The 71,446-nt window shown below is 45.0% G+C and overlaps 2 protein-coding genes across 3 annotated transcripts; one reads left to right on the forward strand and one right to left on the reverse strand.

Annotated features, from left to right (window-relative positions):
- The first annotated feature begins 1,353 nt into the window (after positions 1-1,353).
- KLF11 (KLF transcription factor 11) lies at positions 1,354-16,174 on the forward strand. 2 transcript variants are annotated; one of them, XM_050950797.1, is made up of 5 exons: positions 1,355-1,488; positions 4,364-4,624; positions 7,994-8,305; positions 8,768-8,990; positions 11,508-16,174. In XM_050950797.1, exons 1-5 carry the CDS (start codon positions 1,456-1,458, stop codon positions 11,801-11,803), a joined length of 1,125 nt encoding a protein of 374 aa, XP_050806754.1. In that variant the 5' UTR covers positions 1,355-1,455; the 3' UTR covers positions 11,804-16,174. The 2 variants fall into 2 exon arrangements, with proteins under 2 accessions (XP_050806753.1, XP_050806754.1); XM_050950796.1 differs by having other exon boundaries at positions 1,354-1,488; positions 7,994-8,990.
- Positions 16,175-26,452: 10,278 nt separating this feature from the next.
- Positions 26,453-52,149, reverse strand: CYS1 (cystin 1). Its single transcript, XM_050951054.1, has 3 exons — positions 51,350-52,149; positions 33,767-33,819; positions 26,453-27,940 (listed from the first exon to the last, which is right to left on the reverse strand). Exons 1-3 carry the CDS (start codon positions 51,722-51,724, stop codon positions 27,835-27,837), a joined length of 534 nt encoding a protein of 177 aa, XP_050807011.1. The 5' UTR covers positions 51,725-52,149; the 3' UTR covers positions 26,453-27,834.
- Positions 52,150-71,446: the final 19,297 nt, after the last annotated feature.

Below are 71,446 nucleotides of genomic sequence, written 5' to 3' on the forward strand. Positions count from 1 at the left end.
TTTTCATATGGTTATTTATATTGTAGTAGTGCCCAAAGGTTCCCAACTAAAGCAGGGCTTCATGGTGCCTTCTTTCCTTCATGGGATTTCTACTGTTATGAAGTGAGAAGGGAAGAGAGAAAATGCATTGTTCAGGATTGCTGGGTTTGGGGATGGGGGTCCCTTCTGTGCTGGATTGGGAAGGGGAGGAGGTCTGTATTCTGTTGTGTATATTTGGGAGGTGCATTCTGTGCAGGATTGCAAAGGGGTGGGGTGCATTGCTTTGTATATTTAGAGGGTGTACTCTGGGTGGACTGCGGAGGAAAGATGGTCTATTGCGGTGGTGTGTATATTTCGGGATGCACTGTGCTGGATTGGGGAGGGGAATGGTGCATTGTGATGCGTATATTGGGGGGCATATTGCTGTGTATATTTGGGGCTACACTCTCCTGGACTGGGGAGGTGTATTATACTGTGTACATTTGGGAGGTTGAGGGGTGCAGTGGCTGTGTATATATTTGGGGGTGCATTTTGTGCTGGATTGGGGAGAGGGTGTAATGAGGTGTGTATTTGGGGGTGCACTGTGTGCTGGATTGGGGAGAAGGTGTAATGAGGTGTGTATTTGGGGGTGCATTTTGTGCTGGATTGGGGAGAGGGTGTAATGAGGTGTGTATATTCGGGGATGCACTGTGTGCCGGATTGGGGAGATGGTGTAATGAGGTGTGTATTTGGGGGTGCGCTGTGTGCTGGATTGGGGAGAAGGTGTAATGAGGTGTGTATTTGGGGGTGCACTGTGTGCTGGATTGGGGAGAAGGTGTAATGAGGTGTGTATATTTGGGGAGTGCACTGTGTGCTGGATTGGGGAGAAGGTGTAATGAGGTGTGTATATTTGGGGAGTGCACTGTGTGCTGGATTGGGGAGAGAGTGCAGTGAGTTGTGCATGTCTGGTGATTGTACTCTGCGCTGGCTCGGGGAGAAGTAGCCCCTCTCACATTCATTGGCTGGAGCTGGAGCCCGGTTCCCTGGCTGGGACGGGAGGGATCTGCAGCTCGCAAGAGCTCTCAGACACCCCCCCGCGCGCAGGTATTCCCTGGCTGGCCGCCGCTCAGTGACAAGCAGCCCCGCCCCCTTTCCCAGTGCCGACCTTTCCCCTAGTTTCCAGCGGGTGTCTCAGACTGAGCCGCCGCCGCGAACATGCCCACGCTGAGTCCTTCCTGCTATCAGGCAGGCTGCACGCCCCGATCACGCCGCCCGCGGCCGCCTATTGGTCCGGCTCGGGCCAGGCCGGGCTGCCATTGGTGGGGAGCTGCCCGCTTCTTCCTCCCCCGTTCGCCTGGTGCACGGAGTATCTGGCGTGTTTCCCCCCGCCCGCGCCGGGGCTGCTGCGCGGCCAGCCCCGCGGGCGGGGGAGGCGGAGGAGGCGCTGGCTGCTGCTGCCGCCTTTGTCATATCGCTGCTGCCTGCAGGAGCCTCGCCATGCCCGGCCCGGAGAGCGGAGATGCCCCCGCTGTGAGTACCGCCGGCCGGCGCTGCCCTGGGCTGCTTTGTGGGGCGGGGGACACTGAGGAGCCGGCTGCGCAGTCGCTCTCCCCCGTGGCTTGCCCGTGCCCAGACGCCAGGGTGATGGGCGCGTCGCGCCCTCCCGAGATGCGGGGCTCACCCCTCGGGGTGCTGGAGGCAGCAAGCCGGGCACCTGCTGCCAGGGGCGCTAGGCCCCGCTTGCGAGAGCTTGGCCCCGGGGCGGGCGGTGCGTGCCTTGGGGTGGGGGCGTCTGTGGCCCGCGGTGCTGGCCCCGGGGGGGGGACACGGGAGCGAGTGTGCGTGTGGGTTTGCCTGTGAGCCCGGACTCCCCTTCCCAGCGCCTTGGCCGGGCGGGGGTCGCCCCGCCGCAGTCGGCGTGGGGCAGGGGGCGAGGCTGACCCACGGCGCAGTACCTGCACCCGAGGAGGGGGACGGGGTCGCGGCGGGGCGGGCATGGCAGCTCGGTCGCTGTCCCAACTGCGGGTGGTGCCGAGCTGCGCCGTGCACCCCCAGCCCCCTCCTCCCCGGGGACCCGCCCAGCCCGGACGCCGCTGCAGCTCGGCGCTCCCAAGCCGGAGCCCGCGCGCCTTTCGCAGGGCTATTTTGATGCATCACGTTGCCCTGGAGTTATATTGGGAGTGGGCGGTGGCTGCGGGCCCCGCGGGGTGGGGAGAAACCCCGCCATCCCCTCCCCTCTGGGGGTGGGGTTTTCCCTCCTCCCAGCCCGCTGGGCTCGGCCCCGGGGTTCAGTCCCGCTGGGCAGGCGGAAGCAGCCGCGGTTCCCCTATTGAACGAGCGAATGAGGCTGGGGAGGGTCGCCCCACCTGAACATAAACATTCAGGGCCTGGCCTCGGGGATCTGCGGTCCCGTGGCGCTGCTGCTGCTCCGGCAGACCCAGAGTAGCTGAGGCCGCCTGCCAGCTCGCCTGCTGTTTGCAGCCGCCGACTTCCTGTGCAGTGCCTGTGCGCCGCGCGCGGGGTGATTTCAGGACAAGCTGCCCGGCTCTTCTCGGCGCCGGCTGTGCGTTTCACCCAGACTTTATTTTGCGAACACAGCCCTCTTAAAGGAAATCACCCGCGTGGAGCGTTGGAGCCTAGCCCCTTTTTGGTGTTGATGGTGGGCTTGGGAAAGCTATTTCTTGGACAGAGTGCGGAGACTTGGAAGGAGCTGTCGCCAGCTCCTGTGTCTCCATGTGTTCGCCGGGTGCCCAGCACTGTGGTCCTGATTAGTGGTTTTCACTGTTCCTATTGTAATAAAAGAATTATATAAAGTGAGTACACGATTTTTCAAGACCCCTGGGAATTTTCTTAACATTTTCAGAGCAGTTAGTCTATTTAAGGACTCTTTACATTGGGTTTTTTTGAACTCTGAGGCTTCGTTTAAATCTGGGATGATTTGTCAGATGGATGAATACTCTATGGATTTGATAAATACCTGCTTTTCAGATCTATTGTGCTTAATGTATCTGCCACCCGCAGGTGTAATAAATGTTATGTATTATGTACACAGTTGTAAATCTGCGTGGCACAGTGGAACCTAGTGAAGTCAATGGCAAAGTCTCATTGACCTTCAGTGGAGGCATAATTTCACCCAACACTGTCTAATCTGTTTTAGTTTTTTTTAGTAGGATTTATCACTGCAGTATCTAAGCATTGTCCCTAACAGTTTATAATCTAAAGAAAGGCCTGAATCTGCTTTCCTTTCACACTCAGAATTCGAATTGATTTTGTTTAGAGTTTTGGGTATGCAAGAAGTGGAGGAGTGGACCCTTTTGTTATCACTCATTTTATGTGAGGGAAAGTGAATATAAGTGTTAGAGCAACAACATGTGGCTGCTGGGGTCATTACAGCACACACACTGAACATTTGCAAATCTTCTGTATGTTTTCACTGAAGGAAAGATGAGGATTTTTAGCCCCTGAAAAGTGCAAGAATGCGGTATTTACTTATGTAAACAAATTGATGTTTGTGCTCCTCTCCCATCCCTAAATGCCCTAATAATAGTATCTACCTCTTACATAGTGCTTTATCATAGAGCATCATACGCACATCCAGTTGTCATAGTGCTCTCCTGTGTATGCATCTGTCTGCCTCAATTTCCTCCACCTGTAATATGGGGGATAAATGACTTGCCAAATGTGTACACTGAGAGCACGGCTACACTAGAGAGTTTATAATGACGCAGGCAGGTATAGCTGCTCTAAGCCAACAGGAAAGAGCTCTGCCCTTGGCTTAACTACTCCAGCCCTCCTGCAAGCTGCAGAAGCCATGTCGGTGGGTGTAACTTACATCGCTCAGGTTGGTGATTCATTCACACCCCTGAGCAACATAAGGCGTGCCTACATAAGCTGTAGTGTAGACGTAGCCTGAATAGGCAGCAAACCTGTATCTGGAACTTGGGAACCCTCGACTCTCTGCCCTTATCTCATTCTTCTAAACGACTGTAAATATTAGACCGATGCTAAATAAAACCCTCATGTCGAGGGAGAAGATGACCCTCCCTAAACAAAGCAGGGTGTGGAGTCACTTTGTGTGTGCGCGCGTGTGCTCGCAGAACATGTTTACTCAGAACAACAATAATCCAAGAAAGTCTGGAAATTTGAGCTACGTGTGTCAGTTCCGTTCCAGTGAGTCATTCTTTTGCAAGGCTAGTTGGGGTGGGAGTGGGGAGATAAGATGTACTTTGGTAGGAGGGGGAGGGGAAAGGTTTGCATATTGAATAACTGAATTGGTTTTTAAAAAAATCTTGCATTGGGCATATGATGAGTTTTAAGTGACCTTCATAATAAGCAGACAATATGTGGGTGGTGGTAACTTTGTTTTCTGACTTGTTCTAACAGCTAATGATCCAATTGCCTTTAGGTTGACATTGTGGACATATATGAATCTATACGTGAAAGACAGCGTCATGACAGCGAAAGGTCTACGTGTAGTACCTTAGAGCAGAATGACATAGAAGCAGTCCAGGCGCTTGTTTGTATGAGTTCGTGGGGTCAAAGATCACAGAAAGGTGACCTATTAAAGATAAGGCCACTTACGCCCATCTCAGATTCAGGTGACTTCACAATGCATGCAGAAGCTGCCTCTGAATTACCAAAGGATTATCATTTTTTGTCTACACTGGTAAGAAAAAAACTAATTAAAAATGAATATGCATGACTACAAATAAATTTATATTATTACTATTATATCACCATTATATTGAATAATTTTGCTGTATTTGGGGAGAGAGCAGTTTCTTTGTTTTTTAAATGCTGATTATTGTCAAAAGTAGTGTTTACCTCCTAACTTTTCTGTTTATGTCATTACTATTTTCATGTAAAGTATACATTTCTCGGTTTGGATGATTCTGTCATCTCTTCAGTAATAGATGTGATGACAAACAAAATGGTTTGATCTCCTGTTTAAATCCAAGTAGAAAAACTTTGATCAAGAGTTCATTTTAACTAATGTCCAGGGGAAGCTTATTTGGATAGTTTATTGTAGGTTTCTCCTTAGTACTCTGAGTAAGAGGACATGCATCTTGGGGGACTTCTGCACTAAAAATATAAAAATTCTGCACGCACTATTTTAAAATTCTGCCAATTTTGTCAAAAATAACATTACATAATCATTCCAGTTTCAATTACTTTGGTAATTTATTTCAAAATACCCGTCAGCAAGTATGTCTGTAACAATACAGTCTAGTATCAGAGGGGTAGCCATGTTAGTCTGGATCTGTAAAAGCAGCAGAGAATCCTATGGCACCTTATAGACTAACAGAAGTATTGGAGCATGAGCTTTCGTGGGTGAATATCCACTTCGTTGGATGCATGTAGTGGAAATTTCCAGGGGCTGGTGTGTGTGTGTGTGTATATGTATGTATGTGTGTGTGTGTGTATATGTATATGTGTATGTGTGTGTGTATATATATATATGTGTGTATATATATATATGTGTGTGTGTGTGTGTGTGTATATATATATATATATATATATATATATATATATATATATATATATATATATATATATGCAAGCAAGCTAGAGATAACGAGGTTAGTTCAATCAGGGAGGATGAGGCCCTATTCTAGCAGTTGAGGTGTGAACACAGACAACCTGCCAACCTGAAACATCTTCTCACCAGTAACTGCACACCGCACCATAGTAACTCTAGCTCAGGAACCAGTCCATGCAACAAACCTCGATGCCAACTCTGCCCGCATATCTACACCAGCAACACCATCACAGGACCTAACCAGATCAGCCACACCATCACCAGTTCATTCACTTGCATGTCCGCCAATATAATATACGCCATCATATGCCCGCAGTGCCCCTCTGCTATGTACATCGGCCAAACTGGAAAGTCTCTACGGAAAAGGATAAATGGACACAAATCAGATATTAGGAATGGCAATATACAAAAACCTGTAGGAGAACACTTCAACCTTCCTGGCCACACTATAGCAGATCTTAAGGTGGCCATCCTGCAGCAAAAAAACCTCATGACCAGACTTCAGAGAGAAACTGCTAAGCTTCAGTTCATCTGCAAATTTGACACCATCAGCTCAGGATTAAACAGAGACTGTGAATGGCTTGCCAACTACAAAACCAGTTTCTCCTCCCTTGGTTTTCACACCTCAACTGCTAGAACAAGGCCTCATCCTCCCTGATTGAACTAACCTCGTTATCTGTAGCTTGCTTGCATAGCTATACCTGCCCCTGGAAATTTCCACTACATGCATCCGACGAAGTGGGTATTCACTCACGAAAGCTCATACTCCAAAACGTCTGTTGGTCTATAAGGTGCCACAGGATTCTTTGATGCTATAACAATACAGACACACACACACAAAATTACCCCAGCAGTAGGGAGTTAAAGAAACCCCTATGACAACCCAGTTCCTGTTTCTCTGTCCCCTCTTCCTGCCCATCTGGGGGCCAGACACCCACCACCCCTCCTACCCAGAGCCCAGCTGCACGCCCCCCCCAGCCAGTACACTCAAATCCTCTAGCGCCCAGAGACCAGCTGCAAGGTCTCCCTTGCCCAGATACCTGCCCCCTCCCCCACCCAACCTCAGCTGAGGGCTTTCCCCAGCCCAGAGAGCACACCCTACCCATCAGACCCCAGGGATCCAGAGAGAGAAACAGCCTGATGCTCAGTCCCAGGCTTGTGTGGCTTTTCCGCTGCCTCCTTCCCTTAGGGCATGCTGGGAAATACAGCTGCCAGGAACCCTGTAGCTCCTTCTTCCCTTCCCTTGGCAGTGTTTTCTATGTGCGAGGTGGGCTCTGCCGGGTCCAGTGGCCCCTAGTGGCAGCCAGCAACACTGCAGCCCATTTCTGTGGTGGGGGGGGAAGGAAATTCTGTGTGCACAACATTAATTTCTGCAAAATTCTGCATCGCGCAATGTCGCAGAATTCTCCCAGGAGTATGCTCTGTATTGATTTACCTGCAAAGATAATACAAAAAAGAATCTTTGGAATGCAGGAGAAATGTTACTAGACACTATGATAAAGCATAAAAGCAAGTTGAAATTAAACTTGCCACTTCATGTTGATACTTCCATGCCCTGTGTGTTTGTACATGCAGCTGATTATTTCTCCAAAGTTCTGGTCCACTTCAGATGACAGTTGATTCTCAGGTGCCTGGGAATGGATCACTTGATGATTTTCTGCTCGTTCCCTCTGAAGCACCTGGCATTGGCCACAGTCAGAAGACAGGATACTGGGCTGATGGACCTTTTGGTCTGACCCAGTATAGCTGTTCTTGTGTTTCTTATGTAGGTATTGTTGCAGTTGATATTCAAGAAAAGCTAATTTGTTTTAGTCTTTCAGAATGTTAAGGAATTTGTTTTACCCAATAGACTTTTAATATGCAAATGAACTAGGAAGGAGGAGGAAGATTGAGGGGGTGATGGCTGGCTGATAGACTACTTAGGTCACATTCTCATCCCCCAACAGTGGCTGGTCTCTTCTGGAGCAGTGAAGGGAAGAGGCATAAATTCTCAGAAGCAGTATAGGGAAGAGGGAGAAGTGTCTCAAGAAGAGAGGGGAGAGCATTTCCAAACATATCTATTACAAGATGAGCTACTAGCTGACAGAATAATAATTAATAAGATATTTAGGTCTCTGCAAACCTGCAATTAAGCAGGTATAATGTCACTATGACTTACTATCCTATTTTCTAAGAACAGCGCACAGTGAACAGCATTTAAATAGACACAGCCATTATCTGAGGAGTGAAAATGGGCGTTGGAGCCTAAAGAGCTGACACATGCAGTATTGCGGCTGTGTCACTGTTTACTTGATACTAGCAGGCTTTTGAACTTTCCAGAAGAGCCACTCTATAAGAAGGTAATGTTTTAGTCATAGCTTCCTAAAATATGGCTCTTTAGACTCTTCGTTACACTCTAGATCTTCATCACATGTTCTTTATTTTTAAAGTAAGGTTGATAATCACTGTGAAAACACCTGACTGTTATGTCTATATATTTTTGTTTTATTTTTCTAGTGTATGACCCCACCCCAGAGCCCTGATTTTGTTGAGCCATCGACTACGATGCTCCTTTCTTCACAAGTCACTTATTCCAAACCAAGGACTGTCATGGCAAATACATCTGTTTGCGTAGTCACCTCTACAAACTGTGCATCTGCCATAGCCAAACCATCTGTCATAAACATGGAGAGACAGTCCAGTCGGAAGTCAGCAATATCTGAGCCACCTGCCCCTCAGCCTTGTAGGGCCATGGCAACCAGTGTGATCCGTCATACGGGCGATAGTTCTGCTTACCCCCACATTCCTGCTGTGCAAGTTAAAACAAAGGTAACTTCAGGCAATTGCAGCAGTTCTACAGACTGGTGTGAAGCACTAGACCGAAGACATTCCAGAGTTTCAGAGGACATGGATACTGCTGATGGTTTAATTAGTGATACTTCACCAGTACATCCGCCTTATTTGCACAACTCCACTTGCAACACTACCAATAAAGAACAACAGCCTATACGGCCTGTTTCACCACGGACTTGTTTACCAAAGAACTGTGACAACTACCCACAGAAAAAAGCCACCCAGCTGCTGCCTACCCCTGTTTCAAACCCCCAAGTCATCTGCCAAATGATCCCTTTTAACAGGCAAAGAGATATGATTTCTGCCTTTATAAAACCCCGTACACAGACAGTCGCAACTACTGTCCAACCTATTTTACCCCAAACAGCCCCAGTTTCTCAGCCTGTTCTCATGGGATCTTCTGTGCCTCATGGGACTGTTATGTTGGTTCTTCCACAGACTGCTGTTGCACAGACACCACAGTGCCAACAAACTGTAATGACTGTTGGAAATACCAAGTTATTGCCTCTTGCTCCTGCACCAGTTTTTATTGCTTCTGGTCAAAGCTGTGCACCTCAAATGGACTTCTCAAGAAGGAGAAATTACATTTGCAACTTCCCAGGCTGTAGGAAAACTTACTTCAAAAGCTCCCACCTCAAAGCCCATCTTCGTACTCACACTGGTGCGTATGGAGGGCAGGTCCTTTGTTACAAGAATATTCACTTGTATTGTTGGAAGAATGTTCTGCATTTTGATTCTGAGAGGGGTAAGTGGGTGGCATAGAAACCTTCCCATATATTGTGGGAGAGTAGAGGATATTCTTCAAGGACAGACGAAAAAGGGACAATTTTTTTCTGTAACTTAAACCCCAGATTAACTCCATTGACATCAGTAAAATTTCACATAGTGTAAATTAAAGCAAAACTTGGTCCAAAATGTGTGTGTTAAACTTGAGTTGTGCTATATTTAATATGATCTGAAGGAATTACATAAACCAGTTTTCTTGGGGAGAGGGTGTTGACAGATCATCCTACAGGTAGTTTTTGTGTCTCTTTTTATGGTTCATCAGGCTATACATAACAGAATCCACCCTGTACATCTGTGAATAGTAGATGTATTTTTCCCCAGTTTTTAAGCATTCTGACTTCACTAAAGGAATGAGCACCAGGTCCTGAGCTGTAATGAGTTCCACGGTGGTGGATAATAGAACTAACTATTGGTTAAATAAAACTGATCGGCTTTAGTTTGTGACCGCTATGTGCATAGAATTGTTAAACTGAAATGAAAATTAAACAGAACAAATACCTGTGGACTGTCTTTAACCAGATTTTGAGGAGCAGTGAGGGCAGAAATATATTTTTACCAAGTATATTTTAATAATTCCCCTCTCCCTTCTGAAATCCTGGTCTGCTGCAAGTCATGCATTCTGGGTATTCATTAAAAGGATGTCAAAGTGCTATATTTGTTTGTTTTGGAGGGAGGGAGCAGGGGAGATTATTTTAAGATATATTTCTTCCCTGGTTCTCTCCTCAGCCTGGTCTAACTCTGTGGACATTCAGCACATAATCTGGTTTTAATTTCCATTTAATCTGACAATTTATTTTATTAAAATTCCTCATTGGAAGAATAACTTTTTGAAAAAGACACTTTAAGGGAGTAGATATTCCCCTAAACTAGAACCTAGAGCAGTGGTCTCCAAACTTTTTACCTCACATCCTCCCCTTACCTCTGTCTGCGCCCCTGGAACTGGGGTTGGGAGTGGAGCCCCGGGTATGGGGCTGGCAGCTAGGGCCAGGCCCAAGAGTGGAGCTGGGTGGTGCTCTCTCCCTGCGCCCCTCCTCCCTGCTCCCACGTCAGGGCTGACCCTGGTCCTAGCTATGCTTCCCTGAATGTTCCTTGGTGCCCCCCAGGGGAACTTGCCCCACAGATTGGGATCTCTGACCTAGAGGTAGAATGCTGTCATTCCTTGTTGCCTTTTAGGGTGTGTGGACGAGTGGAAGAGTCGTTATGGCTGGTGTAGTGGGCTCCTGAGTTATCCTGGTGAAGTGCAGGATGCCCCAGGGACAAGGGCAGTGTACCTTACAGAACATCGTTCCTCTGATTCGAAAAGAAGCTGTATGAATCTGATCTAACATCATGACTGCAGCATGTGTACAGGGGAGCTGGAGCAGACTGGCCTAACTGTGATTCTTAACTAGCAAACAGAGCCTGCAGAAGGCCAGGGGAACAATAGCTGACCTACCCTTCCCTCTGTTACTCCTGGTTTGAGAGAGAGAGATTGTCTTGTACAGTAGGGGAAGGACGTAGCCCTTAATATGTAAGAATTCTTTTTAGTGCTTCCTTGTGGAATGGAGCACACACTTTCAGATTTATCTGTAACTATATTTTGGATATTAAATATTTATCGCTGAGTAAAAGTGGGTAGTAGATCACTTGCTATTAGACGAGCTCTAAAATTGCACAATTGTGTAAGTATTACACACATACAGTAATCAGAAACTAGCAAAGGTGAGGTTAGAGTTCTGAGCACACACTTACATTCCTTGAGCATTCAAAATGCTCATGAAACCAATGGAAATTTTAGCTTATGAAAGGAATGCAAGATCATTCCTTACATGAGTTCCATTTCATACCACATGAGTAATAAAATGTAACTTCTTTTTGGTGGAATTGATGAACTGCCCAAATCTGATGATAAACATTGCTCAGTAAATGATCCAAAATCTTAGTAATTATGGCCTTAATTGTTAGCAGTTGAGTTGCTGTGTTCTTTTGAAGAAATTAGCATTTTATTATGACATTGAGATCAAATCCAAGACTTTATTTCAGATTATAGTACTTTCTAATGACATGGCACAGCCTCTGACCTCTAATAGAGTGGTTCATTTCTCAAAGTTCACAGTCAAAAGATATTGTAGCTTTATGCAAAAATATTCTCCCCTAAACTCTGAATTGTTTGACAGTTTTTTTAAATGTTGTTGAATCAGAAAACTAACAAAAGCAATAAATGTACTATTGTCTAAGACCTCGATGCAGCAGCTACTTAAGCACATTCTTAATCTTATGGGACTCATGCATAAAGTTAAGTATGTGCTTAAGTGGCTGCAAGGCTGGAGTCTACATTATTAGTTCTTAAAGCCATTTTCTTCTTTTAGTCAGTAAAAATAACATTGTTTTGCTTTTCTCTATATCCATTCAGGAGAAAAACCTTTCAGCTGTAACTGGGAAGGCTGTGACAAAAAGTTTGCCCGCTCAGATGAACTTTCTCGACACCGAAGAACTCATACTGGAGAGAAGAAGTTTGCTTGTCCTGTATGTGACCGTCGTTTCATGCGCAGCGATCACTTGACAAAACATGCTCGTCGTCATATGACTACAAAGAAAATACCCAGTTGGCAGACACAGGTTGACAAACTGAACAGAATTGCTACAGCAGAGAAACCTAAAAGTGATGGTGCACTGAACATGCTCATACCCATACCAACCTCTGCCTAAGTGGGCTAGTTGGACAAAAAATCTGCTCTCAGAACTTTCTAAAAGTCAGGAAGAGCTACAATGGTTAAAACCGAATTGATGATGATTTCTTAATTTCTGTTCATATTTCCCTCTTTAATAGTGCGGGAAAAAGGTATGTAATTATTTTATTCAGTTTAGGCTCTGTTCTGATGATATCATATGAGAACTCAGTTGTGTCTCTCTCTTTTTTTGGTTCCTCTCTTTCTCAACATTTGGGCATCACTGGCACTTCAGGAAAGCAGAACTCTTTGGAAACAATTTGGGTACTATATTAAAAGCAAAACTCATTTGAGTAACAGTTGCTGTTCATATTTTGTTACAAAGTATAACAAGTGATTTTAATGTTTTATATACTAGTATTTTCTATACAAAATATATTTTATATTTGTTCAGCTAGGGCTTGGCCTGCTGTCATTGAAACTACTTGCGTAAGTAAAAGTGTGCAAAATCTGACCCTTTGTTTGGAAACTGCTTTTCACTAAACCTCAAGAAACTTAATTAAAACATTTTATAAGCATATACACACTTGGTTAACTCAGAATGTTTTGGAACTCTACACATTCAGACCCTGATCCAGCAATCAGTTTGCATAGTCAGACCTTCATTCAGATGAGATTGCAGGAGTGGGACTTAAAAGCCTGTTGCCATTTACAAAAAAAAAAATCTTCAGGAATAAGTGTGCTTCTTGAAATCCACAACAATTAATTGAATTAGGTTCCTTGAAGGAAAAAATTGCACTGAGCATGTTTCATAAACTTTGCTGTGGGAAGTCCTTGTGACTTCAGGTGGAAGCTTGAAAGACACACACTCCTGATTAGTTTTTGTTCTGATTGAGCAAAGTTTGGAGATCCAAGACCATTCAAGTGGATGCACAAGGATAGCTGCTTCTGAAGAATTTTGCCACCATTAAGAGATTTTTACTTAAATCCTGTTGACGCTAATCTACTGTAAACACCAAAACTGGTAGATGGGGACAAATCAGCTGTCATGTGTAGTAAACTGGATCTCTGATTTGTATTTCTCCGTTTTTAAAATTAGAGTTTTTTTTATACAGTGTTTAGGTTAGACTCTTGCACACCTAGTAATGAACTATTCAAGACTTCAGTTTGTGTATCAAAAGCACACACCCAAAGTCTAATTTAAAACACAGCCACTTTGTTAAACTGATGAGCCTCTTCTATACACCACGCTATTTTGCATGCAGAACCACTCTTCTCTGTTAGATGAAATATTCTTCCTGTTGAATGGACTTTCTTTTTCATCAAAGTAGGTTATGACTCAGATGAATTGCAAAATTGCCAGCTGCAGGACTGCTCTGTTGTAACTTTCTTTAGTAGCATAGTATGATTAACAAAATTAAATGTGTGTAGCACAACTAGATCACTCAGCTTCTGTGTCAAGAAGAGAACACACACACATATTAACAAGCAAAGATGTTTGCTGTAGTGCTGAGATCAGACTTGGTGTAGCATCTGACATTTCATTTAGTACCCAGAATCACTGGCTATAGAACAGAATAAAAATATCTTTTTGACTAGCGTGGTACCTTCCTTAAGCCAAACATCTCTGTTCTGTAGGTTGATTCCTTGTGCAACGTGTCTGCCTCTATTGCAAACATCTTTTAACATTAACATAAGGACTTTTCCTTAAGCTTATTTATTTATTTCATTTGAGTCCAAATTTCCTATTGTGAACAGCCTTCTCCTTAAAGTGTGGTTCTAATCTGAAAAGTAACAATATAAAAATGGCATTTTCATACTCCGGGTCATCTGCTTCTTGTATGTGCATTCAGTTGCATCTTCCTTTTTACTGACGAAGTATGTTTTTGCTACTCTTTGCTCTTATGAGCCTGTCACAGTCAACACAACTAATGGAGCATGAAGTGGATTCTCTTCCTTTTTGCAAAATAATGGTTTACTAAGTTTGTTCTATTACACTTTTTGAAATCCACTGAGTGTCCATATGGAACAGTATTTCAGTTATTTGGGGTAAAATGATTGGACTTTCCTACTACCAGCAAAGAATATATTGAAATTGTCAGTAATATTGAGCTTTTGAGAAGATATCTAAATTTCCAGATGAATAAAACATCAGTAATTGGAAATGTGCATGTTGCACTGCTTCATTAGTCTAAAAACTTTTTGTTGTGCAGTATGTTGGTTTGATTCTGTGCTCATATGGACTGGTGCAAACCGCTGAAATCAGTTTATAGTTCATGTGAAGTCAGTGAAGCGCATGTGTAATAGCAGAATATGCTCCTATATCTAGGTTTTCATGCCTCTGGTTACAGTTATTGGTAATTTTAAGATTATGCTAAATGAAACATTGCGCTCAGTGTACTTAATTTTTGTGCATATCCTTTGAAATGTCCAGTCCTTGTTCATTTGACATTTATTATGACACAGCTGATCATCTGTTCTCCTGGGGGAGTTCTGCCCCATTGCACATGCACAGAATTTGTGCTTTGCAGAATTTTTTTTCAGCAGAAAATACATTCTGCCGGCAAGATGCTGCAGTTACTCCTTTTGCCCACCAGGGGCCGTTGTGTCGCCAGAACAGAGGGCAGCTGCTCCTATGCGGGAGCAGCCCCAGCTATGGATAGGGAAGAAGGAGAGGCTGTCTTTCTCACAGCGCCCTGCCCATGGGGCCAGGTCAGGAGGCACAGGATAGGCGGGGACAGACAGCATGGGCTGCTGGGGAAAGGGTCACAGACTGGGGTTCAGAAAGGCAAGTGGAGGCACAGATTGGGGCGGGGACACATGGTGTAGCGGTGTGCAGGGACACATAGGGAAGTAGAGTGGCTGAGTGGGAGAGCAAGGCCACATGGGGACAGGGGCAGATGTGCCTGTCTGAGAGGGGCTAGGAGGTCAGTCAGCGTCAGCATGGTGAAGGCTCCCTAACAATCCCTCCCTGCTCAAAAAACACCCGGCGTGATATTTTGACAAAATTTGCAGAATTCCCCCAGGAGTAATGTTGTGTATTGCTGAATGTATGCAAATATTTATTTTTCAAAGAGCTACATTGTAATTCCTCTTTTTGGTAAAGTGGATACTTGGACTGTTACTCTTGTGGTGTTTGAGTACTGATGGTTAGGATGCAAGCTTAATTCCATTGCAAAAAAAGATTAGCCCTGCTCTTCATGCTCTAGGGAAGAAAAGAGCAAAAAAATCTGCCTATGGACTGTAGTGCAACTGGGTAGCTTTTTTACTTGACCCGGACATGACATATCAACTTCAAAACCTATTTTAGTAAACTTTTTTTTTTTTAAATTTGGCAGAATATTTTGATATTTCCCAGTAGCAGAACAGCCTTTGGAAACACTCTGTAAGTAATTTTGTAGGTGATCTTGTTCTTTTGCTTGTCAGAGAGATAAAAAGATGCACAAGAGAGTATGGGATAAAATTCTGCCCATAAATGTGCAAGCATAGTTGTCATTGGTCCCTGTGTCCTGTTTGCAATACCTCTACTCCTATTTACTTAGGAGTTAGGGCCACTTAGACATCAGCAGGAACTGTGTGTGAGCATTAGAACCATGATTATTTAGGACCTGAGCCTGCAAAGAGCTGAATAGAACTGAGCAAATAATAGATTTTTTGGTTTGGGTCCTGAACTGAAAAGTTTTAAAAAAAAATTGTTTTGAGGCAAACCAAGCCAATTTTTTGAAATTTTTAATCAAACCAAAAAACTTGGAAAACTTTAATTTCCAATTGACTGAAACATTTCAGGTAGAGACAAAACAGTCTTTTCATGTTTATATTCATTATGAGTGTTTTTGTTTTCATTTGGCAGTTTTGAGGTATTTTTCACCCTCTTTTGTAGTGGTCTTTTTTTTTTTTTTTTTAATTGGCCAAATTTGATAATGAAATGCCATTTTAAAGCAAAATGTCAGGAAGAAATGTTTCTAACTCATTGAAATGAAATGTTTTGACTTTTTTTCCACACACAAATTTCAAGTTATTTTGGCTGAAACTGTTGGTCAGATTTTACTCAAATTTGAGAATAATTTTTGATGCTCTGAAAAAAGGCATTTTTTGGTGAAATTCTATTAGCTGAAAATTTTCACCCAATGCTATGGCTGAACATATCCTGTGAGGTGTTTTGAGGGTGCTTATACCATTGGGCCCAAGGGAAGCAAAGTACTTTTGTAAATGTGTATGAATAACTAAGCCAAAATTTGAAACTTTTTGTCTTGCACAGTATGAGGGAGTAGAAACAGAAGAATGGAGTCTTATTAGTGCATTAAACATGACCAGGTTAGCTGTCCTAGTGCACTCTAATGCCTGAACAATTTTGTTCAGTCTTTTTACTGTGAGCCTATAAGTACATTTCAAAATAAATTTTTAAAATTTTTCACTTTTGTAACTGTTTTTAACTTATTTAATAAAACTGTAATGTGGCTTTATTTTTAAATCACATTTGGGATTTAGAAGTATTTAAAGCATTTAGCTTGTTGAAGAATGTGTAAAAGTAAAATGGTATCTGGCATATATTTAGACAAATAGACAACATGTTGGTTCATCTAGTGCATTTCTCCACAAATATAGGATTTTTTCCCCTATTCTAGATTTTTCCAGTGCTTCATCCATTTATTCACTGTTACATAACCCTTCACGTGCACTTGGTATAGTGGTGTGCAGTTCATAATCAGTCATTGTGTCTGTGTTTTGAAAGACCCTCCACAGCCATTTGATTGGAGCCCTTACATTTTTATAAAAAATTCTCCTTGTGTGGGTCATGCTGATAATCTGTAATGATACAAAAAATGTGCACCTCTATAATTCCACATGAGGTCACTGCTGTAGGTGCAAATATCCAAATTTGGTCCAAAAGATTTAGATGCAGGTTGCTCTATTTAAACCAATAGAAGGACTTTAGTGCCATTTTCTTTAGCAGTGGAAAGAAACCAGTATCCCAAGACTGTATGGAAGTGTCACTGGTTTCTCCTTCCCCTATGCAGTTATTCTGTGATATCGATGCAACTTGAATTGGGCATATCTTATTTAGTGGTTTATCAGGCAAGAGTTGTCCAATATCATGGCAGAATTTTTCTGCTATTTCTGTGCCCTTCCCACCAACGAAATTGCAGCAACACTTATTTCTATCTGAGTCACTCTTAAAAGTCTGGTTTTGTCTTGGACTAGAAAACAATTAGTGTAGAAACAAACAAGAATCCACAAAATAAGTTTAAAGCAAGAAAATAGAGGCCTTGTTCTTCCTTCAGCTCTTCACTGCAACATTCTACTATGATACCTGTCTGTACCCATTGTCTTTGCCACTGGCAGCGTACCCTGAATTTGGGAAGAGGAGCAATGCTGTACTGTTGTGTAGGTAGATAAGACAGCAAATATCATGCCCTATATAAATCCATGAAACGCCCTCACCTTGAATACTCTTGTTTTTGCTTGCCCCATCTCAGAACAAACAGACAACCTGGAAAAAGTACAGAGAACGGTGGCAAAAAACGATTTAGGGGTATGGAACATCTTTTATCTGAGGAGAGATTAAAAAGAGGGGCTGTTCATTTTAAAAAAGGAACAGGGGAGGGGAGGTGGAGTGATAGTCTATAAAGTGGAGGAAGTGAATAAGGAAGAGTTATTTTCCCCTTCACATAACAAGAAGCGGGGGTCACCCAATGAAATTAATAGGCAGTTGGTTTGAAACAAATATAAGGAAGTACTTCTTCCCACAACACACAGTCAACTTGCGGAACTTGGCAGCAGGGGCTATTGTGAATGCCAAAAGTATAACTGGGTTCAAAAAATAATTAGATAAGTTAATGGAAGATAAGTCCATCAATGGCAATTAACCAAAATAGGGATACAGTCCCATGCTCTGGGTGTCCCTAAGCCTCTGACTGCCAGAAGCTGGGACTGGACGACAGGATGGATCACTTGATAAAATGTCCTGTGCTGTTCATTCCCTCTGAAGCATTTGGCACCTCCCACTGTTAGAAGACGGGATACTGGGCTAGATGGACCATTGATCTGACCCAGTATGGCCATTCTTACATATGTGCATCACCCGACAGCAATGCCTCCTCCTCCCCTGCCCCCAGCAAAAAGCAGATTTTCCTCACAAGTCATTGGAGGAGGAAGAGTATGAAGAAGAAAAGATCTCATGGAAATAGGGCTCCCTCCCAAGAACTTGGTCCTCTTCATGAGTAATTCAGCCTCTTGTGTGTGTGAACTCTTCTGCTTTTCCTGATGCTTTTCTCAGTCTTCCTGTCACGGGGTCCACTCATTGCACATGGTGCTTCTTCCTGGCAGCTCAGGGGATTAGTTCTTGCCAGGTGCTGCCCGCCTTTTGGTGGTGTGTCTACCAGGCATCTCTTTCACTCTGACCCTTCTCTCCCAGACGTGCAGCTTCCTGTTTGTGGTTTGGCCCTCTGGCTGAGTCACTGAGATCCTTCCCTTACGGGGAAGTCAAAATCCTGGATCAGCTGTCCGGTAGGCATCTGCAGTGCCCTGCACCACATCCCAGTGGCTGGTAGGGGAACCCAGACCTGCCCTCTACGCTGGGTTCCAGCCCAGCGACCCTATAACAAGCAGCCCAAGTCTGTATGCTCTTACCCCTTGCTGATGTTTCCCTGAGCTTCCTCCTACTTGTACTGGCAGAAAGAAAGGGAAGTCAAACAAGCACTCTCCCTCCCCCCCAGGAAGTGGCTGCAGACTACTTCCTTGCAGCCTCTTGCTGCTCACAGCTCCTGGGCTTTATACAGGCCCCTCCAGTTCCTGCCCAGCTGTGTCCATTTGCAGTTTGTGGACTGTTCCCTGTCTCCTTCCTCAGGTGTAGTCTGGGCAGTTAATTGGCCTGCTTAGCCATTTTAACCACTCCATGCCTTGTAGGGGTGGGCACCCTATCACGCTCTCCTTGAGCAAATGTGCCCATGCTTTTTTCTTTCTGGATTCTCTTAATAGCAGGTTAGACCTTAAGAAACTACCTTCCCACTCTTTCCTCAGACTTTGTAACAGCTCGCCCTAAGCCTGCTCCCACTAACAAGGGGAAAGGCTTGGGTATTTCAAAATGTTGGTGTAAAATCAGACTTCATAATCTTAAATTTTCACATAAAATTGCTCTAGTTTAACTGAAGCCTGGTCTACAGTTAAAACCTATCATGATTAAGAAATGGGACTGAAGTAACTATTTTAGTGGCCAAAAGAGTTATTTTGAGAAAACGGAAATCTGCAATTCCTCCCTCATACATAGACAGGCTTAGAGAACTCTACTACTGCATTAATGGAAAAAATGACTGTCTAATAGAAATGATGGGAAAAATGTGAGGATGTCTGGTCATACATTGCAAACTTTTGCAGCTTAGTATATATTAGTCCCCAATACTTGCAGGTTGTTCTAATTTATCATTTTGGTCACTTTAATTGATGCTCTGCATGACCTCTATGGGTTGAGGGTTTTTTTGTTTGATTGTTTTTGTTTTTTCCCAGGTTTTACAAATACTGTGACCAAGGGGGTTTCAAGGGGGGCAGCTGAGGTCACTCAATTAGGTTAACTGCAAAGAATGGGGCAGACAATCCCCAAAGCTGGTGGATATTTTCAATACTTAGATTTACCAAGATAGCACAAAATAGCTTCTTTATTACCTCACTGGTTGACCAGAAGTCAACAAAACCATTACCTTAAAGTAACCCAGCCTCAGGCCTCCACCCAGATACCCAAGTCAAGAATGATGAAGATTACTGAAAATAGTTTTCATCGTATAAAGGAAAAGGTTCTACCAATCTCAAAGGATCAGACACGTTACCTCCCAGGTTAATGAATATTCCAGATCTTACCCAAATACACGCTTACAGCCAATTCTTATTAACTAAACTAAAATTGATTTAAAAAGAAAAGAGTATGGTTTAAAAGATCAATATATATACAGACATGAGTTCAATTTTTGAGGTTTAGATATATAGCAGAGATGGTGAGCTTTGTAGTTGCAATGAGTTCTTTTAGAATTTAGTCCATAGGTTATAGTCCAATGTCATATTCAGGGTGTTTCTAGTTTAACTGGGACCTCAACTTGTGACTCAAATGTCCCCTGATGAAGCTTAAGCAGATCGAGAGAAAAAGTATTGGGACCCAAGGATCTTTTATACAATTTCAAGCCTTCTTTGATAGGTTGGAGTCCCTCAGAGAACAACGGGCCCTCATTTCCTAAGCATTGTCATTAATTATTCACACAGATTAACATAAGGCAAGTGCCTATGTTTCCACCATTCACAGGTGATTTGCTATACATTTCAAAGAGATGATTACAGCAATATCCCGTGTTTATAGTTAATTTACATGCTAGGATGTTCTTTTGATCTCTGAATTAACAGCATAGACAGGGACTGTTGATTACATTGTTGACCATTACCCTATATATGTAAATACAGAGAAACGCAAACATTATCCCCTCATATGTCTTTAAGGGTTGAATCTGAGTCATACATCCTGCAGGATGTTTAACTCTTTTTGGTCACATGTCACAATGAACCTTGAATTTTATTAGTGATATGCTATTTCCTTTTTCATGTATTTATATGTTTTGGTTCATGTGTTTATATTTAATATTAAAATAATAAAAATAAAGTTTAAAAAAATAAAACCTATAGCAGCATAGCTACATGGTGTGGAGTGTGGATGAAAAAAATATACCTCAGGTGCCATAGCTGTACCAATAAACCCCCCAGTGTAAATGCAGCTGCAAAACCAGAGTGCTTTTCTGGGTATAGCACATCATTCAGGGGAGGTGGTGTTCCTATACTGACAGAACTCCTCATGGTCGTCCTCTTGATTTAATTAAACTGGTGCAAACCCCTTTGGGCCACTTACTTTGATTTAAACCAGGCTTGTTTCAGTTTTGTTTAAGTTGGCTAATGAATTAGTTTGAACTGGAATAAGTGACTTTTAAAGCAAAGAAGGTTTTCACTAGTTTAACTAAATAATATAAAATACCTTTAATTAAATCCATAACTTTCTTAATTAGACTCTTATCTAAGGGTCCAGATTTCAGACCTCAGTAACTTAGGCTCCCTGAGCTGCAACTTGAGGAATGCCCCTCAGGGGAATATGTTCCTGAAAGTGAAAATTTACTTTCTAAACTGAAGTCTTTTTTTTCCTTTACATGAGGCCTTCCATGTTTGTTGTGTGTCAGTAACTTCTCTCTATCAGATGTGCTCAATTTACAAGTAGAATGATAATTTTTTCTTAACCGCAAACTAGCCTAATTGGGCTTTTTCTATCTCATATACATAATCACCTGTTACAAAGGTTAGGTCAGCATGAGAGACCACTGTCTTTGACCTGCGCCTTCCAGAACACCTGTGCCATAAATAGATTTCCATGAGTGCAGCTGATGGGCGTTTACTCAGCAATTCCAGTGATGCCACCCAAGAAGGAATAGAATTTAGCTCCCTCTCTCCTGGTCTGTTGGTTCTATGAATAACAGCAATAAAAAGCAGTTAAAACTTACTTTTGTTACTGTAGTCAGTAGAGATGGAAAGGCTCCCAGAAAGCAGATCTGCTGAGTAAAGGTATCACTTCTTACATATGAACTCTTCAGAGTATAACTGCACTCTAAACCAGCATCCTACCCAAGCCCCTGGTTAAGACACCCATTGCTTTCTGGAGCACCCATGGAGTCGGCACCTATCGCCCACCCCTGGGTAGGGCACTCCTACTCAAGCTGGATCTACACTGGTGGCAGCGGTTTCAGTGAAAAACAAAATGTTCCTACTTTCTAATTGTCTTCTGTAACATAGCAAAACCAGTACAGAGTTCCACCCTGATGGAGACAGGCACACCTGAGGAGTCTGTGGCAGGAAGTCATCTCAAGTATTATAATCCTTATTTCTGCTTTAGAAGTTCTGAGGTGGAGAACCAGGTGAAGGGAGGACAGGGAGACTAGCTGTGAAAAGCCTTCAGGTGATTAATCTACCTGAGTGAAAGCTGCGAGTTTGTACTGTAGGCTGTATTATTAAAGCTGTGAGTCTTGGTTAACAGAGTACTGAAGACACACTGTAGTTTGCCAACACAGACTGTTTATTGCCACACCAAGCATATAGATAAATACAGAGCAAATATTGCTGCTTATAACAAGCAAGAGGGTCCTCATGGCTTGCTTTTGGCAATTTCCATGTCAAGCTTTCTATCACCTGCCCACACATTAAGGGTACATCTTCACTACCCGCTGTATCGGCGGGTAGCAATCGATTGCTCAGGGATCGATATATCGCGTCTCATCTAGATGCTATATATTGATCCCCGAACGCGCTTATATCGATTCCGTAACTCCACCAACCCGAACGGAGTTGCGGAATCGATGGGGAGCCGCGGACATCGATCCCGCGCCGTGAGGACGGTGAGTAATTCGATCTTAGATACGTATCTAAGATCGATTTTCCCCCCTAGTGTAGACCAGCCCTAAGTCACAGCTCCTCCTATTTTGAGTCTTCAATTTCTAACTCAATTTGTCCTCCTAACCAGTTTTTAAAGCCTTGTAAAAGGGTCAGCTGGCCCATAGCCAGCCTATGAGAGGGTATTGCCCTTCTTAAAACTGCTCTAGAGGCAACCACTTTTTCTAGTTGTTTTCAGGAGACAAAGCAACCAGTGGTTTCCCCTCTGAAGGTCTTGCTGTCTTTATGCTCCTTCCTGTACAGATATGTGCAAGGCTAGAATGCTACAACAGTGACTACACCCTTTTAATTTCTGTTCCTTGTTCAGTGCAAGGCATGCTGCTGTCATGGTAGTAATGTCATGGAAAACAATCAGCAGCTAAGAAAAAATACTTCTGTGCATTATATCTTCAAAGGTGCAGTTCTGCATTTGCAAAACCCCAATTTGCATCTAACTCAGGAGCTGAGTAGATGCAACTGGAGTATGCATAAAAGTGGCTTTTGTTCTGTTTTTGGAAGATTTTGGCCTAGTTAACTAACTTCTAAGAATTCTTTTCAGGCTTTTAAATTTCTTACCATTTCAGTGTTAATCTTTTTACAGGCCAACCAGTAAATCTTGTGAATTCCAAATTGCCTTCTGCTAGGTTGTCATGCTGCTGACCAGGTCTTCAGTTTTTGTGGCCTGCTGTCCTCTGCACATGACTGCTTTTCAGGAGACAGATGGTCAGTCAGAAACCAAGATATTTGCCTTTTGGTTAATATTTATATAAAAATCTCTTATGATCTAATTTTTTTCAGTTTGCATGGCATGCTCTGAAGGCTTACTTTTTTTTTTTTTTTTGAACACTACACTCAGTGAAAGCTAAGTGGCTGGAACTGGTAATCTATTTAAGTGGTAACCATGGAAAATGTGACCCTTTCCTTAACCTTCTGACCAACGGTGGTTTGGTTTGGTGTTTTTTAAGGAATGGCTTTTTGTAGAATGGCTAATAGCCAGCATGGCACTAAACATAAAGTAGTTAGTTTGTGCAAAGTACAGCACATATTGTATTTGTATAATTTTGTATTTATGTGCTGCTTCTAGATGAGGGAAGATACCATGCTAAATTGTGGAAAATACTTTGTTTGGAGAGGACTGAGAGTCTTTTGCACTAAATACTGTGCCCTGCTCCAGTACACTAGGCTGTATATATCATGTAGAAGGGTAATGACTGAAATGATGGGCCAGCTACCCAGCTGGTGTAGCTCAGTGCAGTCCCATATGTTTAGGAACAGGCTTTTCAAAAATAGGAATGAATTTTGTCATCTTATAAACAACTGGCTGTCACAGACTGGACTAAAGTATAATGTCCCCCCAAATGCTAATGGGGAGAAAATAAATCTTCTTGCCAGGCAGGTTAGATTTCAATGTTCAGTCCTTAGGCCTAGTGCCAGCCTCCAGGTACTCTTCTTAATAATCAGTCAAGGATGTCTATTTCTTTGCCTTTTATTTTAATATTTTCTCTTTCTATAAAATTGCCAAAACACAGTCTTTCCCTTAAGACAACCTGAAAAGCATTCTTAGCTGGAGCAGTTTGTCATAAACAGATAGCTAAGGGTTAATGTCTCTTTCACCTGTAAAGGGTTAACAAACAGTGACCTGAAACACCTGACCAATCAGGAGACAAGATACTTTCAAATCTGGGTGGAGGGAAGTTTGGGTGTGAGTCCCTTGTTCTTTTCTGTTCTCTCTCTGGGCTCTGAGAGTGACCACACGAATCTCCAGGCTCTCTAATCTTCTGTTTCCAATTTGTAAGTACAACGGTAGAAAGACAATATAGGCTTTTACATTGTTTTTCTGTATTTGCAAATGTGTAGTCTGCTGGAAATAGTTTAAATTTTGTATTTTTTCTGGATAAGGCTGTTTGTTTATCCATTTTCTATAAGCTAAAAGACCCTGTAACTGTTTACCATCTAAATTGCAGAGATAAACCTTTTACTTTTTTCTTTTTTTTATTAAAAGCTTTGCTTTAAGACCTGTTTGATTTTTTTCTCCTAGTTAAACACCAGGGAATTGGTGGGGAGAAGGGAAAGGGAGCAGGGAGGGAAAGGTAAATTTCCTCTTTGTGTTAGATTCACGGAACTGAATCTGTATTGCCTATGGGAAAAATGGGGGATAAACCTGATCCCTCTGTGTTGTGTTTCAAAGAGTTGAAGCAGGGTAAGCTCCTAGTGTACCCAGGGCGGGAAAGATCTGGGAGGAGGTAAAGAGGTGGGGAGGGAATGGTTTCTTTTCCTTTGTTGTGAGACTCAAGGAATCTGGGTCTTGGTGGTCCCCAGGGAAGGGTTTGGGGAGACCAGAGTCTATCAGGCGCTCTACATAAGTCCTGATTGTTGGCAGCCTATTAAATCTAAGCTGGTAATTAAGCTTAGGGAAATTCATGCTAGTACCCATATTTTGGACGCTAAGGTCCAGATTTGGGAATTATACTATTACACAGTTACTGACTAGAGCTGCAGAGAGAGAAACTGAACTCTGACCTCAGTAAGGCAGAGCCTGGAACAGGAGGAGGTCTTAGATACTGAAGGAGGCTGTGATCTCCCTGCCTACACAGTATAACAAGCGGGTTTGGCATCTCAAAGGGTCTGGAAAGTTGGTAGATTTTTTTCGAGCCGAGCAGTCCCCAACTGACAGGGGTACCACCCTTCTCCAGCCTCTCCAGTGTTACATTGGGGTGTGGCCAGAAGGGGACTTTCATCCAGCTATTCATGGCTAGTAAAATGAACCCTGGAAGCTGCAGCCAGCTGCCATAGTTTAAAGCAACTTGGTGGTGATTCTAAAGTAGGCCAGGCCCCAGAACCAGAAAGCCACAACCAGTTCCTCTGTGGCTTCCTCCCCCCATCTGTGCCTATCACATACTGGGCACCCCTTGGAATCTGCCCTGTGTGACTGTCCAAGAACAGCCTCAATCTAAAGGAAGAAACCTGGATAGCATAGAAATCTAAAAGTTGGCTAGTGTCTGAACAAAAAGGGGACACACCATGCATGCAGCATCATGGGTATGTACAGCTACTAAATTTAGAAATTTTCATACGTTTTTTGTGTTCTCTACAAAAAATGCACTATGTATTCTTACTCTGATATAATTTTGCTTGCTATCATGGCAGGTTATTGGAGATTAATTTCATTCTGGCCAATGTAATAGAATACTGACCTTGGTCATATAAATTCATGTAATTACTTTTGTGTAATTTTCACATGGTAATATTATTGAATGTGTTTCTACTCAAGCACTAGTGATTACCATATTTTCTATTTTTGTGTGTGGTTCTACACCTAATATGTTACTCTACCTCCCCCAACCCCTGCACATATATCTTTTGACTAACAGCAGGATATTTCTGGATATACCACGCTATTCAAGAACGAGTGTGCTGCCCTAGGCTTTAAACTTACATGGCTTTCTGAAAGGCTACCTTTCTTTTTTTCACTCCCCCCTTCCCTCTTACTAAGGGTGTACATACATGGGGGGGGAAGGGGTGCCCGCACCAGCTGTTCATTAACTCCCTGTGTAGGCACTCATATTGTGCACTGAGTGTCTTTGTGCTCAGGAGCATAATGCACTTTGGCTAAACTGCATGAGGGCTCTCTTAGTGTGCAGTCAGTGTCCCCACATGGCGAGCTTTAAAGTCACATTTTAGCTTATTGAGCATATTAGTACTAACATGCCCTAAGTATAACTTCCGTCTGATTGGGTACCACAGCAGACCTCCAACAGGAACCTTTCTGTCCTTCTCTATGTAAGGTTCCTACCACAATGATACCCACCATCTGAGCACATGAGCGGGACATCTTTTGGAACACTGTTTCTTATCCAAATTGGTCAGTAGGGGTTTTTGTGCTATCTGCGTGATCCTCTCCATCCTTCTAGAATTGTGCACATCCCCTTATAGATGCACTTTGGCTCTGCTATCTTCATATTCTTGGAAGATTCATTAAAAGGCTATCAGTGTGCTGAAGAAGCACTGAGCAGGGGAGGACTATGAACCAGTATGTAGACATCTGTGCTCTGCCACATTGGCTAGGAGAACATTACAACCTGGAGATAGCCACAGGTTCCTCATTATGTAATCTGGAGGAAAAACTAAAACTAGATGCCTCATTAGGAAGAAAAAATCATATGCGGTGATAACTCATTAAAAATCCAACTGGATATCTCCATGAAAAATAACAGTTAGGGGGACAGAAGATTGATCACCCTGTCTCTCTCAAACTGATACTTTTGCCTTTTATTGAGAATTACATGGAACATAGATATTTGTGAAATATACACCAAAGTACAAAAGGAAAGTAAAACCTTGACATCTTAAGGTGTATCCCACTGTTCCAATTAGCATGTGCCTCACTGATTTGCCCTTGAGATTTCATCTGACATGTGTTATGTTCCATCAGAGGACAGAAAAGTTATTTTTTCTAATTCTGATAATAAGCAGCTACTCCAAGTACATCAAGCTCCAAATAAAAAAACTACACACACCAGAAACCTTAATTTAAAAGTACAAGGCTTCACCATCAATCATGCTGAAAACCTCTGAGTCTGTGGTTTTATAAGATTTTTTTTTGTTTTGTTTTACTTTTCCATCCTTAGTGATAAATGTGGTGAATTTTAAATTAAGCACTAATGAAAATTCCTGTGTAAGCCAGAAGTGGTAAATTTATATCTAACTCCAGTGCAGGAGCGCTGATTTATGAACTACTGCTCTTCAATCATGTTAAAGCTGATCTCAAAGTGGGTGACCCAACAGGCGCATACATATGGCATTGGACCAGTAGGTGCACGTCACTCTGTCCTTGTGATTTCCCTGTTACTTCCATTTCTATAAGCTAGCAGGTAAGAAACTAGACCAGAAGCTTGCCCTTTCAGGACTCTTGACAATTTCAATCCCCTGCCTCTTTGGAAAACGGGAGCTAGAAAGAACAGAGCCATATGCACAATCAGAACAAATCCCACACCTGTTTGATAGAGAACTGGGATTTGAACTCTTAGATCCTGCAGTCTAAGTGTGGAATGATTGCTTTCTTTTTTCTGTATTGTGGAATATTTAATAATAAAAAAAAGGTGGGGCAAATTCAGACCTGGTGTATAGAGTTGTAATCTGCTTACCGTAAGTCTGAATTTGACCCATAGCTAATGTCAGGAAAGATAAATTTTGGATATATCCTATCAAGTAAGTATTTATTCAAATGATTTGCTGCACTTCTCTGACTGAAATCGCTGTCAGAATGGCACATCTCAACCTTGCAATACATTCAAGACTTCATACACAAGTATTACTTGGAAACTAGCTTTTAAATATTAATTTACAAGAGGAATGTAATATGATCTTAATTTTTCCCCACTGCTTTGCTTTTATTCACTGGTCAGTGAGGGTTCCTTCGTTAATTAGTGCTCTTGCTCAGCACTTGCCAAAGAGGTGTTCTCCGAAGTCTTACAATACTAACAGCCTCCTGAGTGGTAACATTCTCTTTCATTTCATTCTCGTCCTTTCCATTTCTTCAGAACCATCTCACTGTGTGGGGGGTTATTTTGTTGGCAGAACCCTTGCTCATATGTGCCACTGTCAGTTATGATCATATAGCACTGGCTCTCAGCGGCAGTACTCTCGTTCAATACTCGCCATGAGCTCTTCTTCAGAGTAATCGTACGATATTGGGGATTGCATCTCAGGCTTCTTGTTACTTCTGACTGGAAACCTGTAGGATGAGACAATGAAGTATCTTTACTGTAAAAGAAAATCAAGCTCTGTGAGACGTAGTAAGCCCCTTATCCCTAACAGGGAATGAGAAACATCATTATTTGTGTGTGCAAAAGTCAAAACAAACCCATCCATCTTACTGATCCATGGATTCTGTAATGGTAAGCAGGCCTTCTTTTTCTGACCCAAAAGACATGTGGTGCTCATTAGTGATCTTTGGGTAACAGTGATTTCTGACAGGTTTCAGAGTAGCAGCCGTGTTAGTCTGTATCCGCAAAAAGAACAGGAGTACTCATGGCACCTTAGAGACTGACAAATTTATTTGAGCATAAGCTTTCGTGGGCTACAGCTCACTTCATCGGATGCATGCAGTGGAAAATACAGTAGGAAGATACACACACAACATGAAACAGTGGGTGTTACCATACACACTCTAACAAGAGTGATCAGTTAAGGTGAGCTATTACCAGCAGGACAGGAGAAAACTTTTTGTAGTGGTAATCAAAATGGTCCATTTGCAGCAGTTGACAAGAAGGTGTGAGGAACAGTGGGGGGGGGCAGAGGGGGGAAGGAATAAATATGGGGGAAATAGTTTTACTGAAACAAGCACCGAGAAGAAACTGGAGTGATTTTCGATGGTATAATCGGAAGTGGAATGTTCATGTTACGTACGCTGACAATCCTAGAATTCACTCCTGCCCTTTCTTGTCTGAGCTAGGAGGGGTGGGAGAACAGAGGAGAGGTTTTGACCTTGCAAAAGTTACCACAAACAGTTAACTCTACCTGATAGGCCTGTTTTACCACTCCACAGAGCAGACAGCAGCCTGTTGGGCAGGCAGCTTGGAGCCTCTCGTGGCTGCAGATCTACATACTCTTTTGAAACTGTGTAGTGCTGGAGAGCAAAGACCCTGGGCCTCTAGCCTTGTGTTCTCTTGAGTGCTCAAAATCTTGCACTCCCTGTGTCCTCTTGCTAGCTTTGGCTCTAAAGAAGAGGTTGCATCGTGCTAATAGTGTTTAACAGCACACACATAATTAAATATGGAAGTAACTGTCTCCCCAAATATTGCATGCAGCATTACCCCAGTGATTCAGAGGCACAATTCCTGTATTCCTAGTATAGGTGTGTATGTCTGTGTGGGGCAGAGCCTAGGAGCATGTGTAGCACAGCAGAAACAATTTCTTCCCCCAGGCCCTCTTTATCCAAGTAGTGGCCTCAGCCCCCTATGAGAGCGCAGGGAGCCCCTTCCCTGCAGGCCAGAGACAGGAACCTGCTAGGGGTCTGAGGCACAGATGTACTGTGGGATGCTGTCAGGGGGCTCGTGCACATGTGGTAAAATAAAGACTTTTGAAAAAAAATTGCATAATTTTGAACTCTTGGGGTCAACTATACTGGATTAATCAAGAAATCCTGTATTCTAATCCTTGTTCTCGCATTATCTCCCTCTGTGGCATCAGGCGAGTCCATTTGCTTCTGTGCCTCACTTTCCCCATTTGTCAATGAGGGATAATATGGACCTAGCCCTCAGCAGTGCTGGGGACATTAGTTCATAAATGTTTGTACAATGCTGCATGAAGCAACTATTTCTGTGACTCTACATTACCGCTAGTGCTGTGCTGCAGAGGAATGTCACTACGAGGGTAAAATGGTTTAATCTACAAGAGACTTTGTTCTCAATAAACTAAACTAAATTTTCCAGAGCTACCAGTTCTGACAATACCTGCAGGTGAGTATTGCTGGGCCCTGTGTTTCATTCCGTGAAAAGGGTTTTTGTAGCGCTTTCCCTGAAGTGGGTTTATTTTTGGTGTTTGTGGAGAAAAAACAAACAGGAAAGAGCTGATTTCTTCATATCCTGTGTATTTGGTACTTAAGCAGAGAGGTTTTTCATACCAACTAGCCTGGCTTCAACTACATCCCAGCAAATGGGACTTGATACCTAGTGCCTATAAGTTTACACACATGGGACTGGTAAATCCAAGTCAATGGTGTGAAAGCAGGGACGAATGGCCTGCATTGCTGATAGCATCATTTGCAGAAGAAAACCAAGGGCATGTTTGCCAGATGAAACCATACAGATAGTTCATATGCTGGACAGTAAGAGGTATGGAACACACTGAATTAGAACTGCAGTGAGGATCCCTGAGAACTCTTCTCTAACAAGTTTCTATTGATTCAATGTTTTCGTACCTCAATAGCTTTCGTTGGTAGACTAGAGTTTTTCATTATGAACAAGAATTCATTCCTAGTGTCGCTGAAAGGGACATACACCTGATGGCAATCAGTCCTGCAGTAATTGCTTTGGGGCAGTTTTGCCCACAGCATTGCACTGATTGTATGTCAATCCTTAGAATATAAAAAATTCTCATCTGTCTACTTGTCCATGTGGAAAAAAACTACCCTGATCTGGCTGTGCAAATGTCAGGAGCTGCAGATATCGTCAATGGCTTTATTTTTCAAACAGGCCAACTGGCATGGCAGATATGTGAATTTCCCACCCGAGAGGCAGTTAATTTACTTTGCACAGTTTCTTCAACCACAAGTTCTACTGGCACCAACAGGTATTTAGCAAATGAGTCATCTCTTGATTCCTTCATTCAATTTCCTTCTTTTGACAGAGGAAATTATTTGGTTTTTTTTTTTCCACGTAGTAAATAGGAGATGGGAGTAACACTTAAAAGCAGTGTACAGGGCCCTAATACTTCATGATAGGAAAAGGAAATGTAGAAATATGATTTAAACCCACAACTGGCACGTGATTTATTGATTATAGCTCATCATGTGACCAGCCCTCTGCTAGTTTTATAGGAATGTTGAATGATGGATAAGAAACAGGCCCTGGCAAAATTTCCAAGACTCCATTTCAAAACCTACAAAACATTAATTGTTTCCATTAGTGTTTATGTAACTTTTTTCTAATTATTCCTGATGTCTGAGGCATGTTGACACAAGACACCTTACAGTGGCACAGCTCTATTGCTGCAGGCTGTGCCGCTGGAAGGTCTCTCACGTAGCTGCTCTATGCCAATGGGAGAGCTCTCCTGTCGACACCCAACAAGCAGCGGTAGCTGTGTCGGTGGTAGAAGCTCTCTCATCGACATAGCGCTGTGCACGCTCCCACTTATGCCGGCAAAACGTATGTTGCTCGGGGTGTGTGTTTTCACATCCATGAGCAGCATAAGTTTTGCCGCCATAAGTGATCGTGGAGACACAACTTTAGTCTTCATGGTGACCTTTAGGATGAAAGAGGCTCTCTAAATAAAAAATCCAACATACTGAAAAATACATCAGCTGTCAACTTTTTTCTTGTTAAACAATCATGAATGAACAAGGTGGAGCATAACGCTAATGGGCTAGGACAATGGCTGGAAAAAAGCAAACAGCCCCATAGCCTTTATTTTCTTCCTCCAACCCTCATGGAAATGTGCACTAGAGTTTAATAGGGATGAAACATATACTGTCCTGCAGAAATTGAACATGGCTCCCCACAAATTACTCTACTCTAAAGGTCTGAGTTCTCTGGTTTGCTAAGGCCACTTTGTGCTGCTTAAAATAGCCAGAGATGGTAGAGCATTCCCCCTGCACAGGAGATCTCTTGGGTGGAAGAAAGCTGAGCAATAGTAGCAGTCAGTCCCCGTGTTAAGCAAGAGAAGGGTGTGTCAGGGGAATTTTGGGGGTGGGGCATGGGTGGGACTGGGTCCGCTGAAGCAGAGCTCTATTATGCTGATCCTGCACTGTAACTAGTGGTGCAGAAGTTAAAGTAGGTCCTCAGCTGCTCTAATGTACCCTGGAGCTAGGTGGCTGAGGATCAGGAATTGTAACTGTCTGAGCTCAGTCTATTCCGTTGCAGTGATACCTCCTGACTTGGAACGGGAAAACCCCAGAAATTTTTCACCTGGTACACACAACCGCATTAGCCCCTCAGCAATGGTTTGAGTCATAGCACAAACTCAGGCACAGCTCACCACACCAGACATTGTGACCCGGTGAATGGGATCGCAGCGCCACTCAGCTTTGGCCTGGCAGGAGTCACTCACTGAAACGTGGCCCTGCAGCCCTCTTTCGTGGCCCTGCAGCTCTCCTTCACAACCCTGCCAGGTCACAATGCCATTTACCTTGGGGGCCCTCTCAAACAGGCACTCTGGGACAAACTACCCCTTTTTCACTCACCCCCATGGAGCTGTCTCCTCCTGCCCCCCAAATGGCACACCTGCCAATGGTATGCACTGTACATAAGGTACACACAGCTGTGGGCTCCACTTATTTGGAAAATAGCAAGTCAACACACCTGGGGGGAAAAGAATATAAAACACAGCTATTCAGTGGGAGGGAGAAAACTGGAAAGCAATAATGCAGACAGGAAAAGGGCCAATAGCGTGCAACATACAAGACAGGAGTTTGCAGTGGAGCAGATCAGCACAAAAAGGTGCAACTCCACCCGGAATACTGTGCTCATGTCTAGTCACCTCATTACTAGGAAAATATTAACAGTTTGGAGGGAGTTTATGGAACAGCAACAAAAATGCTTACAGGGCAGAGTGGCCCAATGAAGTGAGAGAAGCTGAAAAGAAGCAAATGTTTAATTTAACTGAGGAAGGGGAACAGGAGAGGAGACTACATCTATTTTAAGGGTGTTAATGACAAGGAGGAAGAGCAATTATGGAGAGGCCATAGGATACACAGTAAATAGGATACAATGTGAGACAGGACAAGTTAAACTAAATACAAAGAAAATTTCCTGTTATCAAGATGCATTAGGCTGTGGCTTAATCTCCCACAAGGAAAAATGGCAGGAGTTCCTTTGCTTGAGAAACACACTAGGCCAGGGGTCAGCAACCTTTCAGAAGTGGTGTGCTGAGTCTTCATTTATTAACTCTAATTTAAGGTTTCGTGTGCTGGTAATACATTTTAACATTTTTAGAAGCTCTCTCTAAGTCTATTATATAACTAAACTATTGTATGTAAAGTAAATAAGGTTTTAAAAATGTTTGAGCTTCATTTAAAATTGAATTAAAACGCAGATCTTATCAGTTTAGTGCAGTGGTTCTTAACCTGGGGTGCATGCATCCCCTGGGGGTGCGAGATGCCCTTTCTGGGGGTGCAAGACAGGCGAGATTTTTTTTAGCAGGTGAATCATCAAAAACACAAATCAGGCACATAAGTACAACTACTTTCATCAAACCTACGTATTTATTAACATTATACTTTTTTAACGATTACTGTAATATACAAACCAATTTTTAAAGTTGATTGTAGTGTAATTTTTGATACGGGGAAGGAGAACATATTTTGAGAACTCCAGACTGTCAGCGGGCTGAGCGGGGCCGGGTACAGTGTATTAAATTGCTCCCCATAGGAATGTGCTACTTACGGTGTACTACTTATGGCTGCCAGTCCTGGTGCTCGGGAAGTAGCACATTCCTACGGGGAGAAATTTAATACCCTACAGGCAGACAGCACCTCAGACTGGCAGCGGGCTGAGTGGCTGCCGTTCTGGGGTTCCGTCAGCTACTTCCTGCTAGTTGGGGTCCCAGCTGCTGCCCCTGCTCAGCCCACTGCCGGCCTGGGTGAACGGAACTGAGGGGGCTGAGCGGCTGGGACCTCAATGTGCCATTAAAAATCAGCTCGCGTGCTGCCTTCTGGCACACGTGCCGCAGGTTGCTGACCCCTGCGCTAGGCAATGCACAACCTGGGAAATCCTGCCCTAGCAGAGGGATGGACTAGAGGCTCCACAAGTGATTTCATACTGTCACACCCTGGTGCTAAAGATGTAACATGTGAGAGGAAGACCTGTCTTTCTGCGAAATGTCCTATTGACATGTTACTTACTCACTGGCGGAGTTGTTCTTCTCTGGGTCCTGCATGCTTCTTGTTAAGGAGGCCTAGGAAAGAATAAATGGAGCAGTGTTGTCATATTTGAAATAAAACATTTGCAAATCTATAGCTACCTTTGCATGTGACAAGTCACATTGGCCCTGTCTTAGCACTCTATGCAACCTCAATGAAGGCAATCAAGGTGCCCAAGGTGTAAGAAATAGACCTGTTTAGTTATGAAAGCCTCACTAGGTCACCTTCAGCATCTAAGGAGCCTGGGTGTCTTTGAACCGCAGATCTGAAATCATTAAATATTAACTAATTAAGCCTCCTAATTTCCCTGTGAGACAGGTGAACATTAGAATGCCCAGTTCAAAGATGGGTAAATTGAGGCTTAGAGCGGTAATGTGATTGAAGAGAAGTTAAAAGAAAGCTGCCCTGATTCTTCTTATCTGACTAGTCTGAACATGTCCCTGAGGAGAAGCATTTCCCGTCACATACAAACCAGGAATCGCTCCTACAACTGGCACTTGTAGTTAGTTGGCATCGCTATGCCCCTTGCTGGCACCAACTGTCTTGCTGAGAGCTGATTTTATCAGTGACCCTTAGAAATCTTGGCCCAGGCCCAATATTCATTTTCTGTCAAAGAATGAAACTTGACTTACACAAATGTTCACAAAAAGCAATTTAAAACGACAGTGGATACAAGTCAGGGGAAATCCTAGTTACAAATTTTTTTTCTCCTTGTTTTCCAGCTCTGATTAATGTACACTTTGGGGATGTTACTGCAAAGAGCGAGTGGAGAGCAGGGTGGAACCAAGCAATGCACGAGTCGTACAGAACACCCTCTGCAATGCTGCAGTCTTACAGGGCATTTCCATTTATTATTTTTAAATGGAAGCATGTCCTTCCATGTTACTGACTATGCAGATTTGCTTACAGAGTGTTAATTGCACAGTGATTGCAGGAAGAAAGCTGCCTTGGATGTTCATGTTTTCAGTGAGCAGGGTCGGCTCCAGGCACCAGCTCAGCAAGCAGGTGCTTGGGGCAGCAAAGGGAGAGGAGTGGCACCTCTGGCTCTTTGGCGGCAATTCGGCAGCAGGTCCGTCACTCCCTCTCGGAGCAAAGGACCCGTCGCCAAATTGCCACCAAAGACTGAGGTGGTGGCAGTAGAGCTGATCATGATCGCGGCTCTCTCCCCCCCCAACCCCGCCACACACACACACACACAACCTGCTTGGGGCGGCAAAAACCCTGGAGCTGGTCCTGTCAGCGAGACAAGAAATGAATTGGGTGTGGGAGAGTTTCCCGTTCTCAGTTCACCTTTTCTTTAATTAGAGAGGGACTAGAGACCCACCCTTCACATGGGGTTTACAAAGCGCAGAGTTAGAGGCCAGTCAAATGTGAATGCAGGCATGATCAGACCCGGGAGTTTGTTTAGGCTCAATGACGCTGATTTGTAATAAAATGAAAATTCATCAGCCTCGCCAGATGTGCTATGCTATTGAGAACAATGTCAAGGCCAGTGTTTTCGTTTTCATCTTTCTTTCCCCCAATTCCTTCTGTCTTTCTGCTCTCACAGGAGGGTGGCTTCCAATAACACTTAGGCCTGGTCCACATTACGCTGTTAAACCGATTTTAACAGCGTTAAATCAATTTAACGCTGTACCCGTCCACACTACAATGCACTTTAAATTGATTTAAAGGGCTCTTAAAATCGATTTCTGTACTCCTCCCCAACGAGAGGAGTAACGCTAAAATCAATATTAACATATCGATTTAGGGTTAGTGTGGCCGCAAATCGAAGTTATTGGCCGGATAGTTATAGTGATAGCTACCCACAGTGCAACACTCCGGAAATCAATGTTAGCCTCGGACCATGGACGCACACCGCCGAATTAATGTGCCTAGTGTGGATGCTTGCAATCGACTTTATAATATCTGTTTAATAAAACCGGTTTAAGTTAATTCGAAATTATCCTGTAGAGTAGATGTACCCTCACACCGAGCCAGACCAATTTGAATTTTTAATTTAAAATTTTTAAATGATGGTCCTGAATCGGCTAATCTTGATTCCCAGGAGTTCACCTGATTCAGGGGAAGGGTCCAGCTGATGCAAAATGGACAAACCTGCATAAGGTGAGCAGACTTTGGCCTTGGCTTTCATTTTCTTTGCAGGAAAACGAAAAAGTAGCTTTGTCTCCAGAGAGGGAAAGAGAAAAGGCTTTCCTGGGAAAAATGAGACTGCAAACAGGGGCCGGGGGGGAATAGCATAATATTAAAGCCTCCTGCCCAGCTTACAGCCTGTGATTCAGCTTTGCTTGGCTTTTTCAGGCCCAGATAGTTTGAGAGATTACTTCACTGGGAGCAGCACTGTACATTACGATATGCCTACAGTGGGTGTGACTGCAGCTCAGGAAGACACACCTGAGCTAGCTTTAGGCCTGGTCTACACCTAAAAAGTTAGCTTGACCTAGCGACATTGCTCAGGACTGTGAAAAATGTCATGCCCTGTGTAGCACAGGGCAACTCACCCCCTCTGTAGATGCAGCTAGATAGAGGAGAGCCCACCTCTCCGGGGATGGAATTACTACAGTGATGGAACAACCCTTTCTGTCGCTGTAGTACGTGTCTACACTGCAGCACTTGTACTGTCAATATACCTTTAATCTAGGTAGCATGGGTACCTGAACAGTGAAGCTACAGAAGCACAGGTAGGTTACCCACAGGACTAACCCACGCTGAAGCGGGCACTGCCACAACTGTTCCGGTGCCCAGGCTAGCTAGATTAGCTCAGCTAGCATTATCACTATTTGAGCTACACTCGCATGCCGTGTGTCATAAACAGATAGCTAAGGGTTAATGTCTCTTTCACCTGAAGCACCTGACCAGAGGACCAATCAGGAAACCGGATTTTTTCAACTTTGGGTGGAGGGAATTGTGTGTCTGAGTCTTTTGTCTGCCTGCCTGCTTTCTCTGAGCTTTGGAGAAGTAGTTCTACTTTCTAATCTTCTGTTTCTAAGTGTAAGGACAAAGAGATCAGATAGTAAGTTCTATGGTTTCTTTTCTTTGGTATTTGCATGAATATAAGTGCTGGAGTGCTTTGATTTGTATTCTTTTTGAATAAGGCTGTTTATTCAATATTCTTTTAAGCAATTGACCCTGTGTTGTATCATCTTAATACAGAGAGAACATTTGTATGTATTTTTCTTTCTTTTTATATAAAGCTTTCTTTTAAGACCTGTTGAAGTTTTTCTTTACTTCAGGGAAATTAAGTCTGTACTCACCAGGGAATTGGTGGGAGGAAGGAATCGGGGAGATCTGTGTGTTGGATTGCTAGCCTGATTTTGCATTCCCTCTGGGGGAATAGGAAAGTACTTTTTGTTTCCAGGATTGGGAACAGAGAGGGAGATTCACTCTGTTTGGATTCACAGAGCTTGTGTCTGTGTATCTCTCCAGGAGCACCTGGAGGGGGGAAGGGAAAAAGGATTATTTCCCTTTGTTGTGAGACTCAAGGGATTTGGGTCTTGGGGTCCCCAGGGAAGGTTTTTCAGGGGGACCAGAGTGCCCCAAAACACTCTAATTTTTTGGGTGGTGGCAGCAGGTACCAGGTCCAAGCAGGTAACTAAGCTTGGAGGTTTTCATGCTAACCCCCATATTTTGGACGCTAAGGTCCAAATCTGGGACTAAGGTTATGACATGGTGGCAGCGGTGGGATATAGACAGAACCCAGAAGCCAGTAGAAATATTATATTTTTCTTTTCTCTGCTAAGGGCTTTTTAGCAGAGAGAAACAGTTGGTTTTAAAAGGGAACCAGAGAGAATTTTTTTTCTGCTCTCTCTGGCAGTTTGTGGCTTGCATGTTAAGTGAGAAGCCATTAAGAGACTGTTAAGGGTCTTTTGTCATGCAATAGCCCTCCCATTAGGAGGCAAGTACCAGCACTTATATGCATGCAAATAAAGTGGTTTTTCTGGTTTCCCTTCATTGAACATTAGCTAGAGAGAGAAAGGGAAAAAAGGCACTGTTGCTAGGCAGACTCCAGGAGGCAACAGAGAACCTGCAGTTCAGAAAATAAACACCGGAGGGCACCCCAACACAAGAAAACAGGAACCATGACTTCTAAGGCAAAAATTGAGGCCGAAGAACAAATCAAAGAAGCTGAACACAGGCGAGAGATGGAAAAACACAAACAGGAACTGGAAATAAAACAAAAAGAGATGGAGATAAAAGAAAAGGAAGAAAGCATGAAACTGGCAGCCTTCCAAAGAGAACAGGCAGCCCAAGAGGCAGCACAGAAAAGAAAACTAGAAGAAGAAGAGGTAGCCTACCGAAGGAAACAAGCAGAAGAAGAGTTGGCCCACAGAAGGAAGCAAGAAGAAGAGGAGGCGGCCCACCACCGAGAAATGGAAAAACAACAAAAAGAAATGGAAAAACAACAAAAAGAGAATGAAGAGAAGGAAAAACAAAGAAAACATGAACTGGAGTTGGCAAAAGCTGGGCTGCATGTGCCAGCCAACCCTAACAACCCGGCGCCAAATATTGCTCCACAGCACAGGAAATTTCCCACCTACAAGGCAGGTAATAACACCGAGGCCTTCTTGGAAAATTTTGAAAGAGCCTGTCTTGGGTACAACATCCCCGAAGACCAGTACATGGTAGAATTGAGGTCACAGCTCAGTGGACCTTTAGCAGAGGTGGCAGCTGAAATGCCTAAGCTGCAAATGAATGACTATAAACTTTTTCAAACCAAGGCCAGATACCGAATGGGGATAACCCCAGATCATGCCCGTCGGCGCTTCAGAACCCAAAAGTGGAAACCTGAGGTGTCATTTCCCAAACACGCCTACTACATTGCAAAAAACTATGAGGCCTGGATAACAGGAAACAACATTCAAACCTTGGAAGAACTAAACCTCCTCATACAAATGGAGCAGTTCTTGGATGGTGTTCCTGAAGACATCACACGGTACATACAAGATGGAAATCCCAAAAATATCGCTGAGGCGGGGGAGATTGGAGCCAAATGGATGGAACTGGCAAAAAGCAAGAAAGCTACTGTCAAGGGGAACGATTACCCCAGGGGGCACACAGACCATAAACCCTACAACCGAGGACAGCCAAAGACCCCACATACCACCCAAGTAAAGCCACAGATACCCTACCCTTCAACCTCACCAGTCTCCAGTAACTCACCTCGGCCCAGTGATCCACCAGATGGAAGATGCTTTAAGTGTAATGAACTGGGACATATCAAGGCCAACTGTCCCAAGAACACCATGCGAGTGCAATTCATTACACCACCATCACACCAAAGATCCCCAGGCCCGGATGCCTCTCAAATACCCTTGGAGCAAAGGGAAAATTTGAGAGTGGGCGGAAAGAAGGTTACTGCGTGGAGAGACACAGGGGCACAAGTGTCAGCTATCCACCAATCCTTCGTTGACCCCAAATTCATCAACCCAAAGGCCAAAGTTACAATTTACCCCTTCATGTCACAAGCTGTAGACTTGCCTACAGCTCAACTGCCTGTCCAGTACAAAGGCTGGTCAGGAATGTGGACTTTTGCAGTCTATGACAATTATCCTATCCCCATGCTACTGGGGGAAGACTTGGCCAACCAGGTGAGGCGGGCCAAGAGAGTGGGAATGGTTACACGTAGCCAAACCAGGCAAGCTTCCAGACCCATTCCTGTTCCTGAACGGTCCACAGAGGCCCCGTCTGTGTTACCGGAGACCCAGACCGAGGTAGTGGACCCGGATTCCATGCCTACCACTGAAACAGCCACAGCATCTCCAGTCCCAGGCCCGGAACTGGAACAGCAACCAGCACCAGCCATTGCAACCCCATCTTCAAACTCAACGCCAGAGGGCGCCAGCGAGCCAAAACTGGCAGAAGCAACAGACAGCCATACCCAAAAGGCTCAGCCAGAGCCTGAAATACCCTCAGGTGCACCAGCGGAGAGCGGTTCACCAGCAACGGAAACAACCCCATCACCTACATCGCTTCCAGAGGGACCAAGCCCAAGTCCACAGTCTGAGGAAGAACTGGTGACCCCAGCCTCAAGGGAACAGTTCCAGACTCAGCAGGAAGCAGATGACAGCCTTCAGAAAGCTTGGGCGGCGGCACAGAGCACCCCACCGCCTCTCAGCTCTTCTAATCGATCCCGGTTTGTTATAGACCAAGGACTTTTGTACAAGGAAATTCTTTCTGGTGGACACCGGGAAGAATGGCAGCCGCAAAAACAGTTGGTGGTTCCAACTAAGTACCGGGGGAAGCTCTTAAGCTTAGCCCATGATCATCCCAGTGGCCATGCTGGGGTGAACAGAACCAAGGACTGGTTGGGGAAGTCCTTCCACTGGGAGGGGATGGGCAAGGACGTTGCCAAGTATGTCCGGTCTTGTGAGGTATGCCAAAGAGTGGGAAAGCCTCAAGACCAGGTCAAGGCCCCTCTCCAGCCACTCCCCATAATTGAGGTCCCATTTCAGCGAGTAGCTGTGGATATTCTGGGCCCTTTCCCAAAAAAAAAGCCCAGAGGAAAGCAGTACGTACTGACTTTAGTGAACTTTGCTACCCAATGGCCAGAAGCAGTAGCTCTAGGCAACACCAGGGCTAACACTGTGTGCCTGGCCCTAACAGACATCTTTGCCAGGGTAGGTTGGCCCTCTGACATCCTTACAGATTCAGGGTCTAATTTCCTGGCAGGGACCATGGAAAAACTGTGGGAAACTCATGGGGTGAATCACTTGGTTGCCACCCCGTACCACCATCAAACCAATGGCCTGGTGCAAAGGTTCAATGGAACTTTGGGGGCCATGATACAAAAATTCATCAACAAATTCTCCAATAATTGGGACCTAGTGTTGCAGCAGTTGCTGTTTGCCTACAGGGCTGTACCACATCCCAGTTTAGGGTTTTCACCATTTGAACTTGTGTATGGTCACGAGGTTAAGGGGCCATTACAGTTGGTAAAGCAGCAATGGGAGGGGTTTACGCCTTCTCCAGGAACTAACATTCTGGACTTTGTAAGCAACCTACAAAGCACCCTCCGACACTCTTTAGCCCTTGCTAAAGAGAACCTAAAGGATGCTCAAGAAGAGCAAAAGGCCTGGTATGACAGACATGCCAGAGATCGGTCCTTCAAGGTAGGAGACCAGGTTATGGTCTTGAAGGCACAACAGGCCCATAAGATGGAAACATCATGGGAAGGGCCATTCACGGTCCAAGAGCGCCTGGGAGCTGTAAACTACCTCATAGCATTTCCCAATTCCTCACTAAAGCCTAAAGTGTACAAAAAGTGTTCTTAAAATGTAGAAGTCTGTTAGTTATATACTTAGGAGTATATGTAAAAGTGTATGTGTTGTATTAATCTGTTTATTTTCAAGTTCTAGAAGGAAATCGCCGCCAGTGAGCTTCCCCACTGTCTGCAATTTGGGGGGCGTGTCATAAACAGATAGCTAAGGGTTAATGTCTCTTTCACCTGAAGCACCTGACCAGAGGACCAATCAGGAAACCGGATTTTTTCAACTTTGGGTGGAGGGAATTGTGTGTCTGAGTCTTTTGTCTGCTTGCCTGCTTTCTCTGAGCTTTGGAGAAGTAGTTCTACTTTCTAATCTTCTGTTTCTAAGTGTAAGGACAAAGAGATCAGATAGTAAGTTCTATGGTTTCTTTTCTTTGGTATTTGCATGAATATAAGTGCTGGAGTGCTTTGATTTGTATTCTTTTTGAATAAGGCTGTTTATTCAATATTCTTTTAAGCAATTGACCCTGTGTTGTATCATCTTAATACAGAGAGAACATTTGTATGTATTTTTCTTTCTTTTTATATAAAGCTTTCTTTTAAGACCTGTTGAAGTTCTTCTTTACTTCAGGGAAATTAAGTCTGTACTCACCAGGGAATTGGTGGGAGGAAGGAATCGGGGAGATCTGTGTGTTGGATTGCTAGCCTGATTTTGCATTCCCTCTGGGGGAATAGGAAAGTACTTTTTGTTTCCAGGATTGGGAACAGAGAGGGAGATTCACTCTGTTTGGATTCACAGAGCTTGTGTCTGTGTATCTCTCCAGGAGCACCTGGAGGGGGGAAGGGAAAAAGGATTATTTCCCTTTGTTGTGAGACTCAAGGGATTTGGGTCTTGGGGTCCCCAGGGAAGGTTTTTCAGGGGGACCAGAGTGCCCCAAAACACTCTAATTTTTTGGGTGGTGGCAGCAGGTACCAGGTCCAAGCAGGTAACTAAGCTTGGAGGTTTTCATGCTAACCCCCATATTTTGGACGCTAAGGTCCAAATCTGGGACTAAGGTTATGACACCGTGATTACAGTGTAATCATACATACCCTTAGTCACCTGTTTAATTCCAGCTCAGTAAGGGCTGCTCTACATGCTGTTTTGCACCAAGTTAACTAAATTGAGCTCAACCCCAATTCAGTTAGATCTGTGCAACCCCCTTGCCTGGAGGCAGTTCTATGTGGATAAGCTGTGCCCATGCGAGGGGGTTACGCTGACTTCACTACAGCTGTTTTTATACTGATTTAGTTACGCTGGTGAAAAAAGTGTGTGCAGACAAGTTGTGAGTAATGACTGCCTCAAGGCTGGGATGGATGTCTGGTACTTGTGACATTGCAAATCTTTGGCCTCTCTGTTAGGGGTTTACAAAGTAGGCAATTGGGTGATGGTGGCACTGGTCCATTAGCAACCGAGGACCAGATCTGTAAAGGCCTTTAGGTGCCTAAAGATGTAGTTCAGTGCCTAAAGATGTTTAACAATCTGGTCCCAGCTTCTTTCACACAGGCCACCAAAAGGTTGTTTATTTTTCTTTTGCAACGCTCTGTTTGGCCTGAGAAGACTTCTTAACTAATAGGAAGCAGTCGCATGAGTCAGTGAGAGTCCCATTGGCGGGGTTGTGTGAAGAAATTGAAAATTTGCTCTGGTACTTTGCCACTATCTACACATTTTATGGAAGAAAAGAGAAACCTGCTCCCCCCTGACTCTCCAAAGGAACAAGGTATTGGTGGGATGGTGTAAGGAGCAGTCTCAGAGTGGAGAACCCTAGTCCCCCTTCCTGTCTCTGCTGCTGTGGAACATACCATGATCTTGGCGTGCAGGAGATTCTCATTAGAGACAAAGGGCCAGAGCCACCTGCTGAACTCCTGGCGCAGGGCTGCGGGAGGAAGACACTCTGCCAAAGGGGTGCTTAACATCACATCATCCCCTCCACTACAGACGACCAGAATAGCACCCAAAGAATGGGTGGCACTGTTCCGGGATGGGGAACAGAAGGGCCCTGTGACTTGCCCCACAACAGCGCAAAGCTGGCATCACATGCAGTAACGCCTGTGAGAAGGCAGTACTGAAAACACAGCCTGCTCTCCCTCAGTGGACAGAGAGGGTGCAGCTCCTTGCACAAGCAGGTACGAATCTCGTCCCCAGTGGTAAAGTGGCAAAGAGCACTTCATTCCAACGACAGTATTAGGCCATGCCTACACTGCACTTTCGTTGGTAAAACTTTTGCCACTTGGGTGTGGGAAAAAAATAACCCCCTTTATCGATGAAAAGTGCCAGTCTGGACAGTGCTTTGTTGGCAGGAGACAAAGCTACCACCTCTTGTTGGGGGGGTGATTTGATTTTGCTGGCAAGAGAGAGCTCTCTCTTGCCGACAAAATGTGGTTACACCGAGTACCTTACAGCGGCCCTGTCGTAGTGGAAGAGCTGTGCCGCTGTAAGGTGTGCAGTGTAGGTATAGCCTTAATAATGAGCACTGAATGGGACTATACAGTTCTAGGGGCATTTGACTCTGCTCTTAGCTCCGGGAGAATGTAGCCAACATTCCCAGCTTCTAACACTTTTCTAGGCAGGAGGATGCTGGATGTTTTAAGGGTGTGTTTAAATTATACAACAGATTTTTTTTCCCACTGTGGCTAACTCCTCCACATTGTGAGCTGTACGTGTTATGTGGGTGGAAGAGAGAATTAATTAGTCATCAGGACTGTCTCTGGTTAATAAAACCTGCTTCACAATGCAAAATTAGCTCCTACCTTCCAGGGGTGCTGGAACAATTTGTATAGTGGAGGTGCTGAGAGCCATTGAACCAAACTGTAAACCCTGTATATAATGGAAAGCACTTTAAGCCAGAGGGTGCTGCAGCTCCCCCAGCACCTCTAGTTCCAGCACCTATGCTACCTTCTGTAAGGACCTCTTTCAGCAGCAACACTTATTTCTGAAGAGAAATGTGTATTAGTATATGTAGGTATCTACTACTATGTAATCTACTGCCTCAAGAAAAGCTCTGGGAAACAGAAAAGAGAGGAAGGTAAAATATGATCTACACTTTCAGGTCTCTACCCATGCTTCTGTCTGATCTCAGTTCATCCCAGATGGGCAAGATGACACGGTCAGAATGACCAGGAGAAGGAGACGATCTTAGCAGTAGTTCAGGTCACACGGCATGAGATGTCCATTGAGTATGGCATGGAATAGACATAGAATGAAATCTAACTCCACCCAGGCATGCTCATGTTAGTTGTAATTGTATGGTGCACATGCAGCAGGTAACTTACATTAATGTTTTATTTGGGTTAATGTGATGCACAAGGCTTCAATACTAGTGGGTCCCTGTCCTGCAGCTAAATGAATAATCACTGGGTTGTTTGGCACCTCTCCTATTTCAGTGAAGTGAAAAGTTAAATCATGTCAGCATCGTGTGATGCAGCTTTTAGCCTCTTTCTAATTCTCAACCAGACTGCAGAGCCTCCTCCTTGTTTTCTTTCCATCCTATTTCCAGGTTGGGAAGAAGGTTTTGGCACATTGTGCTGAGTTTGGCTGGGATACAAATCACTAGAACACAGTAGATCAGTGGAGTTTCCCTGGAGGGATGAATCTGAAGTCAGCATAGGAGTGTTACGACAGATGCTGACGGCAGCATCACTTAGGAAATGAAGAAGAATATGGGGAGCTCCCAGAGAATCCTTCCTCTAAAACGTTTGAGAGCTAGAATTTTTTCTGATAGACTTCCTCCTCCATACCCTCCATTTTTTTTGCTTTAGATCAGCAATCATTTACAGTACAGAAGCAGCAAAGTGAACCAAACACTCTGTAAAGACCAGAAAGTGATGTTGGTAGAAAAAACATCTCTGTCCTGGTGGCCATTCTGTTCAGCTGTCAGGGTGAGTGCAGCACAGCTGTGCCGTGATGACATAAGCTCTTTGAAAGCAGCATTCTTTTTAGTTAAGATTATAACACAACTACCAGTTTGCTTGTCCACTGGCCAAACTGCAAACTTGTGTTAAAATTAAGGGCTTGTGATCCACACATAAAAAAAGTGAATCATCAAGATCCAACTCTGGAAATTAACAAGGGGAGTTGCGCAGTTTGAAAAAAAATCTGTTTGTTTGGATTTTCCATCCAACCATTCCCCCAGCTGTAGCTAGGAGTTGATAGAATCACAGATGTTAGAGCTAGAAAAGCTCTATTTATTAGGTCATCTAATCCGTTTCCCTGCCAACACAGGATAGTTCCCTACAGTATGTTTTTCTAGTCTTTTGGTCATGGAATGAGGGACTTGCCTTGAGGGCACGTTGGACTACTAACAGTAATTTTTAAATGTTGAAAATGATATTTAATAGTGTTGGAAATAAACAATGTATTTTATTCACTTTAAAAAGTATTTCAACAAGAAAAGGAACACTATTTAGTGACAATGTAAAAGTAGCTATAAAAAGTGTGTGTGTGTGTGTATACGTGTGCACACACCTGTGTGCAATGAAAAATGTCTCTTTGGACTATCCATACGAAATACAGAGCGTAAATAAGATTCAGCTAACCAGCCACAAGGTGACACTGTTTCACACAATCTACTGAAAGGGCACTTATCTGGATGTAAAAAGGATACACTACCTTTCTGACCAAATCAGATTTCTAAAACTATGTTACAATCAATTGGACTGTGACTACTAAGTATTGTGTACTACCATTAACTATACCATCCCATATGCAGTGCTGTAATGTAATCACTTTATGTCTCTATTAAGTAGGTGCTACTACAACGCTGCAGAAAGCTATTTAAAAAAAGATTGCTTGCACATTTTTCCATGTTAGGAAGCCAGGAGCATGATGAATGAGGCCATGGCATCACAGTCCTTTCTGGTTTCCATAGAGAGTTGCCATCATGTACTGTACTATGGCAGCTTTTGTAAAACCACAAATATTCTTTTTGAGCTGAGCAAAGAAAAGTGAGACAGAAAAACAAGAGTGATCGCTCAAGCTCTAGATGGGTGAGTGGGTGGCTGAAATTAAATGGAAGTTTAAAAAAGTGTGGTTTCAGAGTGGTAGCCGTGTTAGTCTGTATCAGCAAAAACAGAGAAGTCCTTGTGGCACCTCAGAGACTAACAAATGTATTAGTCTCTAAGGTGCCATAAGGACTCCTTGTTTTTTTTAAAAAGGAATGGTGACTGCTGTCAGTGATCCAGGGGTCCCAAAGAATAAGAATCGGGAGATTTGGGTTCTATTCCTAACTCTGCTGCTAGCCTCAGTTTCTCTGTCTCTATAATCAGAATAATACCAGTCCATGTATGAGAACCGCTTTGAAATTTCAGATGAAAATGCTTAGTGCTCCAGATTGCAAAGGAAAAAACCCCTGACCTAACCTGAGAGTTAATTCTCTTTGCAACGCCCCTGTAATTGTTTCTCTTCAAATGACTTGGGGTGGAGGGAAAGAGGGGGGTTGAGTGCTTTTGTCAATTGTGTTAGCTCAATTGAGTTAGGTTAACATAACTGAAAACTCTTGTTTCTACCGGTGTAGATACAAGCTGACAACTTTGAAGTCACGGTAGCCAATCATGTTGTATCCTAGGCTCCTTGCTATTCTAAGCCAATGGTGCACAAGCCTCTGTCCATGGGTGCCTTCAACCACTGGGGTGTTTCTTGTGGCTCCTCACTTTCTGCAGACTGTATGCTTTAATTTAAAAGTATTCTGTTTGAACCAATACAGACCTGTCCTAGGGCCAGACGGTGCCCTCCTCTCCTACCCTGAGTACCACCTTACTCTCCAAGGCATTGTCATCATGCAGGTCTCATCATGAGTCAGAGGATCAGAATCTTGCCTATTGTGAGTCTGTAGAGAGTTCTCTCTCAAAGCACTAGTTTCAGGCTGTGAACTGACCCTGATTAATCTGTGTGATGCTAACTCTGAAACCTAATGATGATGGTGTAGATGTCAACATTCTTCACTAATATTTAAGTGAAATATCCAATTGATATGAATAGCCACTAGGGCAGGTATCAGAAATTATAGAAAAGATATGAAAAATATTAGGTGAATGACTAATACCTTTAGAGTACTTGAGCATATCTGTGAAGGAGAGGCATACTGGCAAAAGTAAGTTGGAGAGGGCAGAAAGGTACTGGGTTAGATAGATAGATCCTGCAAAGAGTTTCAGCATCATCTTGTAAAAGGCTAAAAATAGTGCATGGTATCACATATCAGTATATGCATGTATCCACTTAGACTTAATTAGATGAATTCAGACATGTCTGCTTCAGCCTTAATTCTTCATTTCTTGGACCTTTATTGATTTGTCAGTTCAGCATTTTCTACTAATACCTACTCTTATGGATTAACTTTCTCTGGTTTATTTTTATAAAAAAAAAAAGTAACCCTGTTCATTACCTGTCATGACTTACTATAGTTTGCCAATTTATGTTATAAATAAGAATATACAGAATAGTAAAAACGTAGCTACTTAAAAAGAAGCCTACGCATATTGGCCAAATTTCAGCTGAGCTGTCTTATTTTTAAAAACATCACCACCAATATTTGAGTGCACATGTTGGAACAAAAATATAGAGCCACATCCTCTAGACCTTACATGAGTAAAGATTAACTAGTGAAGTCAAGTAATTCTCACTCATGAGCAATCCCATTATGTGAGTAAAGGTTCTAGGATCAAGCCTTAATTTTAAAATTGAGTGTGTTTGAGTTATAAGAACAAAAAGGATATTAAACCTCTATTTTTCTGTGATGTCTAAATAAGACTTCACTTTGAGGTGTGGTTTTTTGTTTGTTCTTTTTAATGTGCCCATGCTTATTGTTGACAAAATAATTACTCTGTTAGGAAACTATATCAATGTTATCATTACCCCTTGCAAAAACAGAGTTTTACAATGGAAATATGAATATACTCAAAGTGAGACTGTCAGGGCTTTAGGTTAGGCTAAATGGAAGCTTAAAAGTTGTTAGGCATCTGATGGGGGGAAAGTACTCTAAAAAACAGTAACAGATTGAATTCTAAATATTTATCAGTGTGTTCCCACAATTTTTGTAGTCCCGCCTGCAGCAGCATCTAACAAACAGATCACTGTTGTTGGTGCCCTGGGTATCATACTAAGGTGATACAGAAATTGAAGTTAATGTTGTCTTTGTTGGATAGGAAGAGAGCCCTGTTAATTTCAGCTCTATTCACAAGAAAATTCAATAGCTGCTGTACAGAATAAGACTGAGGTGTTGGTGGGTTTTCTTTTTAAGATGGTACCATTGTTACTTAAATGAACTGGCAAACATTAAAAGGTACCGTATCTATATATATGTTCAGGTTCAAAACTATTGCTTACATGACTGAACAAAGTAAATAAAGCACACAGCACAGCTCACATTCTTTCATGACACTAGGATTCTTTTACAAGGAATTAATCGAAGGAGGAAAAAACCTTTTAATGGAGTACAGAAAACTGAGACTGGCATGACCCTTTCATGATTATATTTCCCCTAAAAGAGATAAGGAATTTGGAAGAGCAACAGAAATGATAAAAGGGCTGCAGGGAATGATTTGTCAGGAAAGATAAAAATAACTGACTATGTTATAGCTTGGCAAACCACTGGCTACGTCGACTGATATTACGATAGACTTTTCTAATGTACACAAGGCCTAAGTAGAGAACCAGCAATGGAAAGAGAACTATCTAAGGGCTCACCCCACAACTTTAGCTGAAAGGCATAAACACCTAAGAGAGATGGAGAAGGAGCTACAACTAAGAGTAAAAGGATTAAATGAAAAACAGGCGAATTAAGCTATGCAAATCTTCCTATAGAAAGGGGAGAGCCCTATAACTTGGGATGCTGATCTGCAGATGTTATAGCAGGGGTCGGCAACCTCTGGCATGTGGCTCGCCAGGATAAGCACGCTGGCGAGCCAGGCCAGTTTGTTTACCTGCCACGTCAGGGAGTTTGGCCAATCATGGCTCCCACTAGCCCTGGTTCGCCATCCCAGGCCAATGGGGGTGGCGGGAAGTGGCGTAGGCCAAGGGATGTACTGTCTGCAGCTTCCCGCTGCCCCCATTGGCCTGGAGCAGCGAACTGCGGCCAGTGGGAACCACGAGCAGCCGAACCTGTTGACGCGGCAGGTAAACAAACTGGCCTGGCCCGCCAGCATGCTTACCCTGGCAAGTTGTGTGCCAGAGGTTGCCGACCCCTGTGTTATAGGAACTGGTTCTGCATTGAACTCAGGGAACTGGGCTAGCTGGGACACCCCTCCCATGGAGGCAGGCTAACTAGGACTCCCAGAAGAAATTAAATAGATAGGGGACCTGCAAGGGAAATGGGTTTGCTGGGTGATAGGTTATAGGGGGACTTCCACGGGGGGCATGCTGGCTAGACTCTAGGGCATGGTGTTAGAATGGGAGTCCAAGTGAGGGATGGGGCTAGGTGGATCCTCAGGGCAATGGATCAGATAGGAGCCTGGAGGGATGCGGCTCCCTGGATCCCAAGCGCATGGGTTGATGGGGTCCTGGGGGGTGGCCTAGAGGGCACACCAAGGGCAGGATAGGCTGTCTGACACCTTCACCCTTGGGATCTGTGGGTGGGCTGGCTTTCCTCCCAGACAATGGGCCCCAGGCCAGGGGAGTAGAGTGGGTTCCTGGGGGAGTTGGGCTCCTGGGGGAGCTGGGCTGGCTGGAGCCATGAGTGATGAACCCTGGGACAATGTGTTAGGGGGGAACTGAGAGGATGGGCTGTCTGGATCCCAGGGGGACAGGTTAAAGGGGGCCCATGGGTACAGGCTGGCTGGATCCCAGGGCGATGGGCCCCAGGAGAAACTGACTCTGGCTGGCTGGGGCCCTGGATGGATGGGCTGGTGGGATCCAATGGTGCTGGAACTAGGGCTCTACTTAGGAAGAAACTATCAGTTGCAATACTGTACCTATTGGGTGTCTGGGAAGTGGGCGGGCAAAGCCCGCCCACTGCTAAAGGATCCTCCCCCAGCCTAAGGGGAGGAACCACAGGGCCACAGAACCCACTGAGTGCGGGGGACAACTAATAAAAGAACAGGGACAGGAGTGAGGTCAAAGGGTCAGAAGGAGGGAACCTAATGGGGACACCGAGCAGAGAACCCCGGACAGCGCCCACTGCTCCTCGAAGGCGTCAAGGGAGCCAGTGGACGCCGCCCAGAGGAACTCCGCCCGGATGCGTGATCGGACCATGGAGCGGAAGCAAGCCCCACAGTCACCGGAGTCTCCATCGGCCAACCTCCCCTCCCTGGTCGCGTGGATGGCCTTTTTCGCCAGGGCGAGGAGGAGGTTGACCAGGAGGTCCCGGGACTTCGTGGGGCCACGGATAGGGAGTGCATATAAAAGGAGGTGAGGGGAAAAGTGTAACCAGAAACGTAAGAGGATGGCTGTGAGGAGCCGGTGTAGGGGCTGGAACCTGGCGCACTCTAAGTAAACATGCGCCAGGGTCTCCCTCACGCCGCAGAAGGGGCAGGTGTCCGGGACAGGGGTAAACCGCGCCAAGCTGCTGGGGATGCTGCCGTACCCCCTGTCTTTGAGGTAGTATAACAAACACCAAATACATGGTTTCCATCACCAGCACCTGCACTATAAAAACTGCTCTAGCACCTCTTGCTGGATCCCAGGGTGATGGGCCCCGGGGGGGTGGGCTGGCTGGATCCCAGGCAGATGGGCCCTGGGGGGGTGGGCCGGCTGGATCCCAGGAGAACGGGTTACTAGGGCCTCAGGCTGGGCTAGCTGGATCCCAGGGCGCTGGGCCCCGGGGGGATGGGTTACTGGGCCCTGGGGCCGGGCTGGCTGGATCCCAGGGCGCTGGGCCCTGGGGGGATGGGTTACTGGGCCCTGGGGCCGGGCTGGCTGGATCCCAGGGCGCTGGGCCCCGGGGGGATGGGTTACTGGGCCCTGGGGCCAGGCTGGCTGGATCCCAGGGCGCTGGGCCCCGGGGGGATGGGTTACTGGGCCCTGGGGCCGGGCTAGCTGGATCCCAGGGCGCTGGGCCCCGGGGGGATGGGTTACTGGGCCCTGGGGCCGGGCTAGCTGGATCCCAGGGCGCTGGGCCCCGGGGGGATGGGTTACTGGGCCCTGGGGCCGGGCTAGCTGGATCCCAGGGTGCTGGGCCCTGGGGGGATGGGTTACTGGGCCCTGGGGCCGGGCTGGCTGGATCCCAGGGCGCTGGGCCCCACAGAGCTGGACTAGCTGGATCCCAGGGCGATGGGCCCCAGCGGGACGGGTTACTGGGGCCCGGGGCCAGGCTGGCTGAGCCCCGCCTCCCCTCCACCTAGCTGCCTGGGCTCCGCTCCCGCTCCCCTTTCGGGGGTGGGGTGTCACTTACCGGCTGGTCCCCTCCGGCGGCACCGCTGCCCCGGCCGCTCCCTCCTGCTGCCGCCGCTGCCCTTGGGTGCCGGTAGTGGCCGGCCCAGGAGTCCCCGGCGGGCCCCCGGTGAGCCGGGCCCGGGCTGGGGGGCAGCGCGCCCGGCTCCTCGCACTCAGCCAGCACCTCCTCCAGCAGCTCCCAGTCCGAGTCCTCCGCCGGCTGCGGCCGCCGCAGGCTGCTGCTGGGCAGCTCGGTGGGGGCGGCCGCCTGGCTGCCCCTGGCCTCCTCGCCCTGCCCGCTGGGGGCGCTGCTGCTTCTGCCCCGCCTGCCGGGACCATCCGCTCCGGGGCTGCAGCTCCGCTTCCTCCTGCTCCTGCTGCTGCCGCTGCCCATGCTGCCGCGGCTGCCCCCCGGGCGGCGGTGCTGGCGGGGCCTCCTAACGGGGTGACTCGCCTGGCCGGGATTCCAGAGGCCAGCTGCTGCCGCTGCCTCGGAGCATCCTGGCTGATCCCGGACCCCCTCTCTCCCTTCTCTGCCTCCCCCTTGTTTGCCTTGAGGGACCACAGAAAAGCACTTTCCTTAGAAGTGAAGCGACTGACTCCTCCTGGGGAAGGTCCAGTAGTGGCAGCCAGTGAGCACAGGAGCAGCAGCCAGGGAACCTGCCCTCCCAGCTGCAAGGAAAGGAAATCGACTGTTTGGAAGCTGCGAATCCCAAGAATTTACCCTCGAGAAGGAACCAACTGGGTGTAACCTCGCCGTGTGTGTGTGAACATGGAGCCAGTTCAAAAACAGCCTGGAAAAAAATCTTCAAAAAAGGAAATACCACAAAGCCGTGCTCACAACTTCAATCTGCTGTTGGGTCTAGTCGGTGGAAACTATGACAAATAAACATGGATATATATATATATATATATATATATTTTAGTGTGTGTGTGCGAGAGAGCCTGGACTGGAAAGTGAAAGGAGAGAAGAACTCAAAGCAAAAACTTTAGATTTGGATTTAGATTCAAACTTCAGCTTAGTCCAGAGAAATTCAGCCCTTTCCTCTTCACTCTTTCCCCAGCACAATGTTTTCATATTCTCTCATGCTTTCAAATTCAGTTCATTTAAGGGCAGGACAAAAAAATAAGCTATTTATACAACATATTTGGACTCTTGAACATTACCAGAGCACTGGTGGGATTAATAGCAGAATAATTATGGATTTTGGACTGTAGGAAAGGACTGTGCTCTTTCGAAATGGCCCTTTTTAAAGTGTGAATCAGATATTTTCTCAGCCTGTTCGGCTTTTTGGTAACTAAAATCCCACAGTAACTCATTAAAAAAATGTAATATAAATTACAAATCAAAATATACATTGATCCTTGGTTCACATTTCTCAAGGGGACAATAAATTGTTTCATATTATCTCCTTTTTTAATATGTGCTGTGTTTCACACCCCAGATGCATGCAATCTAGCCAAAAAACTCATACTTTGGCTTCAGATGACTGTTATAGATCTCCAGATAGTGTACAGGCTAGTCATACAAATTCTTCTTAAGCCTGATCTGCCCTAGCAAATTAACGATTACAAAAAATGGTTTTCAGTAGCAGCTTCTCTGGACTGGTATAGAAAATGGGCTTACACTACACAAAACAATGTCTAATCCTATTACAACCTCACTTTGGGATGGATGCCAGTCCATTATAAACAGACTCAAATCCTGCCCCACGTGCTTCTAAGCTCCTCTGAGTCTGGGTAGTGACTGGTATGGTTCCCAGTTATGAGTCTGTCAGGCATACTCCCAGGAGCACACCCCAAGTTTGGCACCCTTTTAGAGCAGTGGGATCCCACAGTTCAGCTACCTCTATCCTCTAGGCCAATGACCCAGCTCTCCTGAATCCCCAATTAGTTAGATATGTTCCCTCCCAGTGATCACCTGGCTCTGAGAACTCTGATTTCTAGTTAAACCCTTCAGGGCCAACATGGCAGGAAAGCAAGGGAACACAGGTGTAGCAAAGGAATTTCGTAACCACAGACACTTTACTCGGAGGCTACGTCTAGACTACCCACCGTATCGATTGCTCGGGGATCGATATATCGTGTCTCATCTAGACGCGATATATCGATCCCTGAGCGCGCTTATATCGATTCCGGAACTCCACCAACCCCAACGGAGTTGCAGAATCGACAGGGGGAGCCGCAGACATCGATCCTGCGTGGTGAGGACGGGTGAGTAATCCGATCTTAGATAGTCGACTTCAGCTACGTTATTCACGTAGCTGAAATTGCGTATCTAAGACCGATTTCCCTCCATAGTGTAAACCAGCCCTTAGGCTCAGTGGCGTAGCCAGGTTTTCAGTGTAAGGGCAGCAAACATAAAAAAGGCACCCTCCCTGGGCTTCTCCTCTGGCCATGCCCCCTGACCGGAAACCACCCCTCCACTCACCTTCCGTCCTGCTCTGCCGCCTGTCCCCGGCCTGCTCCCAGCGCTGGGTGCGCTCCATGCTGGGCTTGCCAGCCAAGTGGCCTTAAAGGCCCAGGGGCCCTTTCGCCTCCCCCTGCCAGCTGTATTAGCAAGGGGCAGGGGTGGCTGGAGCCCTGAGCTGAGGAGCTGGCCCCCTCGCTTCTCCGGCTGCATTTGCCTCCCCCACATGGCTCCTCCGGCAGTGGTGCTGGTAGCGCCGGCCAGCAGGTGCTGTTTCCGCACCGGCCAGCAGGCTCCGCCCCATGGCTCCTCTGGCCATGCTGCTGGCAGTACTGGTCAGCAGGTGCTGCTTCCGCGCCTGCCGCCCTGAGGGGAAGCGGCTGCTTCCACTGAACCCTGCTAGCTACGCTACTAGTAGCTTAGGCTATGTCCACACTGCAGACCTTACGGCGGCAGAGCTGTACCACTACAGCTGCACCACTGTAAGTTCTCCCATGCAGCTGCTCTATGCTGGCTGGAGAAAGTTCTCATGTCGGCATAGTTAAACCACCCCCAGTGAACGGTAGTCACTATGTCAGCAGGAGAGTGTCTCCCACCGACATAGCACTGTTCACACCTACGCTTCTGTTGGTGAAACTTATGTTGGTCAGGGGTGTGTGTTTTTTCACACACACCTGACCGAAAAATGTTTTACCGACAAAAGTGTTAGTGTAGACATAGCCTTAATAAAACACACGAGAGAGTTACAGAATCTTTGAAAAACAACAAAATCCAGAACTCACGCTGCTTAGACTGTTCTGACCCCTCCTGAGGCCTGGGTTGAGTCAGTGCCTTTAGTCTGGGCAGCCCTTCCTACCTTCTCTCTCCTTAGTCTGATCTTCTTGCATGTGGTAATAGTCTGATCCCTTGCTTAGAGATTCATGCACTTTTTAAAGCACTGTCCCTTTTTTGCCCATGTGCTTCAGTGAGAGGAATTTCAGGCTCCAGCTCTGCTTCCCTGCCAATTGACTTCTGCGTAGATTGTCATTCAAAGTCAGTGGGCTACCAGGAGAAAACTCATTGCTTCAGAAGTGAAGAGCCATTTAATGTTGATAGCTCTCTCATTGTTATCTCTGAGGTGTCCCACAACCCAGCGTGATCAGAACAGTGTCTGGAATAGACTGACTGTGTCAGGATCAGCCTAGTTTTCAACTCAAAATGGATGTCTGAATCTAACTTGGAGGTTACAATACGAAGTGTAACCTTCACTCTGTCCTTCAGTCAAAAATGGCATTCATAAAACCAAAGTGAAATTCACAATTTGGCCCAGACATATCAGCAATCTGTTACGAATCCAATTTAAGAAAGTCTGATAGTAGAACTGTTGTCCTGAAACAGCTTTACCCTGAGCAAAATCCTATTATCCGAAACCAGTAAGTAACATTCATTATTAAAAGAAAAAAAATTCCATGTTGTTGTTGTTATTATTCCAGTAGCACCTACCAACCCCAATCAGGCTTGGAGATCCATTGTGTTGAACAGTTTATATCCGAAGAATAAAAGCTGAGCCCTGCCCTGAGGAGTTACAGTCTAATCAGAAAACACAACCGAACATACACTTCATAACACAACCATAAGCATCCAAGCACTATCAGCAACATGTATTAATTGATGCCTCTCTGTCTTGGAAGTCTTCTATAATCAGGTAGATGTTTAGTTACTGAAAACTTCAGATTAGTTTTTGGTACTATTTTTAGTGCCCTCCTTCCCAGCAATATATACTCTAATGTGGGAGAGAACTGAATAAGGGAGCTCAGTCTAAATAGAAAGCAGTGCAATCTGGAATGTATGCTGATGTAGCAGGGAACATAAAAGGAGAAGAAAATTCAATAATGGAATAGTTAAATCTAATACTGAACCTCCTTATATTAAATGTGATTTGTTTCTACAATCTTTATGCACCTGAAGCTCCAAATGAGTTTATCCATTGCATATGAGTTCAAACATAATGAATTCTAATATAGCTAATCTCCATTGATAAGATCTCTATTTAGAATATAGATGTAGAATGAAAGATCTACCTTGTGTCAATGTGTAAATTATAAGGCTGTAGAAAGTAGCCCTCTCTTTATGTGACCAAATCCTACAGCTCTCCCTCTCTCCAAACACCTATTGACTCACATGAGAGTTTTGCTTGTAGACTTTAAGGTAAGAAGGATCAGCATGATCATCTAGTGAATCTGACCTGCACATCGCAGGCCACAGAACCTCACCCACCCACTCCCATGAGTCCATTAATGGCTATTAGCCAGGATGGGTAAGGAATGGTATCCCTAGCCTCTGTTTGTCAGAGGGTGGAGATGGACGGCAGGAGAGAGATCACTTGATCATTTCCTGTTAGGTTCACTCCCTCTGAGGCACCTGGCATTGGCCACTGTCAGTAGACAGGATACTGGGCTAGATGGACCATTGGTCTGACCCACTACGACCGTTCTTATGTTCTCCTGAAATAGACCCCTAGCCTCTGGCTGAGTTACTGAAGTCCTCAAATCATGGTTTAAAGACTTCATGTTACAGATAATACACCATTTGTATAGTTTAAACCTGCAAGTGACCCATGTCCCATGCTGCAGAGGAAGGCAAAAAGTCTGCCAATCTCACAGCGGGGAAAATTCCTTCCCAACCCCAAATATGGTGATCAGTTCAACCCTGAGCGTGTGGGCAGGACCCACCAGGCAGATACCTGGGAAAGAATTCTATGTAGTAACTCAGTCTTCCCTATCTAGTGTCCCGTCTCCAGCTGTTGGGATTTTTGCTCCTGGCAGTCACTCAAAGTAAGGATTGAAGCCCATAGCCATCCTGTGGGGGGGAAAAATGTGATTTCAATGGTAGTGGGTCCCAAGGTGTATGCAAAATGGCATGTGTGAGCAACCCAGATCAAATCTGAGTAAACATTTCTTCCTTATGTCACCTGAAGCTTGCTACTAGCTCTCAGAAACTAACAGACCCTTTATTTTCCACTGCAGTGCTATAGATAGTGTATGTGTTCAGAAACAACGTAGACGGTTCCCCATAGGAGCAAAGGTATGTGTACACTTTCTATATTGTGACCAAACATAAAGAGCAGTTTGTCTGAATGTCACAGTTCAGAGGAGAGCACAGTTGGACACGTGTTCCCAAGTAATTTGCACCAAAAGGCATATCCAGAACTTGCCATCGAGGGCTTACTGCCACCCCGTGTCCTTTACAGCCTGGTAAACACACTGGAGTTTTTCCAAGTTCTGTACTATGAAGATGGACTGGTGTGAAATGCAGATAATCCTCGACGTGGAGCTGAGTGGTGATATTCTTGCACAAAAGGAGACTGAAAATATGTTTGCATAAAGGCCATTTGACACACACCCATTTGAGAATGAGGGCCAGGAAAGACTGAAATATATATCTGTAGACCCACTAGTCATGGATTTCCTCAAGTTCTCATTTCATTCTTTGCTTCTGGGAATGGAATGTTTGTTTGATTGATCGGTTGACAAACTACTAGGTATCATTCAAATTAAAATATCTTTCAAGGGCAAGATTTTCACCCTACTGGCTTAGGGAAGTAAGAGGGCATAAGGGGCTCCCTTATTCCCCAACATGGTCTATCTGTATTGCAAGGAGCAGAGTAGGGGTGGGAGTGGGAACAGCCTCTGTGAGGCTTCTCTTTCCCTTCTGTAACAGGGTGACTGCCCCTTAAGGATAGTAAGAACTAGTGGTCAGTCAGCAGCTGTTCTGTGGTGTGTCCCTTTAAGTCCTGGTACTTTTAGAGTGTATGAAGACCTAGATAAAGCAAAGGTAGTTGTTAGGAAAAGGGAGACAGCAATAGGGAGAGGACCCTAGTGCTGAGGAAGATGGTGGTGTCACCAGCTGGGGAGAAAGGAATGCATCATTTCAAAACAAAACACAGCATAAAATGGTACAAGGATTGATCCTGAGCATTCTCATCATCATTTTGCCTTTCCCTGAAAGCCCATGGTTTGTGGAGACCTTCCTTTTGGCAAGGAGACCTGGATGCAGCTCTTGCTGGATTCTGTTATCACAGCTGGCCAGAAGGCCGTCAGTCTCTGTGTGGGCTGAGGTTGTTGTCGCCACTGCACACCCAGCTCTTACCAGTCAGGCAGATCGAGGTCAAGTTTAGAATGTTTAGTATCCTAGGTAGACTATATTTGTGCTGTGCTTTAAAGAATTGGGCTCCTAGTTAAACTATCCAAGAATATAACTTCCTGTTGATGAAAAAGATCTACAGATGATCTGAAGTCACTGAGCAGAGCAGATCTGCTTCTCCACGTCATCAGAAAATAGTAAATGCAGCTTTCTTTTATAATAGTATAAGCAGGGGTGTATGAACTCCCTGTTGACATTCATGAATTTCCATAGCACAGCTTTACAGGACCCAAATTCAGGTTCCCTTCCCTCGGTGCCCATGGGAAGATGGCTATTATGTGAGCTAGATAATAGTAGTGTGGGGCTCTGCTGAGCATTGTTGGGGCAGGGAGGAGGATTAATTTATATCATCGCTTGGTTTGATCTAAGGTAAGTGATGTGGCTGTTTGTTTACTAGTGTATTTTAAAAAGATTTTCAAGGGCACCCAGCGCAATGGATGGGCGATTTTTCATTACAGTCTAGCACAAATGTGAACGAATGAATAAATAATGCAATTGGCCTGTTCCTCTGTTTTTGTGAATTCATAGATTTATACCAGTGTGTGTGTGTTTGTAGTCACATGGGCTCTGATCCTGGGAGGTGCTGAACACCTGGCCTCCCTTTAATGTCAGTGAGCCAAATCCTGAGGTCCTTACTCAGGGGCAGATCCCCAGCTGATGTCTGATGGACATTGTCATAGCTTCACTGACTTCAGTGGAACCATGACAACTTACACTAGCTGTGGATCCATCCCTCCACTTTCACATAGTCCCTTCTCAGGGAAGACAACTATACCTGCGTTAAGAGTCATTAAAGCACCTTGGTATTTGGCCTCATGGGAGTTTTGGATGCCCTGTCCAAAGACAGGACAGGGCCCACACATACCGTAAATGACATTGCTTGTTTTTTTTACCTTCTATAAACACACTGGCAGGATCCCATGCCCTGTGTACTCGCTGAGATGTTGTGCTCAGCTGTGTTCTCTTGATCCATTTTATTGACCTGCTGTAAAGAAACATTTCTGTCCCTTTCCAAATGTAATTGTTGCTCCGGCTCCTGAGGGCTGAGGATTGAAATTCTTTTTGTGTGGTGCTAAGGGGGTGCATTCCTCCCTGAGTGGAGGGGCATCCCAGAGATCAAGGACAAAACCTGTCTTTCAATCTTTTAACAAGAAGAAGTGATCAAATTCCTCCTTTTGCTCCATCTTTTCAGCCAGGGTGAGTGCTGCGCCAAGCCGAGGCTGCTGTTGTTGACTCTCTCTCTTTCTCTCCAACTGGAATGTACACACAGGCACACAAAAAAGCAGATTGCTGCTAAACTTCCTCTTCTGAGGCTGGCAATAGCATTGTGTTCAGGCCCAGACCATTTGTAAAACTCACATTAGGCATCTTCTAACTCACAGCAGTTATTAATTTAGAGACCGTCTCAGCTTTCTGAAAGACTGAAAACTCCCAGATCATTTCCTAGCTACCCTTATGGAAACAGCCTACTCTTTACTCTAGGGCAGTGCTTTCAGATTCACATGGATGGGATGCCTATGCAGGTAAACAACCTGTAAAAAGGGATTAAAGTATGTCGCAGTTTGAATCCATTTGCTGCTTATTATGTTGCAAATGACAATACTCCAGCTAAAAAAGTATTTCAGTATTCTACAGCAATGCTTCGATGCAGTGCTGCATGCAATTGCTGAATACCACGACATTTCCTTTCCATAAAGACCCTTTATTTTCTTTCCTCCAAGACTTGAAAATTAAGGGGTAGATTTTCAAAGGCACAAAGGGCTGGTGGGCACCCAGCTGCCAGTGAAAGTCAATGAGAATTGACCATCTAAGTCAATGTTTCTCAGACAGGGAGAGATAGGGGTACGCAGAGATCTCGCAGAGGGTATATCAACTCAACTAGATATTTGCCTAGTTTTACAACAGGCTACAGAAAATTCATTAGCGAAGTCAGTGCAAACTAAAATCTCATACAGGAAATGACTTGTTTATACTGTTCTATATACTAGACACTGAAATGTAAGTACAATATTTATATTCCTATTGATTTATTTTATAACTATACAGTAAAAATGAGAACGTATGCAATTTTCAGTAATAGTGTGACACGACTGTATTTTTATGTCTGATGTTGTAAGAAAGTAGTTTTTAAATGAGGTGAAACTTGGGGTATGCAAGACAAATCAGACTCCTGAAAGGGGTACAGGAGCCTGGAAAGGTTGAGAGCCAGTGATCTAAGGGCTTGGCTACACTGGAGAGTTGCAGTGCTGGTAGTGGCTTTACAGCGCTGCAACTCACTCACCGTCCACACTTGCAAGGCACATACAGCACTGTATCTCCCTGGCTACAGCGCTGGTTGTACTCCACCTCGGCCTGGGGAATAATGACTCTAGCGCTGCTGATGCAGCGCTGCTCCGCCAGTGTGGCCACCAAAATTGCAGTTATTGGCCTCCAGAGGTATTCAGAGGTATCCCAGGATGCCTGTTCAGCCACTCTGCTCATCAGTTCGAACTCTACTGCCCAGGCCTCAGGTGACCCGCCCTTTAAATGCCCCGGGAATTTTAAAAATCCCCTTCCTGTTTGCTCAGCCAGATGTGGAGTGCAATCAGTGAATATTTCCAGGTGACCATGGCTCCATGTGGCAAACGAGCCCCAGCATGGAGCAATGGCGAGTTGCTGGACCTCATCAGTGTTTGCGGGGAGGAAGCTGTGCAGTCCCAGCTGTGCTCCAGCCATAGGAATTACGATACCTATGGGCAGATATCAAGGGCCATGCTGGAAAGGGGCCATGACCGGGACGCGCTGCAGTGCAGGGTTAAAGTGAAGGAGCTGCGGAGAGCCTATTGCAAAGCCCGCGAGGGAAACCGCTGCTCCGGTGCTGCCCGCACGACCTGCCATTTTTGCAAAGAGCTGGACGCAATACTTGGGGATGAACCCACCATCACTCCGAGGACCACGAGGGACACTTCAGAGCAGGGGGAGGAGGAGGAGGAGGAAAGCGAGAGTGAGGGTACTGGGGTGCGGGGAGACACCCCAGAGTCCCAGGAGGCATGCAGCCAGGAGTTCTTCTCAAGCCAGGAGGAAGGTAGCCAGTTGCAGCAGCCGGTACTTGGTGGAGGACAAACAGAGGAGCGGGTTCCCAGTAAGCGGCTTTTATTTTCATGATGGAAATTTTTTGGGAGAGGAGGGAGGGTTAGGGCTGCATGCATACATGCCTAGATGTGGAACAGTGCATTGATGTGGTCTATCACGTCGCGGTAATCGGCCTCGGTAATCTCTTCAAAAGTTTCAGCCAGAGCGTGGGCAATGTGCTTGCGCAAGTTTCTTGGGAGAGCCACTGTGGTCCTTGTCCCAGTCAGGCTAATGCGTCCACACCACTGTGCCGCAAGGGGTGGGGGGACCATTGCTGCACACCGGCAAGCTGCATAGGGGCCAGGGCGGAATCCGCATTGCTGTAGAAGACCCTCCCACGCTTCCCAGGTGACCCGCAGCAGCGAGATATCTTCCAGGATCAACTCATGGGGAAAATGTTGGGCTAGTGTTCAGTGTAGGTGTCGCCTGCAGCTGTTTGCTTTCCCCAACGCACAGAAACCCCGAGAACAGTAGAGCCCTGAAACAATCAGTCCCCCTTACTCAACATTTCGGGGCTCCCGTGGGTTATGTGCACTCTCTTTGGGATGGAAAAATTATGCTATTGTGAAGACTGTTACATTCCTTAACTGTGTGGAAATAACTGTCTGGTATAAACAATGCTGCCTCTGTTAAGTGTTGCATTTTTTGCCTTTACAGAAGCGACCTTGAGATCTCAGCTGCCCATGTTAGCAACGGCTGAGAGACTACAAAACCTCCGGAAGAAGCCGCGAAAAGGCAAAGAAGACATGCTGCAAGCAGTTATGCAGCACTCTGTCACAGAGAATAAAAAAGTGCAGGACTGGAGGGAAAGGGAAAGCAGGATCCGCCAGAAAAACGCAGCGGACAGGAAGAAAAGCACAAAGCAGCTGATAAGCATCCTGGCGCGCCAAGCAAACTCTATCCAGGCGCTCGCAGCCATGCAGGCAGAGCACTACCGAGCCCGGCCCCCCTGCCGCCCTTGTCCCAAAGCTCTTTCCCTTGTGCTGCAATATCAGCTCAAAACCCCCTTCCCCAGCATCCAGGTTCTTACCGCCACTAGCTGCCTCCAACACCTGTATGATCACCAACCAGCCCTGAGAACTACGACCCTTACCCTCTGCACTCAACTCCCATCACCATGCAGTATAGCCATCCTGAAGTGCAGCAGTCATTGCACAGCACTCCAGACAGGACATATTCAAACCTGTGACTGTACAGTTCCCCACCCAACCCCCCTGCCCTTTTAGGTTCCCAAAAAGTTGTGTGTCTGTCAGTAAAGTAATTTTCTTTTTAATAAATGAATTCTTGGTTTTGAAAAGAGTCTTTATTATTGCAGAAAGTCAAAGATACCTTAGCCCAGGAAAGAAACAGGCACTGCAAATCAGCTTAGGAAACACAGATTCCTACTAACATTGTAGCCACTGCACTTCACTCCCGTGCAAGGCACCAAACATTACTGTTGGTTTTCAGCCTCAAATTCCTCCCTCAAGGCATCCCTAATCTTTGCAGCCCTGTGCTGGGCCTCTCTAGTAGCCCTGCTCTCTGGCTGTGCAAATTCAGCCTCCAGGCGTTGAACCTCGGAGGTCCATTCCTAAGTGAATGTTTCACCCTTCCCTTCACAAATATTATGGAGGGTATAGCACGCGGATATAACCGCAGGGATGCTGCTTTCCCCCAAGTCTAGCATCCCTTACAGAGATCGCCAGCACCCTTTCAAACGGCCAAAAGCACACTCCACAGTCATTCTGCACCGGCTCAGCCTGTAATTGAACTAGTCCTTGCTCCTGTCAAGCTTCCCTGTATACGGTTTCATGAGCCAAGGCATTAACGGGTAAGTGGGGTCTCCAAGGATCACAATGGGCATTTCGAAGTCCCTACTGTGATCTTCCGGTTTGGGAAAAAAGTCCCGGCCTGCAGCTTCCTGAAGAGGCCAGTGTTCCGAAAGATGCGTGCATCATGCACCTTTCCAGGCCAGTCTGTGTTAATGTCAATGAAACACCCACGGTGATCCACAAGCGCCTGGAGAACCGTGGAGAAATACCCCTTCCGATTAATGTACTCGGATGCTAGGTGGGGTGGTGCCAGAATAGGAACATGCGTCCCATCTGCCACCCCTCCACAGTTAGGGAAACCCATTTGGGCAAAGCCATCCACAATGTCCTGCACGTTCCCCAGAGTCACAGTTCTTCTTAGCAGGATGTGATTAATGGCCCTGAAAACTTGCATCAACACAATTCCAGCGGTCGACTTTCCCCCTCCAAACTGGTTCCCGACCGATTGGTAGCTGTCTGGAGTTGCCAGCTTCCAGATTGCAATAGCCACCTGCTTTTCCACCGGCAGGGCAGTTCTCAATCTCGTGTCCTTGCCCCGCAGGGTGGGGGCGAGCTCCTCACACAGTCCCATGAAAGTGGCTTTTCTCATCCAAAAGTTCTGCAGCCACTGCTTGTCATCCCAGACTTCCATGATGATGTGATCCCACCACTCAGTGCTTGTTTCCCGAGCCCAAAAGCAGTGTTCCACGGTGCTGAGCATTTTCATGAATGCCACAAGCAATTTCATGTCGTACGCGACTCACTATCATCATTGGACTCCTCATCACTTTGGATCTTAAGGACTATCTCAACTTCCAAACGTGATGTGCTGGCGAGACTTGTAAGCATATTCCTCAGCAGTTTGGGCTCCATTTCCCACAGAAATCACGCTGCATGGAAACAGCTGAGAGAGTCAAGATGGCACCAAACTTGGAAGGAAAAACAGAGATTGCTGGGATGTGAAGCAATGCATCACAGGGCATTGGGACAGGAAGCAGAATGACCTGCACCCTGTGCCCCCTTCCCACAACACAAGGACGCCAGAATGGGAAGAGGTGCTCTGTGGGATAGCTACCCATAATGCACCACTCCCAGCAGTGCTGCAAATGCTGCAAATGTGGCCACACTGCAGTGCTGGTAGCTGTCAATGTAGCCACACTGCAGCGCTTTCCCTACACAGTTGTACGAAGACAGCTGTAACTCCCAGTGCTGCACACCTGCAAGTGTAGCCAAGCCCTCAATCACCTTTGTAAATCTCTCCCTATATTCCATTGCTAATATATTGACTGACCTTATAGGCCACACTTGAAATCTGATGTTTGTTTCTTCTAGTAATACAATCACTTATATCCCAATATCCATATCTGCGTGCGCTTGTGCCCAAAGCACCTAGCTAGTTTCTTTCAGTCTTGGAGTGACTGTTTTATTTTGCTGTGATTCCTCAAAACCACTAACGCCACTATATTGTCAATGTGGCACTTGCCAAACAGGCCCTTTTGGACTTGCAGGAACGAAGAGCAAGATTATGAAGGGGAATAAATGAGTGAATGGACATGGCCACTGTGCCAACTTATTGCCAGGATTGTTTTGTAAGAGGGTTTGAGGGTCAAACTAGGTGGATTTACCCCAGACACATCCTATCAGAGCAGCGGAGGACTGTGACTGCCAGCAGGACTCTTGTCTCTCTGTTATGGGAGTCTTCCATACTGGAAAACACTGACTGGGGGCTTTTCTTTTAAAATAATAGCCAGCACTCTTCAGGTTGGCTGCTCCTCCTCTCTCATCAGCATCCTGCTTCCAGTGTTTCTCTGCAGGTATGAGGAGAGCAGAAAGAAAAGGCAACTGCTTAGGCCAATGATGTCCTGACTGCATCAGATCCCCTATCCCAAGCATCAAGTGCCGTTGCAGTAAAAGGTGACTATAAAATTGATATCTGTTGGGCTTGATCCCGCTCCCCATTGAAGTCAGTGGTCAAACTCCCATTGGCTTTTATGGGGAGCAGGATCTGGCCCCACATCTCTTTCCTGTGAGACATATTCAGGAGTTCTAACTCCAACAGATCACATCCTTTGGCTCTATGCCTGGAGGGGCTCCTCTGTGCACAGATCTCCCTCTGGCCAGGCAGAAAGTAGGGATGAGGGTCAGGTGTGTCTGCAGCAGCACTGCACTTCACTCAAACCCTGCAGCTTCTCCCTGTGTATGGGTGGAGGGGGGTGTGTGGGGGAGGGGAGGAAGCCAGGTAGGAGCATGCAAGCCAGGCATGGGCTTTCAGAGGCACACATCATGAGAACACAAGAACATAAGAACGGCCATACTGGGTCAGACCAAAGGTCCATCTAGCCCAGTATCCTGTCTGCCAACAGTGGCCAATGCCAGGTGCCCCAGAGGGAGTGAACCTAACAGGTAATGATCAAGTGATCTCTCTCCTGACATCCATCCCCACCCTCTGACAAACAGAGGCTAGGGACACCATTCCTTACCCATCCTGGCTAATAGCCATTAATGGACTTAACCTCCAGGAATTTATCCAGTTCTCTTTTAAATCTTGTTATAGTTCTAGCCTTCACAACCTCCTCAGGCAAGGAGTTCCACAGGTTGACTGTGTGCTGTGTGAAGAAGAACTTCCTTTTATTTGTTTTAAACCTGCTGCCCATTAATTTCATTTGGTGACCCCTAGTTCTTGTATTATAGGAACAAGTAAATAACTTTTCCTTATCCACTTTCTCCACACCACTCCTGATTTTATCACTTGAGGAGTCCCGGACCTCCTGGCTCAGGTGCAGCTTTTGAGCTCTGCTGGCCTTTTGGCAACATGGAGAAGGAAAAAGCACAACCTGTTTGTGGCACCACAATGAGATGTCACTCAGGACCGCGCTATTATCATTCATATTATCATAGCACCTACGGGCCCCATTGTGCCAAGTGCTGCACGAACACAGAACAATGTAACAAGGGTTTGCTTGTTTAGTAGGATAATGGGGCTGTCAGTAAAGTGTGATCTCTTCTGCACAGCCAAGGTCAGAGGCTAGGAAGGAAGTTAATATTCACCATTCTGGTTTTTTTTCAGGAACTTGTTTCCACCAGAAGATTTCTAGGGTGAATGTTTTCAGTCAGGCAATCTGTGGAAGAGACTTATCTCATGACAGTGCTCAGGTAACAAGTTCAATCTGAAATGCCACCTTGTGAGTGTAAAATTCTTCTTCTGTGCTACTTACAGTATTTTCAACAGAATGCCGGTTAAGACTGCATGCCTGTTATGAGTTCTGGGTGTCCATCAGTGTACAGGAACTCTGGAATGTTAAGGGGTTTTCTTATCAACAACATTGGGAAACAATGGAAGTGTCCTTGATATTAGAGAATTCAGAAGAAATCTCTTCTTGTTGCTCACTAAGACTCTTTTCTTGAAATGCCCCTCTCTTCAAGTTTCTGAGTCATTTGACCAAGAATGTTTAGCTGTCATATGCTAAAAGATAAGTATAGAAAATAGCCAGCTGAATGGTATTAGCAGAAGGGGTGGCTCCAGGCCCCAGCACGCCAAGCACGTGCTTGGGGCGGCAAGTCGCGGAGGGCGCTCTGCCGGCGCTGCGAGGGCGGCAGGCAGGCTGGCCTCCGGCTGCTTGCCTGTGGAGGGTCCGCTGGTCCCGTGGCTTCGGTGGACCTCCCGTAGGTGTGCCATGCTTGGGGCGGCAAAATCCCTAGAGCCGCCCCTGATTAGAAGTTAAAAAGTTTACATAGTCGTTTTTAAAAAGGGGCATTTTTAGCTCAAACACCTGTCCTGTTCTTTAATAAAAGATTTGGAACCCACAGAGTAAGCAGAAAAATCTTCAGCTTTCCTATTGCCAGCTGCTTCGACTAGAGTCATCCTTCAGTGCACAAGGTTTATTTATTAATCTGCCTTTCAAGTATTAACTTGTATGTACACAAGGCAGCCCCTAACTTCACCGTCATTCAAATAAGGGAGTGATCGCATGAGAGAAGGAGGAGGTTTGGCATTTGGGCCTGGTTTTCAGATTCGCCTGATTTCAGCTGAAGTTGTGAGTGCGCAGTATTTCTGAAAATCAGATACAACTTTGCCTTTAAAGTAAGTCAGTAATGTCCAAAGCACTTCAGAATGTCGCTCTGAATGCAATGACCTCTCACTTCCTGTGACTCTGAACATTGTCCCAACCTGCTCTGTTATAAAACACAAGGCATAGGAAAAGCCGTTCCTGAGTGCACAGCAAGTATCATTCTGCTATAGAAAGGGAAAGGAGTTGGCTTCACTGCTATGAGCTAAATAAAAAAAAAAAGCAGCTGGAGAGGGGCGAGAGAGAGGTGTGAGGCCTAATGGTGTGAGCACAAGGTTGGGAGTCGGGATCTCCTGAGTTAGTGTAATTAGTAGGTTTACGGCACTTGTTTTGATATTTTCATGCTGCTATCTTAGAGTCTGATCCTGCAAGGTGCTGAGCAATCCCATCTTTTATTGACATTAATGGGAATTGAGGGCACTTGTCAGCTTGCAAGATCAGGTCTTTTTTACTGAAAAGCAATCCTACAAAAGGGTTTAGAACAGGAAGTGAAGGAAAACTACAGCTAAGATTAAGAATATAATTACTTGATCTGGAATTTGACCCAGTGCTGTGGTTTAATACTCCATCAGAAACTGCTTTATAAATTAGTACAGAGACTTTTCAGATATTCAGCTGAGGCATTGTCTTTACAGTATCTTTCAGCATGGGTTGGATATTACTGCGCCCACAATGTTATTTTAAACATTTATTTTTTCCCTGGCTCAGCTTTTTAAAAGAAGAGATTTGTTTTGTTTAAAAAGATGGGATCTAAAATCAAACCAGGTGGAGTTTTACATTTCATGCACTTCAACGCAATCTCCTTCTCCCTACTTCCTAGGGGAGGGAGAGCTGTGAAAGACCCAAAGACTCGAGTTGTGAAATTATTTCCGCCAGCAAAGCATCTGGCTCCTTGGCAAGATTTACAGTGCACTGGGCGGGCAGCTTTCAAGTAGGCAGAATATGGTATGTCTCATATGATCAGGCTGTGTGCTAACAGACTGTGCGGTTGATCTAGTCCTGCTGGACTACACTTTCCACAGAGTCTCCCTTTTAAGTCTGACAAATTATATCCAAATGGTGAATAAGGCCCTGCAGAAAGCCCTGACGCGATGCACGGTCCAGAACATAAGAACATAGGATGGGCCTTTCCTAATGTAAGATAAAGACTTTTCCCAGTGCCACTTCTAAGTGTGAGGTCTTAAGACTGCCCACTTGATGAGATACTGGACTCTCTTGCCAGCATACAGCTGTCAGCACTGCACAGTTCAGAAACAATGGGAGAAATGCAGACAAACTGTCCAGCACTCTAGGTGCCTGACTTGTATGCAGGCATATTTTACATCAACAGGACTTAGAAATGGGCTAAAGCTGCTGTTTTGAAACCAAGTGCTCCCCATTCAACTCCCACTCTAATTTGGAGTCCGAGGGGAAAGTGTTTGTTTCCCAGGTCCAGGCTGGCAGTGGTTGAAAGCTCTCAAGAACTGCTGATCTCATGAAACTTTTACTATTCAAGGGGGCCAGAATGTCATCGGATTAGGTTATCTCATCAGATCTCAGCTATTTAGGGTTCAACAGTTTAGACAGATTTCAGCACTGTCAAATCTGGATTTGACTAAACCTAGAGCTCTAAACCTAACAGGATTTGAATACAACTTCCTCATCTCTTCCCATCCAACCTTTTACTGGCTGCTACATAGCATGGCCTACTGGATCAGGCCCTGAACTATGACTTCAGAGACTTGTGTTCAGTTCCTGGCTCTACCATAGATTCATTGTGTGACCCTGAGCAAGTCACTTAATCTACTCTGTGTTGTGGTTCCTAATCTGTAAAATGGGGATAATACTTCCCTACCTCACAGAAGTGTTGTGATCTTAACATCCCTTAACAATTGGGAAGAATACAGGTATTTTTCTGAGGAAGGTAACTAGCTAGATAACTTGTAAGTAGATAGAGAGAGTTTGTTTTTTAACGGTAATTTCAGAAGGATTGATTCTGCATCCAGTAGATGTACTAATTCATTTCCCATCTCTTGAACTGGACTGAAGTTATGTATGCATTTGTTAGTTCAACCTTGCATGCCACATCCCTGTTGGTCTCCTAAGGTCCACCTGGCTCAAACAAATGAGCTCACACATTCCGCCAGTTTGATTTTAGACAGACCCTATCGATTCTGTGATGCTGTGTTTAGCAGGAGACCAAAGGTCAAGTGGTCACATGAATGATTGTTATAGGTCACAGCATAAGCAAGCTGAGCCCATTTCTCAATTGTCTCTTCATTAATAGAAATGCCTCTTGTTTCATACCTACATTTTACCTTCATCACAAACTTGGTGTTCTTATAAATTGATTCTTATAAATTATTTACCTCACTACCATGGAGTCCTGAAGCTGAGATTAGAGGGAAATGGAAATGTGTTAACAATGTAACTTCAGATAGCTTTAATCTTCCTGGGCTCTTGTCCCTTATTTTGGGCCTGCTCCAGTTAAAGTCAATGGATGTCCTGCCAGGTCTACAGAAGCAGTATCAGGTCTTGTATATATTAGGGAAATGGATCTCGTTAAACTCCTAACAGGGAGGTACTTACCCCTTGCTTAGATACGTTTAACTTGTGTTAGTACCTTCCCAATGGGCTTTTTAATCAATGTAATGAAACCAGTGCACTTCTCTGGTATAAACAAGGCCTGTGTCTTTGGTCCATAGTCAGACCATGGCAGGCTTAGAGGTATGGTCCTTGCTATAAACTGAGCTAAGCTGGTGTCATAAACAGATAGCTAAGGGTTAATGTCTCTTTCACCTGGAAAGGAGTAACCTGAAACACCTGACCAGAGGACCAATCAGGAAACAAGACTTTTTCAAATCTGGGTGGAGGGAAGTTTGTGTCTGAGTTCTTTGTTTGTGTGTTCTGCCTGTACTCTCTCTCGGCTATGAGAGGATTTCTGTCTCTTGCTTTTCTAATCTTCTGTTTCCAAGTTGTAAGTACAAAGATAGGTTTGTTTTTTTTGTATTTACATGTGTGTAGTGCTGGAGTGTTTTGAATTGTGTTCTTTTGAATAAGGCTGTTTATTCATATTTCTTTAAGCAATTGACCCTGTATTTGTCACCTTAATACAGAGAGACCATTTTTATGTATTTTTTCTTTCTTTTTACATAAAGCTTTCTTTTAAGACCTGTTGGAGTTTTTCTTTAGTGGGGAACTCCAGGGAATTGAGTCGGTAGCTCACCAGGGAATTGGTGGGAGGAAGGAGTCAGGGGGGGAAATCTGTGTGTGTTAGATTTACTAGCCCGACTTTGCATTCCCTCTGGGTGAAGAGGGAAGTACTTGTGTTTCCAGGACTGGAAATAGGGAGGGTGGCGTCCCTCTGCTTAGATTCACGGAGCTTGCTTCTGTGTATCTCTCCAGGAACCCAGGGAGGGAACACCTGGAAGGGAAAAGGGGGGTGTAATAACCTTAGTCCCAGTTTTGGACCTTAGCGTCCAAAATATGGGGGTTAGCATGAAAACCTCCAAGCTTAGCCACCAGCCTGGACCTGGTACCTGCTGCCACCACCCAAAAAATTAGAGTGTTTTGGGGCACTCTGGTCCCTCTGAAAAACCTTCCCTGGGGGCCCCAAGACCCAAATCCCTTGAGTCTCACAACAAAGGGAAATAATCCTTTTTCCCTTCCCCCCTCCAGGTGCTCCTGGAGAGATACACAGACACAAGCTCTGTGAACCCAAACAGAGTGAATCTCCCTCTCTGTTCCCAATCCTGGAAACAAAAAGTACTTTCCTATTCCCCCAGAGGGAATGCAAAATTAGGCTAGCGATCCAACACACAAATCTCCCCGATTCCTTCCTCCCACCAATTCCCTGGTGAGTACAGACTCAATTTCCCTGAAGTAAAGAAAAACTCCAACAGGTCTTAAAAGAAAGCTTTATATAAAAAGAAAGAAAAATAAGTACAAATGTTCTCTCTGTATTAAGATGATACAACACAGGGTCAATTGCTTAAAAGAATATTGAATAAACAGCCTTATTCCAAAAGAATACAAATCAAAGCACTCCAGCACTTATATTCATGCAAATACCAAAGAAAAGAAACCATATAACTTACTATCTGATCTCTTTGTCCTTACACTTAGAAACAGAAGACTAGAAAGTAGAACTACTTCTCCAAAGCTCAGAGAAAGCAGGCAGCCAGAAAACAAAGACAAAAGACACTCAATTCCCTCCACCCAAAGTTGAAAAAATCCGGTTTCCTGATTGGTCCTCTGGTCAGGTGCTTCAGGTGAAAGAGACATTAACCCTTAGCTATCTGTTTATGACAGGGGGGGAAATGGTTTATTTCCCTTTGTTATAAGACTCAAGGAATTTGGGTCTTGGAGTCCCCAGGGAAGGTTTTTGGGGGGACCAGAGTGCCCCAAAACACTCTAATTTTTTGAGTGGTGGCAGCTTTACCAGGTCCAAGCTGGTAACTAAGCTTGGAGGTTTTCATGCTAACCCCCATATTTTGGACGCTAAGGTCCAAATCTGGGAATAGGTTATGACAGCTGGCCTCAAGCACAAGTAAAGGAAGCTTCTGGGATGGAGGCAA

Source organism: Gopherus flavomarginatus, chromosome 4, assembly GCF_025201925.1.
Source record: "Gopherus flavomarginatus isolate rGopFla2 chromosome 4, rGopFla2.mat.asm, whole genome shotgun sequence".
Lineage (NCBI taxonomy): Eukaryota > Metazoa > Chordata > Testudines > Testudinidae > Gopherus > Gopherus flavomarginatus.

Coding starts and splice junctions, on each gene's coding strand:
- KLF11 (XM_050950796.1), top strand. CDS start 1,456: ATGCCCGGCCCGGAGAGCGGAGATGCCCCCGCT. Junction 1,489..4,363: donor AGAGCGGAGATGCCCCCGCT/GTGAGTACCGCC, acceptor AATTGCCTTTAG/GTTGACATTGTGGACATATA. Junction 8,991..11,507: donor CCATCTTCGTACTCACACTG/GTGCGTATGGAG, acceptor ATATCCATTCAG/GAGAAAAACCTTTCAGCTGT.
- CYS1 (XM_050951054.1), bottom strand. CDS start 51,724: ATGGGCAGCGGCAGCAGCAGGAGCAGGAGGAAGCGGAGCTGCAGCCCC. Junction 33,820..51,349: donor CCGCCGGAGGGGACCAGCCG/GTAAGTGACACC, acceptor ATTCTTTCCTAG/GCCTCCTTAACAAGAAGCAT. Junction 27,941..33,766: donor AAGAACAACTCCGCCAGTGA/GTAAGTAACATG, acceptor CTCATCCTACAG/GTTTCCAGTCAGAAGTAACA.